General features: G+C 48.2%; 2 protein-coding genes across 3 annotated transcripts; one reads left to right on the top strand and one right to left on the bottom strand.

The window, feature by feature from the left end:
- Positions 1-5,066: 5,066 nt before the first annotated feature.
- On the bottom strand, positions 5,067-12,507 carry NGDN (neuroguidin). The gene is made up of 11 exons (XM_069463638.1): positions 12,478-12,507; positions 12,064-12,123; positions 11,162-11,233; positions 8,028-8,165; positions 7,560-7,644; positions 7,424-7,476; positions 7,052-7,175; positions 6,791-6,959; positions 5,878-6,034; positions 5,671-5,728; positions 5,067-5,229 (listed from the first exon to the last, which is right to left on the bottom strand). Exons 1-11 carry the CDS (start codon positions 12,487-12,489, stop codon positions 5,210-5,212), a joined length of 948 nt encoding a protein of 315 aa, XP_069319739.1. The 5' UTR covers positions 12,490-12,507; the 3' UTR covers positions 5,067-5,209.
- A 30,726-nt stretch (positions 12,508-43,233) lies between these two features.
- On the top strand, positions 43,234-65,701 carry LOC138378268 (myosin-7). Of its 2 annotated transcripts, XM_069463625.1 has the most exons (40): positions 43,234-43,276; positions 44,492-44,546; positions 45,010-45,218; positions 45,525-45,668; positions 45,930-46,086; positions 46,216-46,243; positions 46,716-46,824; positions 46,910-47,002; positions 47,106-47,169; positions 47,592-47,690; positions 47,926-48,029; positions 48,650-48,788; positions 48,890-49,008; positions 49,128-49,277; positions 49,580-49,750; positions 50,334-50,643; positions 50,923-50,990; positions 51,366-51,453; positions 52,480-52,597; positions 52,740-52,863; positions 53,146-53,282; positions 53,528-53,783; positions 54,394-54,636; positions 54,772-54,948; positions 55,739-55,884; positions 57,328-57,418; positions 58,155-58,544; positions 58,770-58,896; positions 59,073-59,191; positions 60,276-60,472; positions 60,990-61,173; positions 61,383-61,548; positions 61,685-61,809; positions 62,356-62,664; positions 62,921-63,124; positions 63,244-63,369; positions 63,478-63,753; positions 64,640-64,735; positions 64,868-65,002; positions 65,570-65,701. In XM_069463625.1, the coding sequence occupies exons 3-40, from the start codon at positions 45,018-45,020 to the stop codon at positions 65,585-65,587; spliced, it is 5,808 nt and encodes a 1,935-aa protein (XP_069319726.1). In that variant the 5' UTR covers positions 43,234-43,276; positions 44,492-44,546; positions 45,010-45,017; the 3' UTR covers positions 65,588-65,701. The 2 variants fall into 2 exon arrangements, with proteins under 2 accessions (XP_069319726.1, XP_069319732.1); XM_069463631.1 differs by lacking the exon at positions 44,492-44,546.
- The last annotated feature ends 4,361 nt before the right edge of the window (positions 65,702-70,062 follow it).

Below are 70,062 nucleotides of genomic sequence, written 5' to 3'. Positions count from 1 at the left end.
CAGTAGAGGAGACGTTGGTGGAATAACAATCAGGCAGCAGAGGGCTAGGGAAAGAGGGAGGGCGACGGGTGGGGAGGGATGGTGTTGGGGAGGAGGGCCTTGCCTGCAGAGCAACAGCAGCACCACCTATGGGTACGGTGAAGGGTTACAGACAGCAACAAAAGAGACCCCTGCCTGGGCATGACAGTCTGGGGTGCAGGTGGGGAGGGAGAAGCATGGCCTCTGCCCTTCAAACCTCTCAGTTACACAACACCCAGGCTAAAAGAATAAATTGTATATGGCTCTCCTGGGAAGACAAGGACTTAACCAGGTAAGGGAGGGAAGACAGAGAACTCCTGGCTTTTTCCATTGCAAGGGGCTCTTCCCTTCAGAATTCAGGCAGGAGGAAGGAGAAGGGTATGAAAAAGGAGGAAAGCCAGGTACTCAAAGGAATGTGAGCGCCCGCTTCGTCTTTCATTAGCTGGAGAAAGGATTTTGATCTTTATTTCTAAGTGATTTTTTTTTCCCCACTGGATGTGGGAGAGTACAGCTCCCTCCCTGGGGCAATGAATGCCCCTCACTCAGCTGCTTCCTCCCAGCATTGCCTCAAAAACTCCCAACCACCATTAGAAACCCCCAGGGAGCCACCAAGCTCTGAGAAGGAAAGGAAAGGAAGGGTCCCCCCCACCAGCCAAACAGACCAAGTGAGGGAGGACAGGGTGGGGAGCATAAGAGAGAGAATGCAAAAGCTCTGCAGAGGGAGGGGAGAAGGAAATGTGATCAGTAGTATTTGTTGTGCTTCCAGGGAGGAAGGATCCGTCACATTTTTAATAATAATAAATACATGAAGACAGATTTGCCAGCACTGCTCTGGCTCCTTGGGAAGTGTGGGGGAGGGGAGCCAATGCAGCTGCAGCACAGACCAATATCTCCCCCTCCCCTCCCCCATTAGATAGGCTCAGTATTGCAGCAGCTCCCCTCCCCCTCTAACCGCAGTCCTCCCCTTCACAGCCCACCCTTTCCATGGTTCTTTCACACAGCTCTGCCCCTCACTCCCCCCAACTCCCTCTAATCCTGCTGTATCCTTTCAGCTCTGGTCCTCATTTAACACTGCCTCTATGTAGCTTGAAGAAGCCCTAGCACCCACATCTTAGATCTGCTCCCCCAATCCTGACGGCCCACTCTTTTCTGCCAGTGCCTTTCACTAGCTAATAGCAACCTCCCCCCATACAACACTTCCACAGAAGGCATCCAGCACATTTCAGCATTTCGTGGATTCCACCAAAAGGAATTGCTTTTCTCCCCATTTTTATCTCAATGTGACCTGCTTTCTCATGTCCCTCCTTAAATATAACGGCCCTCAAATGTGCTTGTGTTTAGGGGGTGTCAGGGCCTCAGGACTCGGCGACTACTGCCACCTATCGACCCAAATTTGTTCAAGATAGACCTTTAATACACTTCTTACACAGCGACACTCTGTTATTTCAAAAGCATCAATAGCTTAAACATGCAAAGGCATGGCTCTTGGGGCTTCTCTGAGACCCTCTGAACAATAAGATCAAAGGCATACAAAAGCAAGACTGGGCAAAGAGCCAGAGCAATGATGCCTTTCCCCACACAGAGGCAGAAAAAGAGGTCCGAGGAATAAAAAAGCAATTTTAAGTCTCCTCAAGGGTCTCTAAGCAAAGGAGAGTAGGAGAAAGAGTTTTCTTCAAGGACTGGTAAAAATCTTGTGCATAACAATATGAATGATGTTACCGGTGGAGCAGGACGCAGGATTCTACTCAGATGCCTCCATCAAGTTGGCCAAATTGTTGCCATGATTCTGGGGTTTACAGACTTAATAGATTCCAGGGAGGATGGGGGACATTCAGGAGTGTGGAATACTGTGGAAAGCTAGAACTCTCCATGGTGCTGAAAACAGATACACTGTAATCAGGTCATCTCATCCTCGTAAACAAAACATATCTTTTCTAATAAGGTTTCCATGAAGACTGTTGTGAACTCCTGACAGATATTTCCCCAAGCCTTCACAAAATCCTAACAAAACAAAGCGTTTGAGGCAAAAACAGGCCTTGGTCAAACTCTCTTCCCTACCTCCTAAGATGAAAAAACCAAGGCAGAGATGCTAAAATACTTGTACAGAACAAAGCTGGGACTCTCTTACCATCACATGATAAAACTGAACAGGCATGTGCACTAATGATAGGCTGACTTAGTGAACACCAGAAATAAGTTATTGTTAGCACTGCACTGAGGAAATCTGACATTTGTGTGGTCTTAAAGATCAGAGAACTAAATCTACATAAGAATAAGGTAAAGAAGAAAAGTGAACAGAACAGCCATACAGAAATCCTAAAATTCTTAGTTCCCTTGCTCTACTGCCCTAACAGTGGTTCTCGAACTATGTTCTGAGGAATTTTAAAGGTTCTCAGGAATCCTAGGGAAAGGGGGTCATAAGAACATGGAACTTGAGGACCCCTCAATTCCCACTTCAATCAAAGTAACCCCACTTATGCCTGTTTTAAATATTGAGAATCCATGTAAAATTCTGTCAAACAATACACTCTAAACAGTGTCTGATGACTCTAGTACAAATATTCTCGAAAATAATCCAACTTTTTGTTAGAAATCTCTTTCAAATAATGCCTAAAAGCCAGGGAAAGCAAAATGCCCTGGGATTAAAGACTTAAGATCCACAAAGGCAGGGATTTGCCTGCTCTGTTCACTGCTATACCACCAAGAGGCCAGAATAGTGGAACTGTGGTTTCTTTGAAGGCAAGGCCTTTAACAGAAATGGGGCAGTAGGGATGGGGGAACTAGTGGTTATAAATTACCTACAAATATTAAAAAAAAAAATACCCCTGACGATTTTCACAAACCTCAGGACACTTGAAATCCTCCACCATCAGCATTCCCCAAGCACTGGTTCTACGACTTATTAGCTGTTTGACCTTGGACAAATTGCTTACCCTCAGCTTCCTCACTAAGAAAATGGAAATGTCGGCCAGGCGCAGTGGCTCACGCCTGTAATCCTAGCACTTTGGGAGGCCAAGGCGAGAGGATCGCTCAAGGTCAGGAGTTTGAGACCAGCCTGAGCAAGAGCAAGACCCCCGTCTCTACTAAAAATAGAAAGAAATGCTCTGGACAGTTAAAAATATATATAGAAAAGTTAGTCGGGCATGGTGGCACACGCCAGTAGTCCCAGCTACTCGGGAGGCTGAGGCAGGAGGATTGCTTGAGCCCAGGAGTTTGAGGTTGCTGTGAGCTAGGCTGATGCCACGGCACTCACTTCACTCTAGCCCGGGCAACAGAGCAAGACTCTGTCTCAAAAAAAAAAAAAAGAAAGAAAGAAAATAGAAATGTCATAAATTTTGTAAAGGAGTAACACTTCCTTTCCCCTGACAGTTCCCATAATCCGAAAGTCTTAATAAATTATAAGCAAATGTGGTGGTCCTAACCAAAGCATTTTTGAGCTGAACCACGCGTAAAGTTAGTTCAGCCAGAAAGGGAAAAAAATTTCTAAATCTGTTCTTGTGGCTCTTTGGAGATTTACTTGAGGAAACAGAAGTATGAGGGTCCAGGGCATGTTAGGCTCCCTTACATCTACCAGGGACTAAGAGGTACCAGAAATAAGCCCATCTTGATTTCATTCACGGAAGCTCTAGGCTCTTTGACTTGGGAGAGAATCTCAGAGGTTCAGTCTAATACATTCATTTTCAAGCTGAGGAAAATTAAAGAGCAGAGATATTAAGTGATTTGCCCAAAATCAGAGTTAGCAGAAGGCATCCAGAGGTCCAGTCTCCCAACTACTTTCTACCAGGCTGCAGCTGACTGAAAAGAGACACCTGCCCCAATCAGGCAGACTAAAATAAATCCAAACTCATAGATTAAGAATCAACAAGGTTTTCGTGATACAATGACCCAAACTATATTCCTGTTTGTGACACTGCCCAGGAATGCTAGACACTAAAATCAGATGTTTGTGAGACTCAAAGCCTTTAAAAAAAAAAAAACTCCAATGGGCTAGGTGGGCATGTTAGCATGAGCCTATAGTCCCTGCAACCTGGGAGGCTGAGGCGGGAGGATCACTTGAGCCTAGGAGTTTGAAGCTGCAGTGAGCTATGATCACATCCGTGAACAGCCAGCCACTGCACTCCAGCCTGGGAAACACAGCAAGACCCTATCTCTTAAAAACAACAACAAAAACTCCAACAGATTAACTCTACACTCAGTGTCTCTCTTTTTATCCCACATTTCACTTGCTGTATTATCCAAAGCCTGCGGGATCTCTCACCAACAGAGCTTTTTCTCTGGACAGAATTACAATATCTCAGATATGTAACATTCACCGGTCTCCTGACTTGGGTTTGGCTGATATTTCTGTGAGATTTTCATTGTTTTGGCTGTCAAGCTATGAATTTTCTGTCCACCTGCTTGTTGGTATTCTTTTGAAAGCTCTTCATAAAGGGCTGGCCCTTACTATCTCTGATAAACCGAGACCTTAGTTGAAGAAGGGTCAAAGAGGCTGAAAAACACAAGACTATACTGACCTTTCACTCTAGCCTTCTCACTCACTCTACTATTCTCCACAAACTCACCCAGTAACTGACCAAAGATCAGTCCTATGTTCATGCTATTTTAGAAAGAAAAAACACTCAGACAAGTGGAGACAAGAATAACTCTTGCTGATGTGGAAAGGTTCTATCTTGCTTTTGATTATAGTCAAGCTCCAAAGGTTTCCTGAACCACTAATGCCACCTGGTGGCTCGGCCAGATACATTAATAAAACCTAAAATCCATGTATTTGGGATACCTATATTGCATTGTAATATATCATACAGGAAGTTGGGGCAATGTAGGTTGGAAGAGTTGATTATACTATTCTAAAAAATGTTGAGAATATTTTTCATAAAATAACCAATTTCTAGTTTCTGGGAAAAATATATTATCAAAGAAAACTATATAAAGCCAAACTTTTCACACTTAAAACATCTCATCTTTTCCTTTTCACCCACTCACCAAAAACACCCCACACCCGGCGATTCCAGTCATACAATACATGTGCAAAAGGGGCTTTAATTTGTTAAGTAAAATCAATTTTATTAGGAAGGATCTTTCCACATGTCCAAAGCAAACAATTAATGAATTCCAAGGAAAAACCCACATACAACGAAATTAGAAGTATCCCAGGATGACAGAAAATATACATAAATATGTACACCCATAATCACCGCCGCCTCCGAAAACCTGAAAGGAAGGGAAACCAAGAATGAGGCAAAGGAGACAGTTGGAAAAGCTGAAGGGACAGGAAAAAAGGACTCTAGAGAGAAGGGCTCAACAGAGGAGGGTGTCCTAAGCAGTACTCTCTTATCTTCTCAGGACATAAGACTAGAAGAATGAAATGGAAATGGAATAATGGTCCCTTCAAGTGACACTTTCATAGTTCTATTTAATGAAGCCTTAACGGGAGCTGTGGGACCTTAGAGATGGATCCCAGCGATCCCTTGTGTCAATGATGCTGATTTCCAGCTTAGGCAAGAAGAAAAATAAAAGCCCACCTACGGAGATTATTGCCCAGTATGGAAGCAATACTATAAGGGCTGGTGAGACCCAGGATAGCAAATCCTGAGTCCCAAGTCATATTCCCCACCTTGCACTTGATCACCTAAGTCCTAGCAGTTCACTCACCTTTCTTCTTCCGACCTTTCTTAGGTATCTTCTTCCTCTTCTTAATAGGATTCTGATCCTGCAGACAGATGGAGAAGTGAAGGAAAGGCAGTGTGCTTCCTGAGTGTCAGCTCGGCATCCCTTCCCATGTTCCTTACAGTAATAAGCCCCACATACACTTGGCTGCAAGCATAAAGGTCACCTCCTACTACTGTATTTCAATCTCACCTCACCAAGATGAGCAGTCCCTCCTATCAAAGCACTGATGTCACTGAAGTGCGTGAGGGAATGAAGTTGTGAGCTCATGGCATTTGCTCGTTTCCGCCGTCCTTTCTCTCGTTTACTGACACTCAAACGCACCATCATGCTCTCCTCGTAGTTAATCCTGCCAGAGAAAACACACTGTTTACAGCAGGCTCAGACCACAGAGATGGAAAGCTCCAGCCCAGAACCTGGGCCCAGGTATTTATTCATCCCTTGTTCAGAGAATTCTCAAGAAGTTTCACAGCAGATGAACACTGTATTTAGTAACAATTTACTGAATGCTCAATAAGCTTCCTCAATGAAATGGTCTCTGTGCTAGAACTTCCCTCATCCCAGAGATAAACCCATGGCACATCCATAGTACTATTAATATTTAAAACATTACACCAAAAATTTTTAAATTTAAGCTCTATACACAAGATTACCTAAATGGGCCCTTTCATGCAAATCCATCAACTATAGACTGTATCTGAGCAAAGTTGATGAACATATTCAAGTTACAATTCCTTTTCTACTTTCCTTCCCTCAACTTATCTAGCACTCTCAATGCCATCATAAAAACCTGCCTTTATTGCCCTCTACACAAAAGTGGGAACCGTAACAGTGAAATACAGAATTTTAAAGTCCCACTATGTGAAACTGTATATATTCCTCTTTGTACAGCTTTTCCTTCAGCCTAAACAGTTGGGAAAAACAAAACATTTTTATCAGTTCCCATTCTGTACTTCAAGCTCCTAACTCATAGAACTATTATCTCATCTTTTTTTATTCCATTTTCTATATAACGTTGGTTCTCTTGGTAGCAAGCTTAATCACATTCAACCAAAGCACAAGCACTCCAAGCACAGAAATAATTTCTAATTGCAAGAGTTCAGACCTGTGTTGGTCCTCCTGACTTTGGCGAGTAACATGAGGATGCCGAGCATCACGGATTTCCTCCGGTGCATCTGAGTACTGCTCCTTAAGTTCACGAATGACAGAGCTACTCAATGCCCGTCTTTTGGCTCGTTCTAGACGCTTCTTCTCCCGCTCAGCTTCTGTTTCATCTATATGATAAAATCAGCAGGTGTTATCCCAGAACAGAGAAAAGGAGAAGAAAAACAATTCATGTTGATGAGGCAGCAGCCACAATTCCTACCATAATGTACTGGAACCAGGCGTGGTGGAACATATTTCTTAGATATTCCTTTTACAGATTTCTTCCCTAAAGTCTCAGACTGGCCATCCTCTGCTTCATCGTCTTCCTCATCCTCAGAGCTCAACTGAAAAAGGAACATAATCTCCACAAACTTAGGAAGCATTAGTCAGACATGGGAGAAGAAAACCCAAAGCTGGAGTACCCTGGGAAGGTGGGAATATAAATAAAAGAGAGACAAGGGAATCTCATACTCAGCATTCTGAGGCACAAGTTGGAAAATCAAGTCATAAGAGAATCCCAGGAGATCCAGGATCACCACAAGGCCCATTCTAGTCCCCTCAGAAAAAATCAGGAGGCTAACGAAACCCTTACCTTGCTCATCATGTTCCTGGGATGAGGCTTGAAACGAAGTGGATCATTCTCACCTGAAATAAAACACCCAGGAGACTGTATAAAATTTGGAACTTTATGATGGTCCCCACAACATTATGATGGTCCCTTCACTTACTAAGGCTGCCTGTCACTGCAGTCTTGACCAATTTGTCAATTTGATACTTCAGTTTTTGGTCCAATGGACGAAGCTTTTCCAAAACCTACAATGTGGTAGTTAAATGTGATTACATCCCCTTCCCAAATCAAACATACACAAGAGTCCCTACATTAAGGCACCAGATAAGGCACAAAATAGAGCAAATGAAGAGAAAAATTCTTTTTTTTTTTTGTTTGGCTTCCTTACTTTAACAAGAGAATAACCACTTAAATGAGAGCTACCGTGTGACGGCCTTGGAGTTGAAGATTTAGAAACCTGCTGGGCATGGTGGCACACACCTGCAGTCCCAGCTACTTGGGATGCTAAGGTAGGTGGATCACTTGAGCCCAGGAGTCCGAGACCAACCTGGGCAACATAATGAGACCCTCATCTCAAAAGAAAAAAACTTTGGAAACCTAAAACTCCAAGATGCCAGATGCTTCATACCGTGCGAATCTCCACCAGTCTCAAAACTGCAGCATGTCCCTTAAGAGACCCTCCTGAGGCTTTGTCCAGGATAAGGTGGCTCAAATCCATAAGGTACATAAGCAGCAGCTGATCTTTCACTTCCAAGAAGCTGAGACCCTGAGGTGAACAAAACAGTAAGAGATGCAGATTTGGTTTTAGCCAAAGAATCAGGAAGAAGTCTTGGACAAATAGGATGTTTTTTTCAAGTTTTCCCAAATCAGTTCATATAAAGTATCTGGAGTAGTCTCAAGAAGTAACTATATTTAAGATGGCCAATGGAGAAAAGTATGCTAACACGAGAAGCAAAACTCAGAGAATTAATGGAAGACAATAAGAACAAGAAAAACCCATAAAATACATCCCCAAAAGACTATAGCAGGGTTTCTCAATCTCTGAGCTACTGACATGAGAGGCCAGAAAATTCTTTGTTATGGAGGGCTGTCCTGGGCGTTGGAGGTTTTCAGCACTATCCTTGGCCTCTACCCACTGATGCCCCCTCCCAAGCTAACAATCAAAATGTCTCCACACATCACCAAACTTTAAATTAATCAAAATAATTACGGATTTTTATCCCCATACAATGGACTTATATGATACAGGTAAAAACAATGACTTATACATACTAATATGAAATGAAATCCATGTCAATACAAGTTGTAGAAGGTGCATATAATATGGTTCCAATTGTGGGGGGCACAGGAATACGATGCACACATTTTTATATGCATAGAAAAATGTCTGGAAGCAGGAAAGGCAAACCCGTACCAAAAAAGAAAGGAAAAAAAAATGTCTGGAAGATAACACACAATTAAGTGCTACCCCTACGAAGTGAGATGAAGAAATGGAGTACTTGTATTGTGAAAGGTGTTTTTCCAACAAGCATATACTACTCTTATAATTAAAAAAAAAAAAGGGGGCCGGGCGCGGTGGCTCACGCCTGTAATCCTAGCACTCTGGGAGGCCGAGGCGGGTGGATCGCTCGAGGTCAGGAGTTCGAGAGCAGTCTGAGCAAGAGCGAGACCCCGTCTCTACTAAAAATAGAAAGACATTATATGAACAACTAAAAATCTATATAGAAAAAATTAGCCGGGCATAGTGGCGCATGCCTGTAGTCCCAGCTACTCGGGAGGCTGAGGCAGTAGGATCGCTTAAGCCGAGGAGTCTGAGGTTGCTGTGAGCTAAGCTGACGCCACGGCACTCACTCTAGCCTGGGCAACAAAGTAAGACTCTGTCTCAACAAAAAAAAAAAAAAAAAAAAATATATCCCAGTGGTTATCTCAGAGTAGTGATTGTACTGGTTTCACTTTCTTCTTTGTGCTTTTATGTATCTTCCAAACTTTCCAAGATTAAAAAATGTATTACATTTATGAGCAGAAAATCAAGCAAATGCTATCCATTTATTTTTTTAAACAAAAGAAACTAACACATGTACCCCCTGACTTAAGGTATAGTCATTAAATAAAACAAATGAGTATTGTGACTGCATAAAATCAAACTGACAAAGTCCACAGCACTGGGAAAATCTATTTCAGAGAGGTTAAATACTTTGGCCAAGATTACACAGTAATAGGAACATAGCTGGAATTCAAACTCAGTCTGAATTTAACACCTAAGCCCTGGGTATCTTTAAACCAACACGCTAAGCTCTTGAGAGCAACACTAGTGTGGTATGGAAGGAAAGTAAAGGATTTAAAGTCAGACAAATTAAGTTCCGAATTAGGCATTTGATAGTCAAATATTGGGCAAGTCATTCAACCTTGTGACCTCAGTCTCCTTATCTGTAAAATATGTATAATACTCTCTTCCTTCCACAAAGAATAATTATGAGGATTAAATAAGATAATGTGGAAGCACTTTGTAACCAGTAAAGCACCTACTAAAAGTCTTCAGTCATAAAAGGTAAGTCAATAAATGTCCGTTCAATGAATAAACAAATACATAGCGATCTAAGAAACATGCTGGCAGCCTATCTGTCTCAAAAAGGTATCGAAGTGGCTCAAATCATGGTACCCAGGACAAAGACAGGTACCATGAGAAGTAGTTTCTTCTGACATGCTTGGGCATTGTCAAGTTCAAACTGGGTTACAAGCGTATGAGAGGGAAAAAAGATTTAAAAATAAGAAAAAATAAAAATAGACAATAAAAACAAAAGTGAATGATGACAAAGAAAAGGCAAGAAGAGAATATATTAAAAATGCTGTTAGTTATCTTTCTAAATGCACAATTCTGCTGTAACTCCCGTGCTTAAAAATCTTTCAGTGATTCTTATTATAATAATTTCCATACTTTTGCTTACTTAAGTAATATCTTATGACAAAAGCTCAATATATAAAACAGATAATACCAAAGTTTTCCAGTTCAAGCAGGAATAAGAGGTCTAGGGTCTCCCTTCTACATTGCTCCACACCAATGATCCCTGAGAAGGTTCTTCCAGACCCTAATTTGAAAACTTCAATTTTAAGGTACATACTGTTTTCATATTTTAACATCTCTGAAATCGAGATGCATCTTTCAATCAATGGTATCTTAGCATTATGTCTTAGATGAAGAGGCAACACGTTTTCTCAGTACATAAATTAAGTGGTATGCCACAATTAGTAGAGTCTTAGATTACATGAAATATGACAGCAACTCCTCAGTTGGCCTACAATGCTCCTCACAGAATGACTACTTTTCCAGTCTTATTTCCTACGTGTAACACAAAATGTACGTCCAACTACAAAAATGACTTATCCCCTTTCCCACGATGTCACCATGCTTTTAGGTCTTTGTGCTTTTGCACATGCTGTTTCTTTCTGGCCTTCTGACGCCTATTTATTCCTCAAAATTCTATTACCTCCTCTGAGAAGTTTTCCCTGACTACCTCTGCTCCTCTGGCAGTTAATTCATCTCTCTTCAGCTGGCACATCGTTCCTCATGACCCGGTAAGTGATCGCTACTAATTATATCTATTACTTTGATCTGTCTTCCCCACTAAACTCCAGCACAGAAACTGGATCTCATTCATCTTTGAAGCTCTAATACTTACAACATATAAGACACAATAAATCTACAATAGAAGAACTAGTGAGAACGTGAAGTTAGAGGATGCTTACACTTTAGGTACATCTTACCTTCTCCGTAGGATAGGCTCCAGCTTGAACTTTTTTTGTCAGTGCTTGCACTTGGGCAGTTACAGCCATCACCTGAAATTAGCCCAAATAAAACAGCTGTTTAGACTATAGCAAGTCAAGTCTGTGAACTGTGAAGGCTAAAAGCTGAACAATGCCACCTAAAAGTTATATAAAACATTGAAGTACAGTACTCTCTTTTCAGTTCTGGGAAAGTAGCAGAAAGATGGCACTTCAAAAGGCACAAAAAACTTTCCACTTCTAACTAGAATTAAAGAAGAAACTACCTTTACCAAACAATGGGCAGGAGAAGAGGACTGGAACAGTGTTGATAGGAGGACTGTAACTTTATCTGTACTGGTTGAACTTACAATGCAAAGAACTACAGACAGTCCTTCACTTAGAAAAGTTAGACTTATGACTTTACGGCTTTAAGAGAGTTTGAAAGCAAAACACATTTGGTAGAAACCTTGCTTCTCATGATGCTGGGCAGTGGCAGCAAGCCAAAGCTCCCAGTCAGCCATTTTTGACTTTTGATATTTTCAATTTACCGTGAGTTTATGAGGATGTAACCCCATAATAAGTTGAGGAGCACCTGTATATAAACGTATATTAGCTGGGCACCCAAAGGCCAAATCATGTCACCTTTGCCAGCATTGGTTTCCCTAGCTCTAAGAATAAAGGAAAATAATGCAGATGATTTCTTTTTAGAGTTTTCTATATTCCTTGCAGAAATCAATTACTTTGAATTCTGGCCTGAAAGGCTTTTCATTAAGTCGTTTTACTCTTATAGGATTTCACAGCATTTATATATCTGCCCCCAAATCATCAAAGTTTGAAGGTGAGGCACACAAAGTCAAAACCAATCCGTGACTAATCTATTCCAAAGGGCTGACCCTACTCACCTGCTCCTGGAGGTTTTTCAAAAGTGTCACAGCATTTGGCAGGTCTGACTCCAACACATCCTAAAGAAAGGAGAGAAAAAGTAGAGAAAAGTCCCTATTTCCTCAGGGTTGAAAAGGCGCGAAGTCTGGGGTGGGAAACTCCCCTTTCCTTCAGACACACCAGACTTGGGGCCTTCTCACCCCGGTGCACAGGCAGCCTCGCCTCAAAGCCAGCCCCTGTGGTTACTGGGGAGGAGCGGCAACTCCCGGCCTGTCTCCCTACTGTTGCTTTTACCCCGCTGTGTCAGGGAGGCCACCTCCCTGAAGCAACTTTCATCACCACTCTTCCTTCGTGCCAATAGTTTGCCTCGAGCCGCTAACGGGAAAGAAAATGTCCATAATAGCTACGCGAACGGGACTCCAAGCTAAACTCACCGGAGCCGCCATCTTCGCAAAGCCCGCTCCTTCCGGGGCCGTACTTCCTTAGCGCCAACGTGACTTGATAGACAACCACCGCTTGCAAATCTAAGCCAATAGGAGTAGGGAGTCTCACACTTCCGTCCTGAACAGGATAGACGAGAGGAGGCGTCTGATCTGGCCAATGGAATAAAGGAACTGGCTAAATTCGTCAGATTTAGGAGGAGCTCTAATGGCGTAGAGGAGAGCTTGGAAAGAAGCACATGATTGGTAGATTGAGTAGACTGCTTGAAGCTTAACTAGTAAAAGATGAGCAAATGATTGATTGAAAGTTAGAAAGGCCAATGGAACAAAGCAGTTACCCGAGCGACCTGAGAGCGCATTGGCTACCGGATGCCGCAGTGCCCAGTGTCTTTTTCACGGCGTTTTCCTTGTAGTGCCCGAACTCGCCACTAGGTGGCGGGCCTCGGCTTCGCTCTGAGGTGTCCACGTTGCGAAGCTGACATTGCTGGCTGCTGCTCGAGGTGCCGCTCGAGATGCCACACAGACGCCATGGTCCTTAGATCGATTCTGTAACAGTACTCCTTGTGTGACCATGGACAAGTTACTCAGTCTCTGATCCTTTTTCATCTGTAAATAAGAGAGTTGGGCCAGAGAAGCCCAGAGCCGGGCTTTAGAAACCGACTATAAGGACTCCTGCCCTCTTCGTGCGCACCGGGAGGGCGCCTACCAGTTTGGGGACAAGAAAGGGAATACGTTTTGCGAATGAGGAAACAGTTCATATTTAAATGACTTGGCCCTGGTCACACAGGTCCGCTGCAGAACTTGGTACAAACCTCTGTGCCCCGCCTCATCATTTCTCAATACTTTAAAATATGTCACCTCCCTCTGGCTTCTCTCAGGCTGGTGAAGTAAGCTGGATGGGTGTTAATTGTTCCCATCATCTGCCTTAAGAAATAAAGCACCGAAAGGGCAAATGATGGTCTTGAATTTTTACCTGCAAACGGCTGAGCTGACCTAGGACTGGAAAGTAGATCCCCTAACGTGAAGCTGTCTTACAGAGTTAAGGAAAAAATAACCCCCGTATCTTGGCAGCTGAGGTGGAAGAATCCAGGTTTCTAAGTCTTACTGGACTCAAGAAGAAGAAAGGAGAGAGTGTCCAGTACCTACTCCTCTGACATTTAGTTGCTACTTCAGGCCCAGCACTGGAAGCTCAGGATGCTGTAACAGCATGCTTAGTCAATGTTTATCAGGATTTGTATTGTGAAAGGTTTCTATTTCAACATAAATTCTCATACCTATCTAGTTAGATCACAAATAAGTCTTTCCTTTTCTTGGAGCTTGGAATCTAGTTTGTTCATATGGATTATTATATCAGTGAGAAAACACATTACACTGCCTTGTTTCGGTTTTGATGGATAAAATACTTGTCAACTGTAAGGGCAGAAAGGTGCGATACCTTTCCTCACCCATTGAAAGAGTCAGGGCGAACACTCATATAACAACAGAGAGATTAACAAGAGAAAAGCATAACAAATTTACTTAATCAAAGTTTTATGTGATCTGGCCGGGCGTGGTGGCTCACGCCTGTAATCCTAGCACTCTGGGAGGCCGAGGCGGGTGGATCGCTCGAGATCAGGAGTTCGAGACCAGCCTGAGCAAGAGTGAGACCCCGTCTCTACTAAAAATAGAAAGAAATTATATGGACAACTAAAATATATATATACAAAAAATTAGCCGGGCATGGTGGTGCATGCCTGTAGTCCCAGCTACTCGGGAGGCTGAGGCAGTAGGATCGCTTAAGCCCAGGAGTTTGAGGTTGCTGTGAGCTAGACTGACGCCACGGCACTCACTCTAGCCCGGGCAACAGAGTGAGACTCTGTCTCAAAAAAAAAAAAAAAAAAAAGTTTTATGTGATAAAGGAACCTTCAAAAATGAAGACCCAAGGACCAAGGAAAGACTCCATTTTTATGCTTAAGTTGAGTGAAAAATGGACAGCATCTAGAAATGTGATCGGACGAAAAGGGTATGTATGATCTGGTAGTAATAGACTGAGAGGACAACCCAGCAAGGCCTGTCTGTTCAGATTTTTCTTGGCCTCTCTGTGTAGCAATCCTTCCTCCCAGATACAGGGCAGGACCCCTCTGGAATGAAAGTAGTAGGTCTTGGCCGGGCGCGGTGGCTCATGCCTGTAATCCTAGCACTCTGGGAGGCCAAGGCGGGTGGATCGCTCGAGGTCAGGAGTTCGAGACCAGCCTGAGCGAGACCCCGTCTCTACTAAAAATAGAAAGAAATTATATGGACAACTAAAATATATATATACAAAAAAAATTAGCCGGGCATGGTGGCGCATGCCTGTAGTCCCAGCTACTCGGGAGGCTGAGGCAGTAGGATCGCTTAAGCCCAGGAGTTTGAGGTTGCTGTGAGCTAGACTGACGCCACGGCACTCACTCTAGCCCGGGCAACAAAGCGAGACTCTGTCTCCAAAAAAAAAAAAAAAAAAAAAGAAAGTAGTAGGTCTTATGACCTACTATCAGATGAGGTAGGTCAGAAAATTTCTTTATGGCCAGCTCTTACACAGAAAGGCTGGGGAAGTTTAGAGTAATATTTCTAGGTTTTATGGCTGGTTTGGGGGAAAGGGGTTCTAGTTTCTATGACCTGCCTCGGGGGAGAATGAAGGGCAAGAGACAGGAGGGCAGGAGAAGGTCAGAGAGAGACTTTGCTTCTGAGGCTGCTTCTAAGGTCTTCCAATCTCCTTTTTGTTCAAAGTACTCAGTATGCCAAAGTGTCATACTTTGGGGTATCATTTTCTGAGCCCCAACACAACCATTCCTTTTGTTATAAAATCTTGGAGCTAACAGTCCAATAAATCTTTGTAAAGCTCTTTTTGACTCAATCAACCAACAAGCATTGGCAAAGAATATAAGATCATTACATTTATTGTCTTCTATTTCTTTTAACAGTTCCATAAACTGGCAATAATTCATAATATTTGCAAGTATGTACTGAGCAAATTTTTAAACAACTTTATTGAGATTTAATACACGTACCATATAATACACCAAAGGATACAATTTGTGGCTTTCAGTATATTCACAGAGTTGTACAAATATCACTGTAATCAATTTTAGAGCATTTACCACGCCAGAGAAACCAGTACCCATTGGCAGTCACTTGCCCTTTTTCCCCATCACCCCCACCCCCCAGCTCTAGACATCTACTTTGTGTTTCTATAGACTTTCTATTCTGGATATATTATTAATATGGAATTACGTAATATGTAGTCTTTTGTGACTAGCTGCTTTCACTTAGCATAATGTTTTCAAACTTTATCCATACTGTAGCATATATCAGTACTTAATTCCTTTTTACTGTTGAATAATATTTCATTGTAAGGATATACCACATTTTATCTATCCATTCATCAATTGCTGCACATTTGGATTGTTTCTGGCTATTATGAATAATGCTGCTATGAACATTTGTATACAAGTTTTCATGGGGATATATGTTTTCATTTGTTTTGTGTATTTATGCCTAGGAGTAGAGTTGCTGGGTTGTATGGTAAGTTGATGTTTACCTATTTGAGGCATTGCCAGACTATATTCCAAAGGGCTACATCATTTTACATTTCTACCAGCAATAAAAGGGTTCCAATTTTTCCACATCCTTTCCAATACTTGTTATAATCTGTCTTCTTATTTATAGCCACCCTAGTGAATATGAAGGTATTGTCTTGTTTTGATTTTGATGCATTTCCCTAATGGCTAATGATGTTGAACATCTTTTCATATGCTTATCGGTCATTTGCATATCTTTGAAGAAATATCTATTCAGATCATTTGGCTTTTTTTTTTTTTTTTTGAGACAGAGTCTCACTCTGTTGCCCAGGCTAGAGTGCTGTGGCATCAGCTTAGCTCACAGCAACCTCAAACTCCTGGGCTCGAGCAATCCTTCTGCCTCAGCCTCCCGAGTAGCTGGGACTACAGGCATGCACCACCATGCCTGGCTAATTTTTTGTATATATTTTTAGTTGTCCATCTAATTTGTTTCTAATTTTTTTAGTAGAGTTGAGATCTTTCTCTTGCTCAGGGTGGTCTCGAACTCTTGACCTCAAGTTATCCTCCCGCCTCAGCCTCCTAGAGTGCTAGGATTACAGGCATGAGGCACTGCGCCTGGCCGGCATTTTTAATTGAGTTATTTGGCTTTTAATTATTGGTTGTAAGAGTTCTTTACATATTCTAGATACAAGCCCCTTATTAGCTATATGATTTGCAGATATTTTCTGATTCTGTGGGTTGTCTTTTCAATGCTTGATGTTATTATTTGAAGCACAAAAGTTTTTAATTGATGAAGTCCAATTTCTCTGTTTTTTCTTTGGTTGCTTGTGCTTTAGGTGTCATATCTAAGAAACCATTACAAAATACAAGTTCATGAAGATTTATGTTTATGTTTTCTCCTAAGAGTTTAGCTGTTACATTTAGCTCTTTGATCCATTTTGAGTTAATTTTTGTGCATGGTGTGATGTAGGCGTCCACCTTCATTCCTTTGCATCTGGATATCCAATTGTCCCAGCAACAATTGTTGAAAAGACTATCTTTTCCCCCATTAAATTGTCTTGGCACCCTTGTTAAAAATCAATTGACCATAAATATGTGAGTTTACTTCTGGACTTTCAATTCTATTCCATTGATCTATATGTCTATCTTTATGCCAGTACAACACTAACTTGATTACGATAGCTTTGTAATAAATTTTGAGATTGGGATGTGTAAGTTCTCCAATTTTGTTCTTTTTCAAGATTATTTGGCTATTCTGGGTCCCTTACATTTCCATATGAATTTTAGGATCAGCTTGTCAATTGCTGCCCCAAAAAGCTGGCTGGAATTTTGATAGATATTTCAGTGAATCTATAGATCAATTTGGAGAGTATTTCCATGTTAATTATACTGAGCCTTCAAATACATGAATATGAGCTGTCTTTCCATTTATTTAGGTCTTCTTTAATTTCTTTCAACAATATTTTGCAATTTTTAGAATACAAGATTTGCATTTCTTTTGTTAAAGTTATTCTTAAGCTTTTCAAATTATTTTTCATGTCATATTAGGTTCCTATGCTGCTTTTACAAATTACAATAAACTTGGTGACTTAAAACAACAAAAATTCATTCTGTCACCATTCTGGAGGCCAGAAGTCCAAAATCAGTTTTATTGGTCTGAAATCAAGATATCATCAGGGCCACACTCCATCTGGAGGTTCTAGGGGAGAATTTGTTCCTGGCCTCTTCCAAGCTGGTGGCTGTCTGCATTCCTTGACTTGTGGCCATGTCACTCCAATCTCTGCCTCCTTGGTCAAATTGCTGCCTCTTCTGTATTGTCAAATCTTCTCTGCCTCTTTTTTATGAGGAGGCTTGTGATTGGATTTAGGGCCCACCTGGATAATCCAGAATAATCTCCCACCTTAAACGCCTTACTTAATCACATCTACAAAGACCCCCCCCTTTTTTAAATAAGGTAACATTTACAGGTTCTAAGGATTAGAATCTGGTATCTTTAGATGGCCATTATTCAGCCTACTACAAATCCTATTGTAAATGGAACTGTGTTTTAATTTCATATTTTGATTGTTCATTGCTGATATATCAAAATCCAATTGATTTTTGTATTTGCGTTTTGTACTAGGCAACCTTACTGAATTCGTTTATTAATTCTAATCATGTTTTAGTGAATTCTTTCTATATATAAGATCATGTCATTTTGCAAATATAGTTTTACTTCTTCCTTCCCAATCTGGATGCCTTTCATTTCATTGTCTTGCCTAATTGTCCTGACTCCAATACCATGTTGAATAGAAGTGGCAAAAGTGAACAACCTGATTTCCTATTCCTGATCTTAGGGGGAAAGCATTAAGTCTTAGACCATTAAGTATTGTGTTAGCTGTGCAGTTTCAATAAATGCCCTTTATTAGGATGAAGAAGTTTCCTTCTATTCCTAGTTTGCTGAATGTTTTTATCCTGAAAGAGTGTTGGATTTTGTCAAATGCTTTTTCTGTGTCTGTTGAAATGATCATGTGACTTTTATTCTTGATTCTGTTGATATAGTATTTTATATTAATTGATTTTCATATCAGCCTTGCATTCTTGGGATAAGTCCTAGTGTAATCCTTTTTATATGCTGTGGATATAGTATTATATTTGTTGAGGATCTTTGCATCTGTATTTATAAGAAATATTACTCTTTATTTTTCTTTTCTTATGGTACCTTTGTCTAGTTTGGTATCAGGATAATATTGGCCTCATAAAATGAATTGGGAAGTGCTGAAAAATTTTTAATAACTATATCCATGAATTTTTCATACAGTCTGTTTCATAAAACTGAACTCAAATATTTTAAATATGTGTCATGTGGAAGAAAAAAGCAATAAGGGACACATAAATCTCTTGTGGCTTTTTTTAGAGATAGTGTCTCCCTCTGTCACCCAGGGTGGAGTACAGTGGCATAATCACAGCTCACGGCAGCCTCCAACTCCTGAGCTCAAGTGATCCTCCTGCCTCAGCTTCCCAAGTAGCTAGGACTACAGGCATGTGCCACCATGCCCAGCTAATTTTTAAAAAAAATTTTATCTACAGATTCAATGCAATCTCTACATAAAATTTTTTTTAAAAATTAGCTGGGCATGGTGGCACATGCCTGTAGTCCTAGCTACTTGGGAAGCTGAGGCAGGAGGATCACTTGAGCTCAGGAGTTGGAGGCTGCCGTGAGCTGTGATTATGCCACTGTACTCCACCCTGGGTGACAGAGGGAGACACTATCTCTAAAAAAAGTCACAAGAGATTTATGTGTCCCTTATTGCTTTTTTCTTCCACATGACACATATTTAAAATATTTGAGTTCAGTTTTTCAGCAAGAAAAAATCAAGCAACCCTATCAAAAAGTGGGCAAAGGACATGAATAGAAATTTTTCAAAAGAAGATATAAAAATGGCTAACAAACATATGAAAAAGTGTTCAACATCTCTAATCATCAGGGAAATGCAAATCAAAACCACAATGAGATATCACTTAACCCCAGTGAGAATGGCCTTTATCAAAAAAACCCAAAACAACACATGTTGGCGTGGGTGTGGAGAGACAGGAACACTAATACACTGCTGGTGGGACTGCAAACTAGTGCAACCTCTGTGGAAAGCATTATGGAGGTATCTTAAACAGATTCAAGTAGACCTGCCATTTGACCCAGCAATCCCATTACTGGGCATATACCCAAAGGAAAAAAGGTCATTCTGTAACAAAGGCACGTGTACCCAAATGTTTATAGCAGCACAATTCACAATAGCAAAGATGTGGAAACAACCCAAATGCCCATCAATACATGATTGGATTAGTAAACTGTGGTATATGTATACCATGGAATACTACTCAGCTATAAGGAATGATGAAGATACAACATCTCTATGGTTCTCCTGGAGAGAGTTGGAACCCATTATATTAAGTGAAGTATCCCAAGAATGGAAAAACAAACATCACATGTACTCACCAGAAAATTGGTTTCCTTGATCATCACCTAAATACAAATCTGGAAACGACACCAATTGGACATCAGACTGAGGTGGGGGGTGGGGGAAGGGCTGGGGGTATGCCTACACAATGAGTGCATTGCGCACCGTTTGGGGAGTGGTAACACTTGAAGGTGCTGACTCGGCAAAGGGGGGGGGGCGGGGAAAAAATATGAAACTATTGTTTTTAAAAAAAAAAAAAAAAAAAGACAACTCTCACTCACTAAAGCAAATTAACTCTAGCTTTTATTAAAAAATAAATAAACTAAAAATTTGCTTTTGTCTGAAAAAAAAAAAAAAAAAAGTTTTATGGAGACGGAGTCTCTACCTTGCCCGGGCTAATCTCTAACTCCGGGCCTTAAGCGATCATCCCACCTTGACTTCCCAAAGTGTTGGGATTACAGGCAGGTGCCACAATTCAAACTTTTAACCTAACATAGCTGGAGAACCATTCATTTTGATTTTGAGGGGAGCAACAAATTGACAACATTTCTTAAATTTAGAAGTCATTTGAGACAAAAAAAAAAAGTGAAAAGTATTAATTGGACAGTGTCTCTTATATTGTATGACTCATTTAAAACTAAAGGTACTTGCAATTTCTGAAATTTTGAATCACCTGAAGTTTGATATTGTTAGAAAGGCTTCAATTCTATTGGGAACTGTTTGGTGGCTTAAATAAATTTCTTTTTTAATACAAAAATCTTTTTTTAGCTTTTTTCTCATAATTTTCTGACAAAATTTCCATAACTGAAGTAATAGATTCTTTTACCATACCTAAAAATAGTTTTCTTTTTTGTGTAAGAATCTAAACCATTTTATAGCTGAATAAAGTTACAAGCTCAGATTCTGTTAAAAAAGTTCTTTTTAAATTTTGGACATTTAATTTTGATTTCAAGAGACTAATTTTATTAATTCCTCTTGACTATTAAGTGAAAACTTCTTGTCAAGTTCACTATGCATTTGTTGAAAATGTCTCTTAATATTGTCCATTTTATTATCTTAAAATTTTCTTACACAACAACAACTCTTTTTTTTTCCCATTTTGCTTTGCTACTGCAAATAGCTATTGCCGGGTGCAGTGGCTCACGCCTATAATCCTAGCACCCTGGGAGGCCAAGGTGGGAAGGTCATTTGAGGTCAGGAGTTCGAGACCAGCCTGAGCAAAAATGAGACCCTCCCCCACCACCCCCCGCCCCGTCTCTACTAAAAATAGAAAAAAATTAGCTGGGCAACTAAAAATAGAAAGAAAAAATTAGCCAGGTGTGGTGGTGCACACCTGTAGTCCCAACTACTCGGGAGGCTGAGGCAGGAGAATGCTTGAGCACAGGGATTTGAGGTTGCTGTGAGCTAGGCTGGTGCCATGGCACTCTAGCCCAGGCAACAGAGTGAGACTGTATCTCAAAACAAAAAAAAGCAAAAAATGTAGCTATTGCCATCCATGATGAATTTTATAATGCATTTTTCTCTTTACTATTCCTGTGGTAGTATTAAAAATTCTGAATCTCCACGGAATTCTGCATCCCACCAATTTTGATAAGTTGTATTTTCATTCATTTAGTCCAAAATATTTTTTAATTTGTCTTGAGACTTATTCTTTAACCTATGTCTTATTTAAAAGTGTGTTGTTTGATCTCCAAGTATTTTGAGATTTTCCAGTTATCTTTTTGTAATTGATTCCTAGTTTAATTCCACTGTGGTCTGACAACATACTTTGTGTGATGCCTGTTCTTTTAAATTTGTTCAGGTGTGTTTTATGGACCAGCATGTGGTCTATCTTGATGAATGTTCCATGGGAGTTTGAGTAGAATGTGTACTCTGCTGTCATTGAATGAAGTATTCTACAGATAGAATTAGATCAATCAATTAGGTTGATGGCCGTTAAGTTCAACTATACTCTTGCTGATTTTCTGCCTGCTGGATCTGTCATTTACTGACATTGGGGTGTTGAAGTCTTTAACTATAACAGTCAATTCATCTATTTCTCCTTGCAGTTCTATCAGTTTTTGCCTTATGTATTTTCACTCTCTCTTGTTGGGTGAACACACATTAAAGATTGTTATATATTCTTGGAAAATTGACCCCATTATCATTATGTAATGCCCCTCTTTATTCCTGATAATTTTCCTTGCTCTGAAATTTTCTTTGTCTAAAATTAATACAGCTACAACAGTTTATATTTTTTTTGATCAGTGTTAGCCAGGTATTTCTTTCTTTATCCTTTTACTTCTAATATATCTGTCTTTATATTTAAAGTGGGTTTCTTGTAGATAATATATAGCAGGGTTTTGTTTTTTTATCCATTCTGACAATCCGTCTTTTAGTTGACGTACAGGTAGTTCTCAGGTTACCGGTGACCCGACTTACGGCTTTCTGTACACACAAGCAGGCTCCCAAGGCTACCCATAAAGATAATTTATAGTTAAATAATTAAATTAATAATTTGGAAACCAGTTTCTTTCATGCATATAAACAAAATCTCATGGCGTAAGTGGTTCATTGGCACAACATCTTTAGGCTAGTGGCTAGTCTCATTGTTTATACGGTCACTTACACACAGCATCACTTTTGTCTTAACTTTTTTATTTGATTTTGTAAGTCTGTGTTTACCCTTATGACCGTGCCTCCAAAGCAAAAGTCCGCTGCAAGTCCAGGTGAGCCTGCAGTGAGAGAAAGGTGATTACAATGGAAACAAAAGTAGAAATAGTTAAGCATTCAGAGAAAGGCCAGACACAATCACTCATTGGGAAAGCATTAGGCTTCCATCACTCAACTATCAGAACAATTATAAAGGGTAAAGTGAGAATAATGGAACATGTGGAAGGCAGTGCTCCAGTGAAAGCTTCAGTTATTACTAAGCAGCAGAGTGGATTAATTATTGAAATGGAAAGATTATTATTGATTTGGTTAGAAGATCAAAATAAGCTTAACATTCCTATTAGTCTAGCATTGGCGCAACATTAGGTGAATGTTAACCTTGAATATTCTTTTTTGAAGTTTCTCCTGTCTCCTATCTAAACTGTTTGCATAAGTTTGTTTTTATGGTCTGTTTGTTTGAATTCAAAGAAAGAGTGCAATAGTTTCTGTAACTTATTATTACAGAATGGAGTATTATTATTACCACATATGAGCCATTATAGTACTGTTGCTATTATTATTATTACCATATATGTACTGTTCATCAAGTATCCGAGTTACATACAAATCCGACCTAAAGACTTTCTCAGGAACATATCTCGTCTGTAACCCAGGGACCTCCTCCTGTATTTAGATCATTTCACATTTAAAGTGATATGTTTGAATTATACCTACCATGTCTCTGCTTTGTATTCACTGTGCTTGTTCTTTGTGTTTGTTTTTTTGTGACAAGGTCTCACTCTGTCACCCAGGCTGGAGTGCAGTGGTGTCATCGTAGCTCATTGCAACCTCAAACTCCTGGGCTCAAGCAATCCTCCTGCCTCAGCCTCCTACAGGCACTCGCCACCATGCCCAGCTAATTTTTCTATTTTTCTCACTCTTGCTCAGATTGGTCTCCAACTCCTGACTCAACCAATCCTCCTGCCTCAGCCTCCCAGAGCGCTAAGATTACAGATGGAAGCCATCAACCCAGCCCTATTCTTTGTTAAAAAATGTTCCCTCTCTTTCTGCTTTCTCTGGTTTTAACTGAGCATTTTATATGATTCCATTTTTCTCTCCACTCTTAGTAAATCTAAAGGAAAACTGTTTCTCTACTCACAATACTTCTGACACCAAATATGTGGGTTTTCCACACTAGGCAATTTCTAATTCTCTTCAGATACCAACCAAGTATGCTACAGTTTAATCTAGTTCTGACACTATCTGGAGTTAGCACAAACTCCAGTGGAGAAGGGCTGAATCCCACAAAACTGCCCCTGAAGTTCAGACACCAGATGCAAGTAATGGATCCCCAGGTTACCCACATTGCTGTCTGACTTGACTGCAAATTCAGGGTTCTCCTCACCCCCTCCTTGGGTTCAACAATTTGTTATAATGGCTCACAGAACTCAAGGAAACATTTTACTTATTTTTATCAGTTTATTATAAAGAATGTTATAAAGGATACAAATGAATACCTGAAAAGGTACATAGGGCAAGGTCTGAGTACAGGAGCTTCTGTCCCCGTGGAGTTGGGGTGCATTATCCTCCAGCACAAGGACGCGTTCACCAACCTTGGAGCTTTCTGAACCCATCATTTAAAGTTTTTATGGAGGTCCCATTACACAGGCATAATTGATTAAATCCTTGCCCCTTATGATTAATCTTCTCAATCTTCAGCCCCTCTTCCCTCCCTGGAAGTCGGGGTTGAGGGGCTGAAACTTCCAATCTGTTTTAGTCCATTCCTGCTGCTATAACAAAAATACCATAGACTGAGTAATTATAAATAATATAAATTTATTTCTCAAGTTCTGGAGGCTAGAAAATCCAAGATCAAGGTGTTGGCAGATTTGGTGTCTGGTAAGGGCTTGCTCTCTGCTTCCAACAAGGTGCCTTGTTGCAGCAGCTTCTAAAGATAAAGGTCCTCACATGGTGGAAGAACAGAAGGGCAAAAGGGATGAACTCTCTCCCTGGGGCCCTTTTATAAGGGCCCTAATCCTATCCACAAGGAGTAGACCTCATGGCCTATTCACCTCCCAAGCGCCCCAGTTCTTTTTTTTTTTTTTTGTTTTCTTTTGAGATAGCTTCTTCTTGTCTTGCTATCACCCAGTCTCAAGTGCAGTGGCACAATCATAGCTCACTGCAGCCTGGAACTCCTGGCCTCAAGCAATCCTCCCCTCTCAGCCTCCCAAGCAGCTGGAACTACAGGTACATACTACCACACCTGGCTAACTTATTTTTTATTTTTTGTAGAAACAGGGTCTCGCTATATTGCCCAGGCTAGTCTTGATCTTCTAGCCTTAAGGGATCCTCCAGCCTCAGCCTCCCAAAGGGCTAGAATTACAAGCGTCAGCCATTGCACCCAGCCCCTGGCTCTTAATCCCTTAATCCCTTAATCCTTTGGAGGTTAAATTCCAACATATGGATTTTGGAGGGACACATACATTCAAACCCTAGCACAACCTTCTAATCACATGGCTGGTTCCTCTGGCAACCAGCCCCCATCCTCCAGGAGTCACTTCATTAGCATATGATCAGGTATGGTTCAAAAGGGCTTACACTGTGAATAACAAAGGACACTCCCATCACCTCTATCACTCAGAAAAGTCCCAAGGTCACAAAAGCTCTGTGCCAGGAACCAAGAAAAAAAACCAAACACTAATTTATTGTAGTACATTAGGAGCTCTGTGTCAGAAACCAGGGATGAAGACCAAAATTATATTTCTTATTATATCACTATATCACAATATCAATTATAATTCCTTTACAAACTTTTTTAGTGGTTGCCCGAGAGTTTGCAATATACATTTACAACTAATCTAAGTTCACTTTCAAATAACACTAGTCTGCTTCATGGTCAGTGGAGGCACATTATAACAGAGTATGCCCACGTCCTCCTCCCATCCCTGTAACATCACTGCCATTCATTCACCACTTGTCCACGCGCTCCAGTCACCCAATATGTTGCTGCTATTATTACATTGAACAAATAGTTATCTATTAGGACAGATAGGAATGAGAAAAATATTTATTTTACCTTCATTTTTGCCTTTTCTGATGCTCTTTTTATGTATGTGGATCTGAGTTTCTGAGCTTCATCATTTTCTTTCTCTCTGAAGAACTTCTTTTAATATTTCTTGCAAGTCAGGTCTATTCATGACAGATTCCCTCGGTTTTGTTTATCTGAGAAAGTCTTTATTTTTCTTTTCTTTTTCTTCTTCTTCTTCTTTTTTTTTTTTTTTGTAACAACCCATTCCAAATGAATATTTTTCTTCACTTTTGAAGAATAATTTCACTGGATACAAAATTCTAGTTTGATGTTTTGTTTTTTTGTACACTTTAAGTATTTCCCTTTACTCTCTTCTTACTTGCAGATTTCTGACAAGAAGTTTAATGCTAATGTTTATTCATTTCTCTGTAGGTGATATTTTTTTTCTCTTCTTTCAAGATTTTCTCTTTGTCTTTGGTTTTTTCAGTTTTAATATGAAATGCCTAGGTGTAGAGTTTTTTGGTATTCATCCTGCTTTGGTTTTTATCTCTGATCTTCCTGGGTTTGTGGTTTGGTTTCTGTCATTAATTTTGGAAAATTTTTGGCTATTATTACTTCAAATATTTATTCCACTCCTTTCTCTCTTTTTTCTCCCTCTGGTATTTTGGATTTTCAGTTCCTTTCTGTTATTTTTCTCTTTGCATTTCATTTTGGCAGTTTCGATTGACATACCTTCAAGCTTTCCTTAGCCATGTCCAGTCCACTGCTCCATCAAAGGCATTCTTCCTTTTTGTCAGTGTTTTTGATTTCTAACACTTCCTTTTAATTCTTTCCTAGAGTTTCCACCTCTCTGCTTACATTACCCATCTGTTCTTAAATGTTGTCTACTTTTTCCATTAGAATGCTTGGCATATTAATCATAATTATTTTTAAATTTCCACTCTGATAATGTATTAATCATGTTTTTTTTTTAATTTTCTGTATTTTGTGATGCTTTGACGTTTCTTAGGGGACTTGCTAATCCTAGAAAAACTGACCCTCCCAGAGCTAGTTAATTTCTACTATACAATTCAGCAATCCCACCACTGGGTATCTACCCAAAGAAAAAGAAATCGTTATATCAAAAAGATACCCACACTCCTAAGTTCATCACAGCACTATTTACAAAGGTATGGAATCAACTTAAGCGTCTATCAGTGGAGGACTGGATAAAGAAAATGCAGTATATGTACACAATGGAATACTATTCAGCCATAAAAAGAATGAAGTTATGTCTTTTGTAGCAACATGGATGGAACTGGAAGCCATTATCTTAAGTGAAATGACTCAGACACAGAAAGACAAATACCACGTGTTCTCACTTATGAGGGGAGCTAAATAATGCACACACATAGAAACAGAGTGTGGAATGATGAACAATGGAGACTCAGAGGGTGGTGGGGTGGGAGGGGGGTGAAAGATGAGAGGCTGCTTGGTGGGTACCAGGTGTGTTGCTCCAGCGATGGATGCACTGAAGGCCCTGACTTCACCACAATGCAGTGTATCAATATAACAAAATTGCACTTGTATTCCATGAATATATACAAATCAATCAATCAGTCAATAAAAGAAAACAGCAAACTGTTTTCCAAAATAGTTGTGCCATTTTATATTCCCTTTACCAATGTTCAAGGGTTCTAGTTTCTCTACATGCCACAATTTATTATTGCCTCTCTTTTTTAATTATAGCCATACTAATGGATATGAAGTGGCATCTCATTGAGGTTTTAATTTAAATTTCTGTAATGACTTATGATGTTGAGCATCTTTCCATGTGCATATTATGCATTTATATATCTTTGTTGAAATGCCTATTCAAATCTTTTGACCATTTTTAAATTTACTTGTCTTATTATTGAGTTATAAGTTGTTCTTTATATTCTTAACACAAAGTCCTTTATCAGAAATGTGATTTGTAAGTATTTTCTTCCAGTCTGTGGCTTGGATTTTAATTTTTTTTAATTTAATTTTCTTAATGTTATCTTTTGAAGCACAGAAGCTTTCAATTTTGATGAAGTCTAATTTATCAATTTTGTCTTGTATAGATTGTGCTTGTGATATTTTTATGTAAGAACTTATTACCTAGCCAAAGACTTTTTCTATGTTTTCTTCTAAAACTCTTCTAGAGTTTTAGCTCTTAAATGTAAGTCCATAACCCATTTTAAATTATTTTGGTGTATGATGTGAAGTATGGATCTAAATTTATCTTTTGCATGTGGATATCCAGCACCATTTCCCTAACAAATTGCTTTGGAATCTTTGTCAAAAATCAATCGATCTGCCTTAGTTTTTAAATTTAATTAAATTAAAAATTCAGTTTCTCAGTTGCTCCAGACACATTTCAAATAGTCAACAGCCACATTTGGCTAGCGACTACCACATGGATAGTGTAGCACTTAGGGCCACGAAGATGAAATTATTACAATTTTTGACCCCAAGGACCTCACAATCTTATAACATAAACTTAAGAAAACTGAAGCAATGTAAGAAATAAGCAACATGTTAACAATAAAAAGCGAGGAAAAAAAACCCTAAAGTATTCCCAAACTAATACCTTCAAAGAATAGCTAGACATAAAAATATTCATAATCTTTGACTCAGGAATCCATTCTCCTAGAATTTGTTCTGACAAAATCATTGAAAAGAGAAAGAAGCCATGTGTACATATGTTTAGAGATATATTATTTATTATACAAATTCAAAAAACTATAAACAGGGAATCAATGGGGATGAGTGACTGCTAATGGGTGCAAGGTTTCTTTTCTTTTCTTTTCTTTTTTTTTTTTTTTTGAGACAGAGTCTTGCTCTGTCGCCCTGGGTAGAGTGCAGTGGTGTCATCATAGCTCACTGCAACCTCAAACTCCTGGGCTCAAGCGATCCTCCTGCCTCAACCTCCCAAGTAGCTGGGACTCCAGGAGCACACCACCACATCTGGCTAATTTTTCTATTTTTAGTAGAGATGGGGTCTCGCTCTTGCTCAGGCTGGTCTTAAGCTCAAGCAATCCTTCTGCCTCGGCTTTCTAGAGTGCTAGGATTACAGGCGTGAACCACTGTGCCCGGCCAAGTGTTTCTTTGTAAGGTGATGAAAATGTTCTAATAGTAGATAGTGGCGATAGTTTATGCAACTCTGAATATACTAAAAACTACTGAGTTGTACACTATAAAAGGGTGAATTTTGTGTTATATGAATTATATCTCAATAAAGATGTTACTAAAAACTATAAACAATCTAGATATCAAACAAGTAAATTTTCATATTTTAACTCAGAAATATAACAAGAAATAAATAGGTCTAAGGCTCCATTTATCTCCATTTATTGACTGCTTACTATGTACCAGGCACTATTCTGAGCACTTTACATGTATTAATTTAGTGGTTCTCAAAGAGTGTTCCTCAAACCAGTAGCATCAAGTATGCAATTCAGGCATCCCACCTTGACAAAGAACTGGACAAATGAGAATAAAGTGACTGGGGAGGAGATCTTGGGTGTCATTCGTGCTTGTAGAGTTTCAACAAAGTTTTGTTTGTTTGTTTTTATGTGTTTCAAGAGTAGCTGTGTCAGATTGGAAAGTGCTTTCATAGAAGAGCCACTGAGCTGTGTCTAGGACAGGCAGGGAAAGTCCCAGCAGGGTCAGGGAGTGGGGAAGCCTAACTGGGGTGAGGGTGGTGTTTGTAGACCTGTCAGATCTGGAGGTGGGAAACTGTGAAAGGATAACTTGGGGCAACCAAGCCAGTTTATGGAATGCCTTTAAATGCCAGCTGGAGGAGTCCAGGCTTTGTCTTGAAGACAACAGGGAGCCCTGGAAGTTTGTATGAATGGCATATATGCAGGAAGTGGCACTTTAGAAAAAGCAGTCTGCCAGTCATTTGGTGAAATGAGCAGCTGGAAGACTAGTTAAGGTGCTGTTGCAATTATGCAGACATGAAAATGGCCTTGTCTAGTGTTTTTAGAGAGAATGGAAAGGAAGGGAGGAGGCGGGACATTCTGAAGGCGGAGTCTACAGAATAGTAGGAATGTTATTGAGCACCTTTCTCTTGGGTCCCTTCCCCTTTCTCTTCTCTGATTCCCAGCCTCTCTGGACAGTTCTCTTCATTCTCCATCCATGACCACACATCTAGAATCCCCTATGCAAATGAATCAGAAAACTAAATGTTGGTATTCCAAAGAATGACTGGTTTTACCACCTATTTTATAAAACCACACAATACCACTTCCTTTCTTAAAGCACATTAGTAGCTGCTCAGTGCCTGTAGGTTGAAGTCCATACTCCCTTAACTTGGTTCATAAGGTCCTTCATGACCAGTCCCCACTTGCTTTCTGGGCTCTTCTCTTGCCACCTTCCCTGAGTACTCTGGTGCTTTAGCCACACTGAAACAATTTCAGTTCCTCTCAGGCCTTTGGACATGTTGGTCTCTCTGTCCAGCTCCTTTTCTTGACACAGTCAACCTCATCCTTTAAGTCTAGCCTAAAATATTGTTTCTTCCAGGGAGCCTTCCCTGATCTCCAGCCCAGATTAGGTGGCCTTTCTTCATGCTCCCATGGCACCTAGGACTTCTCCCACCACACCACCTGGTACTTCCTCCATCACAGTGCCTGTCACACTATATTGTCACTGCCTCTCTGCTTGTCTGCCCCCTACAGCATTAAAGTAAATTAAAACGGACACTGGGCCTGAAGAATCCCTGAGCAGACAACATGAGTTAAGCCTCATAAGTGACCTTAACCTTGTTTGAATTGCAAACATAAGTGAAACTTAACTTGGGCTTATTTCTTGTCAATGTTTCTATTAAAGAAAAACCAAACTTAAGCTCAACAGATCAGAAGCGACCAACAAACTTATGAATCTATAACTAGGGACTTTCCGACAGGGTAGACCAAATAAGGCAGCTGTATAGTTATAACCAATAAAATATTTTCTTTGCTTTACTTCCATGTTCATCCTATGAAATCCTCCCCTTGGAATCCCCCTAGTGGAGCTCCTGAACCACTTCTGGTTTGGAGCTGCCTGTTTCATGAATTGCTGTTTGCTCAAATAAACTCTTTAAAATTTTATGTGCCTCAGTTTGTCTTTTTGACAACATTAATCTGTGAGTTCCTGAAGTCAGGACTATGCCTGCCACAAAGTTGGTGCTGATCAGTACTGGTGGGGTGAATTCCTGGGGTGTGGTGAGGCATGCTCCTGTTAACTGGAGCTGAACAGGCAGGCTGGAAGGAGCTGGGGTCTGGAATTAGACAGGGCCCCAGTGAGATGGGGCAGAGCCTGAGTAGAAGGAAGTCCAGACCAGCCTGGCAGCAGATAAAAGGAGCTAGTCTATTAAAGCAGTCAGAATCAGGAAGATGTTCTAACAAGAGGGCACTGGAACAGGTTGGAAAGCTAAGCAGGCAAATGGTAGTGACAGACAGTAATGGATACCTTTATGGCATGTTCACTGTTTGTTGGGAGCTGTGCCTATAACTTTCTATACATCATCCCCAAGCTAAGTGCATGGGGTCAGTATTACCATCCGCATTTTACAGCTAAGACTGAGGTTTAGAGCTGGGCTTCAAAGCATCTTCCTGGTTCCAAAACCTGTGCTCTCTCCTCCACATTAGTGCTTCTCAAATTTTAATGTGCACCAAATCACTGGGGGGCGGAAGTGGGGGTCTCGTTAAAGTGTTAATGTTTCAGCAGGCCTAGGGTGGGGCCTGAGGTTCTGCAGCTCTAACAAGCTCCCATGACGTTGATGCTGCCAGTCTGTGGCTCACACTCTGGGCAAGAATCACATGATACTTTTCTTTTTCTCAGAGAGGCTAAGTAACACCCAGGTCACAGATGGTTCCTGGTAGAGCTGGGACTTTTGAACCCAGGTCTGTTTGACTCCAAAATTTAAACTCTTAGTCATTAAAATATGCTGTCTCTCTCTGTTAGCAGGAAACAGAGCCCCCAGCTTCCAGGCTGGAGCTTAAGAGAAAAATCTAATCCCTGAGAAGTAAACAAGAGCTGGAAAAAATAAGAGGGTTACCAAGACAGGGCCTCTGAGGGATTTAGGGCTGTTACCGGACTGCGGCACAGGGTGGGGCCCAAGTCTTAGGAACAAGATAGAAGCTGCATTTCTAAAACTAGGGCACAGCAGCAAGGACAGCCTGATGCTGAGACTCCAAGTGTGGGCCAGAGCCTGTTCCATCCCTCTTCCTGGGGCCTGACCTGGGGCCAGGGACTGGGGCAGCGCTGGCCCAGCAGGTGCGATGGGGTGTGGGAGAGAAGGGGGATCCGGGGCTGGGAGCTGGGCCACTGCTCCTCTTCCTCCCCAGGGCCCCCAGCACTGCCCAGAGAGGGGAGGCCTTGCTAAGGCTCACCAGTATCCCTGCTCCCTGCACTTCCCTTTCTCACCCTCCACTCTCTTGATTTTGAGCCCTCCTCCCACCCTTGGTCCTCCACATGCACGCTCCCTGTTTGCAAGACAGGATGGTTCTGTATCTTAGGAACCTATTGACCGAGCTCTGAGCTCTGTCAGGATCCATAATAATTGCCTTATATTTGTCTTTCCTTTTTTCCATCCTGCTTTATTCCCTTTGATTGGCCGGGGCATAGGGTGGGTCTCTGAGAAGTGGTAGAAACTAGAGGAATGAGTATTGGCTCAGTGTGGGGTCTGCAGCGGGGAGGAGGAAGCCCACGGGAGCAGCTCAGAGCAGCTCAGAGCAGCTCAGAGCAGAGAGTGGGGTATTTCAGGTGCTTCTGGTCTCCTGCTTTCACACCAGGCATCCAGCCATCCGTGCCACACCAGCTGTCAGCTCAAGGGCTGCATCAGAGTCACCAACTATATTAGGATCTTAGTCAGAACTTTTGATTGACTTTTGGCTAGAGGCCACTTTAGAACTTTCACAACAAAGGATAGGTACAAATGTGACCTTCAGGGAAAGCTACAGAGTTTAAAACAGAAAAAACGACCAGATCGTTTCTGAGTATAAAAAATGCCACATTTCAGAACTGGCTTTGCAAAAGTAATTATTAGGCACCATTACGTCAATGTTACTGGTGGGGAAAAACGTCTTTTTCACCAGCAGAGACAGGTAATAACCTCTCTGCCATATTAGCCTAATTTCCCGTGACCTGAGAGCCCATCACATACCTTCTGTCACTCCTGCCCCCAGACAGAGCCTGTCTGTCCAAGTGACACCCTCTCCCAAGAGGAGGGATGTCCAGGGATAAAGAAAGGCTGAGGTAGAAAGGAGGTGTTTGTCGGCGCCCTCTTACTTAACTTTCCTTGGCCATTTTGATCATTTTTTAAAATTCATTTTGATTCATTTTTGAGAGCTGATTACAGCTTAGTCTCTAAAGATGCTGGTAATCATCCAAATACAAGTCACTTGAAGAAGGACCCCTGGAATCATCCATGACTTGAGAAGCCTCCAAAAACTATAAGCATTTCATTTTTGTGCATCTCAGTTAAAAAAAAAATCCCAAGGTGTATTTTATACACATACATAAAAGTTCCAAAATGATACATGCCACCTGTTAACCTTTGGGGTTACCTTTGGGGATGGGATTGCAAATAGTGGAAGGGGCGTCACTTCTTTTGCCTTATAGAAGATTTGTTGCTTGAATTTTTAAAGTAATGAGCATTACTTTTATGATGGGGAGAAAGGAAGGAGGGAGGAAGGAGAAAGCAAGTTGGAAGAGAGAAGGAAAGACAGAAAGACAAAGAGAGAAAGAAGAAAGCTACCTCCACCCTCCTCCACCCTCTCCCTGAATAAGGTCCAGGGAATCTCATCTATGTCCCTCATCCTGCAGGAGCCGCTGGAACCCTCATAGGCACAGAGAGCAGCAGCTGCTCACCCTCTTTGGTGCATTATTCATCCTGTGTTTATTTTATTTAGATTTGTCAGAGTCAAAAGAGCTCAAAATAAAAATACACATAACTTTTGGCCATTTTAAATATCAAAACATTGAACGATATTTAGGAAGACTAGAGGCAAGAGGGAGGCCATGGGGAAAACATAAAAGCAACAACTTGGATAAGAAAGAAACAGCAGTTTCAAGTAAAAAGCAACAAATACCAGTGTGCTGAAAAAACCGTCTGCTACTCCTTGTTTGAGCTTATGACAACCTTGTTCTCCAGACGTCTGGCCAGAAAATTAGACACAGAAGCCATTGTCCCCTGGATTCTCTTATTGCCTCAGAATGCCCACAGCATTGGCCGGCAGCTGAGGACGTGGTTCCTCAAAACCCACAGCCAAGCTCACCGTCCCCAGAACCCCTTCCTCTCCGCCTGCCCTCTGGTGACAGCGATTCTGCGTTCCCACGTCACATGCTCAAGTTTTCAGTTATTTTGCACGTGTTAACTGTTGTCACTCTGGACTTCGTTATCATGTTGGTGGTGTGTCTAGTTTATTGATCTGAAAACCTTTGAGCACAAAGGCCTTTGGTGTGCCCCTTCACCCTCTCTGTGTCCAGGTAGCGCCTCATGCACAGAGGGGGTCCTATGACCTTTCGTCACCTTCCTGCCACCTCTCCACGCTCTTCTCCAGTGACATTGCCCAGAAGCCAGAAGGACTGTGGTTAGCAAATGACCATGCAGGCACGTCTGTCTAATTCTAGCCAAGGGCACAGGGGAAAGGACAGAGCCCAGGGACCTGTGGCTCTTCTCCGAGGGGACGCTGGGCTAATAATAGGAGGGGAGATTAGGGAGGGATTTGAACTGCATTGTTATCTCACAGGAATGGCCTTTGAGGGCCTTTTTCCCAAGCTCTTCCCAGAGCAGCTCCACCCCCCGCCACCCCTGTGTGGCTGTGGGTGTACCCACTGCCTTTTCCACCTCTCTCGTTCTGTCCCCCTCCATTCCCCTCTGCAATTCCTCAGCCCTTTCCTCTCTGTGTTCTGGTCTCCTGCACCTATTTTCCCTATTCCTTGGCCTGGATCAGCTTCCTTCCACCACATCCTATGAGACCTGTCCACGTGTCCTTCGTCTCTGCCTGTGGCCCTTCAGAGCCCTCTGTCCCACCCCGTCTCTTCCCAGCAGCCTCACTGTCTTCAGCTTCAGAAGCCAGATTTCTTTTCCAGACTTGTGACCTCTGTCTCCCTGCTAACACATTTGGGCCAGTTTTGTGTCCTCCTCTGAGTCTTGCTCTGCCTCTGTCCCAGTGGACAAGCACAGGTGGGTAATAGGTCGAGGTGGGCAACAGGTCGAGGTGGGCTGATGGCCGCCACATGCCCAACAACTCGCAGTCAACACTGTCTGACACCAGGCACAGCGACACCTCTGAGAACAAGACCCACCTCCCCAGCCCAGCCGCAGCTATTCTTAGGAACCCAGCACCACAAAAGGGCCTTTTGCTTTGTTTCACACCACCCCCAGGGATCTGCTCTTGGCCGCCAAGGCTGTAATCTCAGAGACAGGGGCCCAGGCACGGGGAGGCCCGGCTGGAACCTGTGCCCCCTACTCTGCTTCTCAGAAGCATGAGGCTCTGCCCTTGGACAAGGTCACCTCCCTCCATGGCACACAGACACACAGCTCTGCCACTCTTTCTGCGGTCTTTGCCTTTTCACTCCACTGCCTTTGTTCCCACAGCTAGACCTCAGCTCTGCCAGCCCCACCCCTCTGGCCACTCTGCCTTCTCTGCCTACCTCCCCATTTGCCCCTCTCTCAGCCTCCTCATGAACCCCTGCCCTGATTTTTCCCCACTCCCAACAAACCAACAACTGTACCATCCTGCTTCTTTCCCACTCTCCCTGCTCAGAAAGCTTCAGCTTCTTTAATCTAGTAAACTCAAAGCGAGCCTTTAAAAAGGCCCTTCTTCCCTTGCTGCAGGTGGGCAAACTAAGACCCCCGCATCTGTCCCTTCAGACGTTGAGACTGAGCAGCTCTCAGCCACTCGTCTGGTCCACAGACTGAGGACAGGCTGGCACTCCGGCTGCTGGCTGCCCCGAAAAGCTCCCTTGGGGGCAAGCAGCAGCCAGCCCCCCGGATCCTCTCTTCCAAGCCTGACTTTGTGAGTCTCAGACCCGGGGCAGTCACTCACCAGCCTCTCCCATGGCCAGAAGGACCTGTGTAATGTGTGTATCTGTTTGTTTATATACTTGGTTTCTGATTCTTATGGAGAACTTTGGGGCATGTGTAGCAAAAACCTGGAATGAAAGCTCTGCACTGAGCCCAGGCATGCACACCCAGCTGCAGGGATGCTGCACGGCCCGCAGCACGGACACAGCAGAGCAGGGCCGGCTCTCCACCCTCCTCTTGCACCGGCAAGAGCCCTGCCCCAAGAGACCAGGAAGTTATCCCAGACCCAGGTTATGGGTTGAGACCAGGAGAGGCACCAGTACCTTCCCACGAGGAGCGTTATCTTTCTAGGTAAAATAAAAACACTGAGGCAAAAGTAAGCAGAAAACACTAAGCTACCAGGCACTACTTAGGTTTCCAGATCACTTGCTAGGGCTACTCCCTGCCCTGCAGCCTGCTTTAGTCCTCCCAAGTGGAGGTCAGGAGGCTGAGACCCTTCTCAGGCAGTCAGAGAAGGCCCAGGGATGAGAGCCACCGCTGGAGAAAGCTCTGCTCTGAGCTCCCTGCCTGCGTATCTGGAGGGGAGGAGCCAGCCCAGTCTCACATTTGCAAGCCCACCCGACGGCGGCCAGCACCCCAACTCTCCAGGTATTCCCAAACTGCCCCCCTGGCTTCCAAAAAGAGAGATAGCAATAAGAAAACAGAACCAGAAAATGTAAAAGGGAATGGGGAACAAAACAGGGCGTCTTTTATCACCCACTCTTCACGTGTTCAGGACTGCCCTATCTTAAAAACAAAACAAACCATGCTACTTGGCCATTTTCCTCTTTAGCTGCTATCTAATCTCATTCATTTCACTGCCAAACTCCTCAAATGCATGGTGTACACCCACTGCTTCCACTTCCTGTCCACGCATCCTTTTCTTAATTAACTCACTGTAGCCTGGCTCTGCCCTGTGACTCGGCAGAAGCTGTTTGCTCCAAGATAACCCAAGTTCTCTTCTCTTCCTGACAGCCTTTCTTTGGCATCCGACACTACCAGCCACCTGCTCCTCTTGAAATACTTCTTTTGGCTTCTAGGAAACTGCCGTTTTCTTGTTCCCCTGGGCTCTCTTTCAATCTCCTTCTCCATTCTCTGTGGGCTTCTCTTCCTCCCCCCATCTTTTCACTGTGGGTATCTCCCTGGGCCTTTCCTCTTCTCTCCAGTGGCTTCTCGCGCATCCCCTGGGCAATCAGCTCTTTTTCTCCAGTTTTGCCCACTGGGCCCATGATTCCACCTTCCTACAGGAATGCAAAACATCTTCCATCGGTCGCCCCACTGTTACCTCCAACTCCCCCAAACTGAACATTTTGTCTTTTCTCCTGCTTGTCCCCTTTTGCCACTATTCCCATCCTTGCCAACATCATGCAGGCATGACTTCCTTCCTCGTTTCCTGTACCCAGTCTGTCAGCAAGATGTTTTATTCCTCCTTCAGAAAGGCCTTCCAGCCTTGCCTTTCCTCTTCATATCTGCTGGGCCTGCTCTCCTGCCGACCTTGATTGCTTCTATAGTCTTCTCTCGGTTCTCCTGCCTCCAGCCTCGTCTTCCTCAGAGCATTCAACAGTAGCCCGTCTAGGCCCCTCAAACTCTGCTCTCAAGACACCACAACGACTGCCCTAGAACTTTAGCTCCTCATTGCTTCCAGGACATTGTCCATTTTGCTGGTCTGGGAAACATGGCAGAGTCGGTAGAGAATGCTTTGGAGCGGGATAGACCTAGGTCTGAATCCCAGTGCACACTTGCTGCTTGACCTTGAGCAAACAGTTTAGCCTCTCTGAACCCTGTTGCTCATCCATAACACGCAAATTTAGTGACAGGCAATTGTGAGCGTTAAGTGAGATCATGTGTGTAAAACACCATGCTTGGTACCCAGCACAGAGAGGCACTTAACACTTAGATAGCCCTTTCCCCTTTTTTCTTCCACCTATGTCTCCAGACCCCCCCGCAGCATAGTCTGAGTCCTCACCAATTCACTGTACCACGCCCCCTCCGTGCCTTTGGTCATTATGCGACTCTCGCTGCTTAGAACACATCCTGATTCCCAGGAGTTCTCAAAGCCGTAGCCTCCCTTCAAGCCCCAGTTCCATGTCCCCACCTTGAAACCTTTGACTGTTCCAGCCCACACCAAGCAAAAGCTTCTTGGTCCTTGGGCTGTTCTGGGTCTAGATCACACTGTTTAGCCACAGCCGTCTCCCATGGTTCCCAGCGTGTTACCTTCCGCTCCCCTAGCTGGTGGGAGTGCCTTGAGTCAGAGACCCCCACAGAGCCTGGCATTCGGCAGGGGTCAGTGAGGCACCTGACTGGCTAATTGGGACCCAGCTGCACTGGGCTGGGTACTGGAACTGGGCCTCCTGGTGAGTTTGTCACACACCAGTGCTCTGATTAGAACTGGCTACAGAAGGTAGCTCGGGCTCTGCCACTGGTGCTTGTGCAGAGATGCACGTGTGTAGGCCAGTGCGCTGGGTGCACACCCCTGCATTTATGGTGGGGGTAGAAGAGGGGAGACAGGCAGTGGTCCCAGGGAGGACTGCTCGAGGAAATGGGGCCTCTGACAAGAGTAATCAGTGACAGAATGCCCTCTCCCCTCGGGAGCAGCCGCCCATTACTCAGCCTCCTCACTGAGCTCATTACTCAGGCTCCTCACTAAGCCGCCACCTTCCACTCCTCCTAGGTCCCATGGTCACCACAGCCTGTGCTAAGCCAGGCCTGGCAGCCCCAGGAGACTGCCCCAGGGATATCTGTGAACAGAGCAGAGGGCCTCATGGAGGAGCAGGGTCCTGTGGTTTGTCCCCAGCTGGAGCCCAGCACAGAGAGAGCAGTGTGCAGGGCTCCAGGTCTGGGTGCCAAAGCACCCAGCTGGTGACTCCGGGATGCTGTTTTTCAGTTTTCCCTATTATTTCATATCACGATATCCTAGCCACTCTCCTCCCAGAGGTTTTTAGCCCCTCTGCATCCCAAGACCAGTCTGGCTTCAGCCAGGGGTAGTTGGGACTGCTGAAGCGCCCCTGGTCAGTCTGAGAACCTTGGCCTCCTTCGTTCTTGTATGGACAAAGAGACCACAGGACTGCAGATGTCTGGTCACCCTGGCCCAGACCATCCTTTGAACCAAATGGACTTAGCGGGGATGAGGGAGGGGAGGAGACAAAGAACCTCTGTAGCAGGGTACCTGGCCCTACTGTGTACAGTCTGGCTTCCTCAGGTCTGTGTTCCTAACATAAATGCTTCTGCTTAGTGAGGGCCCACAGGGTGTCTGGTGTGTGCTAGACCCTTCACCTGTGCGATCTCTGATGATCTTAATAGCCCTGGAAAGTAAATGTGACTATCCCCATGTTAAAGATCAGCAGTCCTCAAACTTTTTGGCACCAAGGACCAGTTTCATGGAAGACAATTTTTCCACCAACCAGGGAGGGGAGATGGTTTTGGGATGATTCAAGTGCATTACATTTATTGTGCAGACAAACCTCTCTGCTAATGATAATCTGTATTTGCCGCCGCTCCCCAGCACTAGCATCACCACCTCAGCCCCATCTCAGATCATCAGGCATTAGAGTCTCATAAGGAGTGCCCAACCTAGATCCCTCGAATGTGCAGTTTACAGTAGAGTTCTTACTCCTATGAGAATCTTCTCCTGTGATCTGACAGGAGGTGGAGCTTCCACAGCGATGCCAGCAATGGGGAGCGGCTGTAAATACAGATGAAGCTTCGCTTGCTCACCCGCCACTCACCTCCTGCTGTGAGGCCTAGTTCCTAACAGGCCACGGACCGGTACTGATCCACAGCCCTGGGGGTTGGGACCTCAGTTATAGATGACAAAACTAGTTATGTCACTAACCTAGACCACACAGCTAGAAAAATAAAATAGCTAGGTTTCCAAGTGAACCTTTGTGGCCGGGTGTGGTGGCTCACCCCTGTAATCCTAGCTCTCTGGGAGTCCGAGGCGGGCAGATTGTTTGAGCTCAGGAGTTCGAGACCAGCCTGAGCAAGAGCAAGACACTGTCTCTACTAAAAATAGAAAGAAATTATATGGACAGCTAAAAATATATATAGAAAAAATTAGCCGGGCATGGTGGCACATGCCTGTAGTCCCAGCTACACAGGAGGCTGAGGCAGGAGGATGGTTTGAGCCCAGGAATTGGAGGTTATGGTGAGCTAGGCTGACGCCATGGCACTGTAGCCTGGGCAACAGAGTGAGACTCTGTCATAAAAAAAAAAAAAAAAAAAAAGTGGACCTTTGTGACTGACTCCAAAGCTCGCCAGGCTGCCACCCTCATGCCCTCTGAGGCCTCTAGTCCTGGGATCCAGACTGGCCACTTTCCACAAAGCCTCCCTTTTGGCAAGTTGTGCCCCTCCAAACGCTCCCTGAAGGCAAGACCTACCTTCCCAAACCACCCTAAACTGAACTGGGTGGTTCAGTTCAGCCCCAAACCCGCCCCCTCCAGTCTTTTCAGCTGTCCACTGTCTGTCAGAAAGCAGAGACTACGGGGGCTTGGGGGCTCAGGGGAAGAAATGCAGAGGTACAAAAAAATTTTGGAGCCAGCAGAAAGACAAAAGAATGACAAGAAGGAGCAGCTGTTTGCAAAGGGAAACTTGAGACAGGCACAGGGCTCAGCTCCCTAATCCCAGGCTCGTGTGGAGCCAGGGCAGAGGCCCCCCAAGGTCAGGGATTCTAGGGACAGGCGGATGGGAGAGTCGACCTCCACTCCTGGGTGGGTCCCCTGTCCTGTGTGCACACACACCTGGTGCCTCATTCCTACTTCTGGGCCAAGTCTCCTGCCTCTTTCCGCCCCCATTCTGCTGCCTTGCCTTTGGGTTTTGGGGCATCTTTCCAATTTCCCTCTTCCCATGCCGGAGTCTCCACTAATTCGCCCTAGTGTTCCCCCCGCCCCCATTCCTGGTAGTAATTTTAGCAACTTTTCCTCTGAACTACCGCTGGCATGTTCGCAGCAAATGGCCCCTGTGTGGGCCTGACACTTGATCAGGGTGGTGACAGAGCCCAGACAAAGCAGGCGCGATGCCAGGGAGGCGAGGACAGAGGGACAGATCACCTTCCTTCCACTCCAGGCCTTATTTGGTCTACCTTGCTGAAGCTGCCCCTCCTCCAGCTCTTTTTATTTATAGCATTTTGCTCTGCTCTCCTTTGTCTTGTCTGCTATCACCCTGTAGTACACTCTGCACAGTCCCCGCCCACCCCCACGTGGGGGGGCCCCAGGCCCCTCACTCTTCCCACTGGGAATGTGTGTGTTTGCAAAGCTTAAGCCTGAATTCCACTTCCACAAACAGTTGAGTAGAGCTACCCAGAGGAGGGATCTTTCTTTTGGTCACAGTTCTATCCTCGTTGACCGGAACAATGCCTAGCACACAGTAGGCACTGCACAAATACTCATGGAATGAAAGAATCAGCAAAGCTGCTCAGTCTGCAGACAGCACACACACAGCAGGAAGAAAACCGTGGTGGAGCTGAGAGCAGGGGCTGGAGGGGCTGGGGACCATGGGGATCTTTAAGGACAGCAGGCCCTCCCATCTGTCTGAGCCATGGGGCAAGAGCCTTGTTAGGGAGGCAAGTTTGCTCTGCAACAGGGTGCAGAGAACAGTAACACCAAAACACCAACAGGCCGGAGCCCACCAAAACACCAACAGGCCGGAGCCCCCCAAACCTGAAAGGAGGGCAACAAAGTGGGATTGGCTTTACTAAATGTGGAAAAGCTTCCTAGCTCCGCAGCCAAGGTGGCTGAACCATAGTGAAGACACTGGCTTTGAAATGGCTCAAATGAGTCCTGAGCATCCTTTGTGTATGTGGATTGCCTGCATCTGTGCCCGAGCCCTAGGGAATCAGGAGGGCTGACGGTTTTGTGCTTGGAAAGCTGGAAGTGGTGGATGAAAGAGTTTTTGCCCTTTGTCACCCATCCCTGAGGTTCCTACCAATGGGGCTGGTTCCTCAGCGCCTGGCAGGGCCTGGCCGGCCGCCTCAGCAACTGTATACCTCAGCACTGCAGAGCTGCTGCTGCGTCAGATGCGGCCCCTGCAGGTTGAGGTCTACCCCCCACTGGCCTATACCCCCCCCCACACACACACAGCTGCTCAATGTCCTCAGACTGTGCCTTGGTTGCTAAGTGGCCCCCACAGAGGCCCCCTCCTGGATTTTCCCTTCCCTGCTATGTCCACTCCACCTTCAAAATGTACCTGCCCTGCACCCCATCCCCCAGGCCTGCTTCTCTCCTTCCAAGCTGACAGCTAATCAGATGGACTAATCCGCATGCGCTGAAGCACGCTGTGCTTGGAAAGAGGGGGGGATTTCAAACCAAAGCCTGCAGTGGTTGCCTGGACACGGAACCAGTCATGCTTGCACTCTCCGTTGCTGAATGTGGCATCAGCTATGTTCTGCGCTCCTGGGCTGGGCCCCAGCTTCCTCTCCCTGCTCCTCTGCAGCTGCTCCCAGGGCCTGCAAAGGGGAAGATTTTTCCTGTCCTGCCCTTCTGCCCCACTCACCAGAATACCAGTTGCCTCCAGGTCTGGACAGAGGTCACCCCACCAGAGGCTAGTGGGCGAGGCAACAGCTGTCTTGGTTAGGGGTCTCCTTCTAGCTCAGAGCAGCTGTGTTATCTATAACTCTGAGAGGGTCTGGCTCTGGGCCAGGGCATTTAGTACCTGCATTTAAGAAAATGAGTCAGGCAAAAAGCTCCAAACTAGGACGCTTGGGTGGCCAGGTCCTGCCCTCTGCACACAGTGGGTCTGGAGTCCCAGCCCTCCTTCCCAGCCTCCCTCCACAGGCCAGGCTGCAACCCCATCTGCTGATGTTTCCTGCCTCGAGTCTTGCTGCTTTGATTAGCCGCATGACCTTAAAGAATGCACTGTCCCTCTCCATAAAATGAAGGGCTGGCTCTGAGGCTCAGTGACCTCAACACATTGCCCGCTGGTCCAGGGAAATCAGTGCCCGAGCTAGAGTCCCCACCTCGAAGCTCCCTGGGCATTGTTATTGCCACTTGGCTAGGAAATCTCCTTCCAGCTGTCCCAATCTAGCCCCCACCCTGGGGCTGTGCCCCCAACTCTTTCCTACCCCTTTCTGCTGCTGACACTCACCCCTTCCCATCTCACAGTTGGATACAGGACTCAGGACAGGGGAGCAGGGAGGACACTGCGGAAACGGGGCTAGGTCAGCAGAGGGGGCACAGCACCCGAGGGGCTACAGTGTCAAGGGCCAGGAGTGCCCTGCGGGAGAGCCAGGGTCCTGCCTGCCAGAGTCATGGTGGTCATGGTCAGTCTGTCTCCTACCAGCTGTGGAATGTGAGGCCTGGCCTGGGAGATATTTTTGCTGCACTTCGAGCCACCCCGCCCCCTGGAACTCAGACCCTGCACACTCCATGCCATAACAATGACGACCACTTCCAATTGTTTCCTAGCTGGAGGGGGGAGGGGAGAACTGTTTGGGAAGAGGGGGGAGCCTGGGGGAAATACTTCTAGTGACAACAGCCCTTTCTAAATCCGGCTAGGGACTGGGTGCAGGTGGGGGTGGGGTCGCCCTGCTGCCCCATATATACAGCCCCTGAGACAAGGTCTGGCTCCACAGCTCTCTCCTGCTCCCTGTGTCTTTCCTTGCTGTTCTCAGGTAGGAGTGGGAGATGGATAATGGGGCTCCAGGTTTAGGAAGGGGTTCCTCTAGGAACAGCAAGCTTCATGCAGGGCTTCACACAGAGTACTAGGTCCAGTCATGGAGCACACTTGTGCAGGTCTAAACGTGCGTATGTGCCATGGGAGTGTGGGGCTCACATATTACCTCACTGGCTAAGATATACAAATATCTAGAGGGCGGCGTGTGTTTATGATCATGCCTGAGAACAAGCAGGTCCATCTACGGGGAGGGGGAAAAAGATGGTGCAAAATGATTACATAGGAAGTGTGTCTGTTTACAAGCTAGTTCTGTGAGGCCCGGAATGTACAGCTACCCCGTCCATGCACGTGGAGGTGCTTGTCTGTGCATCCAGGAGTCATGGCTATTAACGTGTGCACACCCTACAGGAGGAGCTCACAGGCACATGGGCACGCGTGTTCCAGGGCCTTGCACATTGAAGAATATGCAGCCATGTGAGCCTATTTACACTGTGCACATACTCAAATGTGCACATCTGTTGTTGAGGCATATGTGGCACCCTGGGGGTGTGCTGTGGTACAGGCAGGAAGATTTTGTATGAGATGTGTGCATGAACAGCAGGCATGCATGTTCATTGAGGGCGTGCAGCGTGTTTGGCTGTGTGACGAGCTTGTCTACGAGAGGAGGCCCACAGTGTCTCCTCTAAGAGAAGGTCCACAAAGTCTGATAATAAAATGGAGGATGGGATGGAAAACAGCTGGCTTTAGAGTCTTGAGACTTGGCTTCCACTCTTGGCTCTACCACTTATTGTTATATGCTCTTAGACAGGCAAGCTGTTTCACCTGGATTTCCTCACCTGTTGAACGGGTGAGGACTGAGTAAGAGGATGTGCATTGAGGTGCTTTGCAGACTGGAAAGCACTGACCATTAGTTGTTTCTTAGGTGGCTCAAAGAAAGGTCTCACTAGATGGGCGCAGGCAGGAGTGAGGAGGATTAGGGCTCAGAGTTGAGTTGACTCCAGGAAACTGTTAGAACCAGTCCTTGGAGCAAAAAGGGAATCATGTTTGAAAAGCGAGAAGGAGGATGGGACCAGAGAAGCTGACCACCAATTCCACATTGTTTTCAGGTCTGGGGGAAGACGCGTGCTGAAGGACAGAGCTGGGAGAAGCAGGGCATGGGACTGGCCAGGTTGGGTGGCAGCCTGTCCTGACACAGCCTCTTCCCTCTCTCCAGGTCCCTGTAGGCCTGGGCTCCTTTCCTCATCCGTAGACACGCTTGAGAAGCCAAGGTAAGACAGCTAACACTAGAGCGTGGGGGGATCTGGGAAGACTGGGCACAATAGCCCCAAAGCCAGGCTGTGGAGCTCTACTTTCTGCCCTGCCCTGGGGAGAATATCTTGGCCACCAGGAGCTCCTTTCCCATGACTAGTGAGGGGACCCAGGGACAGATGAGAGTCATACATTGATATGGTCAGATTCCTATTCCTATTCCTACGAGGAGCCCAGGACACTCTGCTCTTCCTGGGAGAGCCCTAGCCCAGACAAAGGTTAGTTGCCCTTCTACCCTGGCAGTTTGCTAGGCTGCTCTTCTGCTTAAGGGGTAAGCTCAAAGAACAAGGGATCACTGGGGACTCCTCTTGACTCCTGAGCATGGTGCTAGGTTTGGGGGCTCCCACCGAAGGGAAGAGCCCAGGGAGGGGGCGTGGGGAAGGGGCTGATGACAGGGCAGCCAGCTTCTCTCGCTCACTATAGGCACCACCATGGGGGATGCGGAGATGGCCGTGTTTGGGGAGGCTGCTCCCTACCTGCGCAAGTCAGAGAAGGAGCGGCTCGAAGCTCAGACCAGGCCTTTTGACCTCAAGAAGGATGTCTTTGTGCCTGATGACAAAGAGGAGTTCGTCAAGGCCAAGATAATGTCTCGAGAGGGTGGCAAAATCACAGCCGAGACCGAGCATGGCAAGGTGGGTCGTAGGGCTGATGTGAGGCCACCCTGGCCACCTCCACCCCTGGGTGGACAGAGAGGGGTGTGCTCAGGCTCTGCCCTGCACAGACCTGAGGCTGATCAGGGTCTTCCCTTTGGGTAGGGATCCAGACCCTTCCAAGAGCCGTCTCATTCCCAACATCCAATCTGCCTTCTCTGAGGGATCCTGGTTCTTTTTCTCTTTAACATGATTGTCCTTTAATTCGCCCAACTCCTATCACTCTTGAGGGAGGAGGGAAAGCACAGGCTCACAGGCTGGCGGGGGGCCTGTGTGGGGCTCTTGCAGACGGTGACCGTGAAGGAGGACCAGGTGATGCAGCAGAACCCACCCAAATTCGACAAGATCGAGGACATGGCCATGCTGACCTTCCTGCACGAACCTGCGGTGCTCTACAACCTCAAGGAGCGCTACGCAGCCTGGATGATCTACGTGAGTGCGGCACCTGACCATCCGGCCCATGCGCGTCTGCTCCAGGGCTGAGAGTGTCCGTTCTTTGTGTCCAGGCCTTGTTGCACTCTATCCTTGTCCCTACATCCTTGGTTCCATTCTCACACTCGCAGCTGGCATTACTCAGATTGAGTGCATTCCGAGGTTTTCATTTCTCTTCTTCCTTTCCTAGAGTCTTCCTCTAACTCTGAAAGTCACCACCCCCCCCACTCCCCTTCATCATGGCAACTTTTCTCCCCCCAGACCTACTCAGGCCTGTTCTGTGTCACCGTCAACCCCTACAAGTGGCTGCCCGTGTACACTGCTGAGGTGGTGGCCGCCTACCGGGGCAAGAAGAGGAGTGAGGCCCCACCCCACATCTTCTCCATCTCCGACAACGCTTATCAGTACATGTTGACGGGTGAGAGGCCCAGGGAAGGGTCTCCCTGAAGGAACTGGGAGAGGCTGGAGAGTGAGGGAGGAGGAGGCAAGAACCCCTCGGGAGCCTCCTGTGCAGCTCCTGACTTTGCCTCCCATTTTCTCCTCACAGACAGAGAAAACCAGTCCATCCTGATCACGTGAGTGTAGCTCCTGCCCTGCTCCCTGCCAGAGTCTCCCTGGCCCAGCCCCCAGCCCCAGCAGGGACCCCAGAGCCCCATGCACAGACCGGCAGCCCTCCTTCCTGTCCCTATCTGCCCATCTCCTCTTTCTTCTCTGACCTTCACCCTGACCCTTCTCTTTGTTCCCCGCCTTCCTTCCTGCTTTCCACTTCCTCTTATTTCTCCTCTCCCATCTCCCCCACCCCATCTCCTCCAACACATCATTCCTTTATCCATAAGCTCGTTAATCACCGTGTCTTCTTCAAATCTTCATTTTCTTGCATCTTTCCCTTCAGAAGCCTTTCCTGTTCTTCCAGCCGCACCCACTCTTTTCCAAGCAGCCCAGGCCCCCATCCTCCGAATGACCTGGCCCAGGTCTCTCCTGACTCGAGGCTTGTTGGTCTCAAGCAGTGGTGGTCACTGCCTAATGAGACCCTGACTGTTCCCACAGCGGAGAATCCGGTGCAGGGAAGACGGTCAACACCAAGAGGGTCATCCAGTACTTTGCTGTCATCGCCGCCATTGGGGATCGCAGCAAGAAGGACCAGAGCCCAGGCAAGGTAGGCCTGCTGTCCTGTGTGGGTCTGCACGGCAGAAAGGGAGGGCAAGTCCTCGCTCACCTGCCATCCTTCTTGACCTCCGCAGGGCACCCTGGAGGACCAGATCATCCAGGCCAACCCCGCTCTGGAGGCCTTCGGCAATGCCAAGACCGTCCGGAACGACAACTCCTCCCGCTTCGTGAGTGGTCCCTGATCTTGGGCTTGGGACTTGGGCTGGTCCAAGGATGGCCCCAAATAGGAGACTTCCCCCAACTCATCACTACACTCTTCCATCTCTCCAGGGGAAATTCATTCGAATTCATTTTGGGGCGACTGGAAAGCTGGCGTCTGCAGACATTGAGACCTGTGAGTGCCATGAATCTGCTGGGGCTCAGCCGAGCTCACCCTTGCTCTCAACCATCTGGTCTTGACCACCGTCCCCCTCCCTTCCCCTCCCCCCTCAGTTTTTCTCCTCTTTTTCTGTCTCTGTCTCTGTGTGTCTCTGTCTCTAGGTCTGTACATTTGTCTCTGAGACTCCCTCTGGCACTTTCTTCACCTCAGTCTCTGCATGTCTGTGTGTCTTTCTCTGGGATTTAGCTCTGAAACTATTTCTCTTTCTGGGTCTCTGTCTGCATCCCATCTCTGTGTGTCGTGTACCAGTCTCTGTCTCTCTCTATCTCATCCTCTCTCTGCCTTTTGCTTGCTACATTTATCATTCATTTTCCTCTATTTCCTTGTACCTAAATCCAAACATTTTCCTTTCTTTCCTTCTCCCTGCCTATTCACAGACCTTCTGGAAAAATCCAGAGTTATTTTCCAGCTGAAAGCGGAGAGAGATTATCACATTTTCTACCAAATCCTGTCTAACAAAAAGCCTGAGCTACTGGGTGAGTCAGAGCTACTGACTGAGACAACTATCTCCATGGCAACCTGGTCCCCTCTGCCTGCAGCTGGATTCTGCTGGCATGCCCTGGGCTGTGTGGCACTGCTGGATCTGGTTCTGTGGGATGTGGGGCCAAGTCAAGCCCGGTCCTGTGCTCTCCATCGTGTTGTGTGCTGTGGTGGGCAGTCCCCATGAAACCCAGGGGCTGTGTCACAGCCTAACCATGTGTTCTCCCCTAGACATGCTGCTGATCACCAACAACCCCTATGATTATGCCTTCATCTCCCAAGGAGAGACCACAGTGGCCTCCATTGATGATGCTGAGGAGCTCATGGCCACTGATGTGAGTGTGTGAGGACCCAGTGGGGGGTGGGAGGATTGGCAGTGAGGAGCAAGTGGGACCAGTTCACCACCCCAGGAGCAGAGTTAAGACACTGGCGGTCTGTTGTTCATAGTTGTATGGCCCTCCCAAGGCCAGAATGTGCCCTGTCACCAGGGCATGCTGGGGTATGGGTGAGGTAAGACAGGAATGGCCAGCATTTGGTGTTCAATCAAACCATAAAGGGCAGAAAACCCTGGAGAGAGGCACACAAGCCAGGAATCAAGGCACCACCAAGGGGGGAGGGAAGGAAGAACCACAAAACAGTCACGGAGCTGGGGCAGGCTGTCAGGTGAGAGCAGGCATGGAAGGTGTGGAGGCCAGGCAGGGAAGCAAGAGTAGTGTCTGGAAACATGAGTGGGTAACCCAGAACCACTGTGACCCCCAACAGCAGGACTGAGGCAGTCTGAACTCCTCAGATGCTCTTGCATCTCCCATCTTTGCTCTGGAGCTCTCCACTGGGGATGGGAGTCTCAGAGCCCACCGGGATTAAGGGGGCAAGTTCTCACTGCAACTTACAAGGGATCTCCTTTACCCATCACCCTTCTTTTTCTGGGATCCACCCAAATGGGACCTGCCTACAGAATGCTTTTGATGTGCTGGGCTTCACTCCAGAGGAGAAGAACTCCATGTACAAGCTGACAGGCGCCATCATGCACTTTGGAAACATGAAATTCAAACAGAAGCAACGGGAGGAGCAGGCGGAGCCAGATGGCACTGAAGGTGGGAGGCAGGGATGCTGGGGATAGCTGTCAGTCACTGAGGGCCACACCTGCAGAGCGGGCATCTATTTACCATCTTTGCTGCCTCTCCTTTCCTTGCAGAGGCTGATAAGTCTGCCTACCTCATGGGGCTGAACTCAGCCGACCTGCTCAAGGGTCTGTGCCACCCTCGGGTGAAAGTGGGCAACGAGTATGTCACCAAGGGGCAGAATGTCCAACAGGTGGGTCATCTTCAGAAGATAAATGGGCAGGGTAGGGAGCCTGGCATGGCAGGGTGGGAGCTTTTGAATTCACTCTTCCAATGACCCTACTCAATATGGGTGTCTCCCCTGCCTTGCAGGTGGCATATGCCACTGGAGCACTGGCCAAGGCAGTGTACGAGAAGATGTTCAACTGGATGGTGATGCGCATCAACGCCACCCTGGAGACCAAGCAGCCACGCCAGTACTTCATAGGAGTCCTGGACATCGCTGGCTTTGAGATCTTCGACGTGAGTCAGGGGAGCCCTGGGAGTGGGCAGAACATCACTCACTCATTCACACCTTCAGCTGCCATTGCTGAGTGCCAGCCAGGGATTAGCATGGGAAGGTGGTGGGGACTGTGCGGTATGGCAGAGGCAGTCATCATCCCTGTCTCCAGGGGAAGCTCTCCTCTGCTGCCCTGACCTGGGAGGGGACCAGCTGCACCCCAGCTGGGCTCGGGCACAGTGCATGGGCACAGCCCTGGGCCAACCCCCAGTGGCCACTCAGACACCCACCTACCTGACTGCTCCCACCCCTCTCACCCCTGCAGTTCAACAGCTTTGAGCAGCTCTGCATCAACTTCACCAACGAGAAGCTGCAGCAGTTCTTCAACCACCACATGTTCGTGCTGGAGCAGGAGGAGTACAAGAAGGAGGGCATCGAGTGGGAGTTCATCGACTTCGGCATGGACCTGCAGGCCTGCATCGACCTCATCGAGAAGGTGCCACCTCCGCCCCACCAGTCTCCATCCACACCCCACATGAACATCCCAGACAAAATAGCAGCTCCTCTCCCTTCTGGCGAGTATGACCTGGATAACAGACATGGGGCTAAAGACTTCTGAGCCCCATGTTATGCTGAGCACCCAGCACAGGGTAGCACCAGAGATAGCTGAGTTCTCAGGGGTTTGAAAGTAGACAAATGGGGGATGGGCACCTGCAGGATGACCTCCAACCTAGTCTGTATGTATCCAACCAAGGAGCAGGAAGTGTGAGGGTGGTGTGGGAATCCTGCAAGTGCACCTATTTTCAAAACCATCATCTCAGGAATATGGGTGAGGGAGCAGCACATACAGCACCAATAGCAGTCACGTTCCCAGACTTTCACAGAAGCCCCTCTGGCATCAAAGTCCTCCACCTTAAGAAGACTTGAACAGGTGCCAGTCAGTAGATAACTGCACTCAGAGCTGAGCCTAATACCTTAATACCCAAAGGGCCACCCCCATGAGTAAATACTGACCGTAGAACAGAATCCATCTCCACCTGTTGAAGCACACTCAGTGATGCTCTCCCCTCCCCCCTCAGCCCATGGGCATCATGTCCATCCTGGAGGAGGAGTGCATGTTCCCCAAGGCTACCGACATGACCTTCAAGGCCAAACTCTTTGACAACCACCTGGGCAAGTCCGCCAACTTCCAGAAGCCACGAAATATCAAGGGAAGGCCAGAAGCCCACTTCTCCCTGATCCACTACGCCGGCGTTGTAGACTACAATATCCTGGGCTGGCTGCAGAAGAACAAGGACCCTCTCAATGAGACGGTGGTGGGCTTGTACCAGAAGTCCTCCCTCAAGCTGCTGAGCACCCTGTTTGCCAACTATGCTGGGGCCGACGCACGTAAGTAGAGACTGGGGCCCAGGGGACTAAGGAGCAGGGATTCTGCCAGGGCTCTGGTCAGGTTAATTGCTACCCCCGTCACTTCCATGTCAAGATGTGCCCTGAGGTTTACAGACTCAATGGGATGGAATTGGATGGAGAAACTGAGGTAGCCACATTGAAGACCCTTGTCTGGGGGCCAAAGGCCAGTGAGGTGTGAAGATAGGCCATGCTTCTGCACCCCGGGCACTCACCGCCCTACACGCCCACTGATGCTCCTTTTGTTGACTCTTCCCACAGCTGTTGAAAAGGGCAAAGGCAAGGCCAAGAAAGGCTCATCCTTTCAGACTGTGTCAGCTCTGCACAGGGTGAGCATGTGACCCCAGCCCAGTGTGGCTCCCCTTCCACCCTGGGCCCAACCCCCAGCCAGCCCGAGTGCTTCCCCGCTTTGTTCATCCCCTACGCCTCCCACCCCGTCTCCCTGGTACATTCGTGATCCTTCTCACTCTGTCTTCTCTCCCTTCATCTCTTGGCCATCCTCTTATTCACTTCCCATCTCACCTCCCTTCTCCTTTCCTTCCTGCCTCCCATCCTCTCCCCTCACCATGTCTCCTCCGCCTGCCATTCCTCATCTCTGCCCTTTGCATTCTCTCCATCTCTCTTCCCTTCCTCTTCTCCTCTCCTTTTCCTGCTTCTCTTTCTTTCACTTTCTTTACTTTTCCCTCTTGCTTTTTTGTCCACAGGAGAATCTGAACAAGCTGATGACCAACTTGCGCTCCACCCATCCCCACTTCGTGCGTTGCATCATCCCCAACGAGACGAAGTCTCCAGGTGCGCCCACAGGCTCGGGCCAGCCCACCACTGGACACACACGTGTACTGAGAAGGGACAGGCCTTCTAAGTCCTCTCCTAACCTACCACCACAGTGGTTTGCAAAGCACATTCTTCTCCTGTCCCCCACGAGATCTCCCAGGCCACCTCCCTCCCAGTGCTACCTTACACTTGCAATGTGCAACTCATGGTAACATGTAAGGTACTTTGATGGACATTATCTTATCAGTGACTTACAACCCCCAATGAGGCATACAGGGATTGTTTATCCATTTTTGGCTGATAAGAAGACAGAGGCTCAGGGACATGGGTTCAAGGCCTGGCTCTATTCTTGATCAGCTTAGTGACCTCAGGAAAGTCCTTTAACCTCTCTGGGTTTAGTTTGCTCATCTAGAAAATGGGATATATCTTCCTGTCTACTGCCTATGGTAATATGTATAAACTATATAAAATAAGGAATGTGAAAGTCTTCTGGTTACTCTTAAAAGTGTGGCTAGAAAGGCCGGGCGCGGTGGCTCACGCCTGTAATCCTAGCACTCTGGGAGGCCGAGGCGGGTGGATCGCTCGAGGTCAGGAGTTCGAGACCAGCCTGAGCAAGAGTGAGACCCCGTCTCTACTAAAAATAGAAAGAAATTATCTGGCCAACTAAAATATATATATACAAAAAATTAGCCGGGCATGGTGGCGCATGCCTGTAGTCCCAGCTACTCGGGAGGCTGAGGCAGTAGGATCGCTTAAGCCCAGGAGTCTGAGGTTGCTGTGAGCTAGACTGACGCCACGGCACTCACTCTAGCCCGGGCAACAGAGCGAGACTCTGTCTCAAAAAAAAAAAAATAAATAAATAAATAAAATAAATAAAATAAAAAAAAAGTGTGGCTAGAAAAAAAAATGAAAGAGAGGATTATTATTAACTGATCTGCTAAGGTTATAGGCTATTCGGTGGCAGAGCCAGGATCAGAACCTAGAACTTTTGGCTACTGGCCCAGTGCTCTCCTCACAGACCCCTCCCTTCCCCTCCCACTGCAGGGGTGATGGACAACCCCCTGGTCATGCACCAGCTGCGCTGCAACGGCGTGCTGGAGGGCATCCGCATCTGCAGGAAGGGCTTCCCCAACCGCATCCTCTACGGGGACTTCCGGCAGAGGTGGGTATGGGGCTTCTCCAGAGCTCAGGGAACAGGGGCAGCTGGGCTGCCGAGAAGGGAAAGGGCGTCTGCCGGTGGCCCTGGCATTCTGCGGGCAGGGATCAGTGCAGAGCGTGGGTGACTCCGGCACTTCGCTCCCCAGGTATCGCATCCTGAACCCAGCGGCCATCCCCGAAGGGCAGTTCATTGACAGCAGGAAGGGGGCAGAGAAGCTGCTGGGCTCCCTGGATATTGATCACAACCAGTACAAGTTCGGCCACACCAAGGTGAGCACAGGGAGGAGACAAACCAGTTAGAGGAAGACATCTGTTGTCCCTTGACTCCTCACCTCATGACTCCTTTGCTTTCACCAGTCAGCTTGGCAACATCTCTGCCCCCCCTCCCCGTGCTACCCCTCCCAGTGGGGCATCCAGCACCACTCCTGTCACCCCAGCTCCCGCTGCCGTGCACCTCCTCCCTCCAAGCCTGTCCTAGTAGTCACCCTTCCCAACATGCCCCCCCCCCCACCCCTGCCTAGCAGCCCAGGCCCAGCGCACACTTCCCTGCAGGTGTTCTTCAAGGCGGGGCTGCTGGGGCTACTGGAGGAGATGCGGGACGAGAGGCTGAGCCGCATCATCACGCGCATCCAGGCTCAGTCCCGGGGTGTGCTCTCCAGAATGGAGTACAAGAAGATGGTGGAACGCAGGTGAGAGAGCACGGAAAGAGGTTCCCCGCCTCCCTTAGGCCCAGGCTGGTTCAGGGGCAGTGTCAGGAGAAAGAGCTCACTGGGTCTTCAAACAAAGAGACCTGTGGGAGGGGCTCATATGGACACAGGGTGGCCTCACAGAGGGTAGAGTGGATGAAGGAAAGGGGCATTACCAAGGTTTCAGGAGCTCGGGTGGGAAGGAGGCAGGGGGGACTCATACCACTCCTTTGGGTGGGTCCCCACAGAGACTCCCTGCTGGTAATCCAGTGGAACATTCGGGCCTTCATGGGAGTCAAGAATTGGCCCTGGATGAAGCTCTACTTCAAGATCAAGCCACTGCTGAAGAGTGCAGAGACGGAGAAGGAGATGGCCACCATGAAGGAGGAGTTCGCGCGCCTCAAAGAGGCTCTGGAGAAGTCTGAGGCTCGCCGCAAGGAGCTAGAGGAGAAGATGGTGTCTCTGCTGCAGGAGAAGAACGACCTGCAGCTCCAAGTGCAAGCGGTGAGGCTCCTGGGGCCATAGTTAGCTCTTCTACCCTGCTCTGCCTTCGCCTCCTGCACCCTGCCACTCACCTCGCAGGAGCTCGCCATCTTGTTCCCTCATAGTGAGAGGATTCTGGGATCAGCACCTCCACAGGCTTCCAAAGAGGTCCCTCAGGAGGAGGAAAGGGAATGGGGAAAAGAGATGACTTTTAAAAGCACAGGCTTTCCACCTGAATTCAACCTAGATCCACAGCTTAATAATCTTGTGACCTTGGGCAAACCACTTAGCCTCTTTGAGCCTCAATTTCCTCATCTCTAGACAGGAAATAAAGCTGCTCATCTCATTGGGTTGTCAATACATAAAATGCTGGGCACCAGAAAAATACAGGTCCCTCCTTCCATGGAAGAGACTAGAGGAAGAGGACCAGATAAAGACCTCTCTGCTCCTCTCCCCAGTGCTCCCATGTTACACTGCCCTGAAACACTTCCTCTCCCCATCCTCGAGTTTCTCAACTAGGAGATATCCTAGAGCTTCCCTTCTATTTGGGGGATGCTCCTCTCCCTCCCTCCACCTGCAAGGATAAGGACCCTGCCCACTGGACAGCCTCCCTTCTGTGCCTTGCCCTCAGGAACAAGACAACCTGGCTGATGCTGAGGAGCGCTGCGACCAGCTGATCAAGAACAAGATCCAGCTGGAAGCCAAGGTGAAGGAGATGAACGAGAGGCTGGAGGACGAAGAGGAGATGAACGCCGAGCTCACTGCCAAGAAGCGCAAGCTGGAAGATGAGTGCTCTGAGCTCAAAAGGGACATTGATGACCTGGAGCTGACACTGGCCAAAGTGGAGAAGGAGAAGCACGCAACAGAGAACAAGGTGAGGGTAGCTCCCTCTGGCTCCAGCCCAGGTCTCCCCAGTATTCCCAGACCAGAGTGTGGTCCTGGTCCTTGACATGAAGGTGTCCAGGATGATGACCTTTGACCCTAAAGGGGGTGGGGTTCTTGGTCACAGGTGAAGAACCTGACAGAGGAGATGGCTGGGCTGGATGAGATCATTGCCAAGCTGACCAAGGAGAAAAAGGCTCTGCAAGAGGCCCACCAGCAGGCCCTGGATGACCTTCAGGCTGAGGAGGACAAGGTCAACACCCTGACCAAGGCCAAAGTCAAGCTGGAGCAGCAAGTGGATGATGTAAGTAGATTGAGAGTTGTAGGGCTTAGATATACCATGTCCATCTACGCTCAGAGGTATGTGTGTGTGTGTTGGGATGGGGGGTAGGGTTTGAAGATGTTCAAGTTCTGATATCTTTCTAGAAGGGAGCTGAAGAATGAAAGGAGGGAGAGTGATTAATTCTGAAATATATATCTGATCTCACAGACAGGATCAATAATAGAGATGGGCTTTCTTCTTTAACTTATGTTCAAGCCCATATATCTCTGCCTTCAATCACAGGATTTAGAGGGTTCTCTCAAAAGAACATGAAACATTTCTTTGGAAATTTTATGAGGCTTCTCAAAGAGGATCTTTGAACTTCTGATATTTTAGGCAGGATCTGGTCCTGACTGATCATTGTTCCATCAGATGTACATATCTCTATTGAATCACTTATCACTCTGTATTGTAGTGTTTTAAGTTATCTGCCTCAGCTGTAAGACTATTAATACAAGCTCCTTTTAAACAAGAACTTGAGTTCATTCAATTTTGTATCTGCTGTGCCTAGCACACAGCCTGGTGCCCGATAGGTGCTTATGGGATGCTGAATGAATGAATGTAGATTTGGGGTTTCATTCCACAATCATTCATTCTTTTATTTATCAAATATTTATGAGCATACCCTACATGCTATGCATTCTCACAGTACCCTGATAACATTTGGCCCACTCTGGGGAAGATTTCCCCCAACCCTGGAGTAACTAAGCTACAAAATCACCAAGTCAGGATGCTTTGCCTCATGGGCCTGGCTTGTCCATCTCTCTGTCAGCTGGAGGGATCCCTGGAGCAAGAGAAGAAGGTGCGCATGGACCTGGAACGAGCCAAGAGGAAGCTGGAGGGTGACCTGAAGCTAACCCAGGAGAGCATCATGGACCTGGAGAACGACAAGCAGCAGCTGGATGAGCGGCTGAAAAAGTAATGAGTTCCCTTCCCTGCTGCCCTTCCTCCTCCCCAGACCAGCAGCCTGTTCTGCCTACAGGCTGACCCAAGACACCTATCCTCAGAGACAATGACCTCATGCAGCCTCCATAAATGGATGCTCAAGCCACTGGGAAGAGGCTTTCAGCATGAGGGCTTTCCTCCCCCAGACCCAGACATCAGGGCCAGGTGGTCCTCCCTGGCAAAGCCTAACTTGAATCCCTCAAGCCCTTTCTTTCCGTTGGGCACTCAATGGGAATGGAAATAACAGCTTGCTCCCTTTATACACAACTCTTTGGAGACCAGTTGCTGCACATGGAGGAAGGCTCCACACAAAAACCTGTCAGGAAAGTCCCTATGGGAGGGTTCACACAGAGAGCATAGAGGGCCACAAAGAAACAGATCTGCCCTCATGTTCAAGAAGTGGAGAGAGGCAGGTGCAGTGGCTCACGCCTGTAATCTCAGCACTTTAGGAAGCTGAGGTGGGAGCCTTGCTTGAGGCCAAGAATTTGAGATTAGCCTGGACAACATAGCGAGATCCCATCTGTCCAAAAATTTTTTTTTATTAGCCAGGCATGGTGGCATGCACCTGTAGTTCCAGCTACTCAGGAGGATCCCTTGAGCCCAGGAGTTTGAGGCTGCAGTGAGCTATGATTGCATCACTGTACTCCAGCCTGGGCAATAGAGCCAGACCCTGTCTTTAAAATAATAATATAAAAGAAGAAGTGGAGGGGTCAGGGCCTTTTCTTTGTTTTGATTAACCTGTGGTTCTAATTCTTAGTGCAAGTCCTTCCAAAATGTATAGACCTACTTTCCAGACTTGGTAAACAGTGAGGCTGTAGGACATATTTTGATAATTGAGGACCTTAGGGTACTTCAGGGTTAGAACCTTGAAAGGCTCTGAAAATCATCATAGTCTACATCCTCACCCAGCTTGTTTTCTCACAAGAATCTTCACACTTCCCCAGGCTCAGAATGGGCTGAATGAATGAACAAATATATGGTCCCATTTGATTCTCAAACCACCTTTTAAGGATGATATCTTTGGCCTTACTTTACCAAAGAGGAAATTAAGGCTCAGAAAGGTTAGTCGAGTTGTCCAGCAATAGTGACAAAATTAAAGACCATCATAGCTAAAGGGACCTTTGAAACAATCTAGCCCAATCCCTTCATTTTACAGATGAGAAAACGAAGACCAAAGATGGAAACAGATCCCAGGTCCCATCACTCAGCCTACAATGCTCCTCCCATTACATTCTTGCTGCACTTCAATCCTACAGCAGGTGTTACACCTCCAGGGATCCTACATCATCCCTGGAAGCTGTTTTCCTGATGAAATCCTACTCTTATTTGTTTCATGACCATTTCCAGCCATTGGTGGACCCTTCCAGGGCTCAGCTAGTCTCCCTTGCCTCACCCTCCCTCCCTCTCTCCCCACAGGAAGGACTTTGAGCTGAACGCTCTCAATGCCAGGATTGAGGATGAGCAGGCCCTGGGCAGCCAGCTACAGAAGAAGCTCAAAGAGCTTCAGGTGAGGTCTGGGATACTCAAGCTGGGCCTTGGAGTCTCTGGGCTGGTTCTCAGCTTCCCCTGCCCCCGCCCAGGGTGTCCCGTCCGCAGCATTACAGGAGCTGACTGTGTGTCCATGAAGAGAGACACACAGTTACCATAGTATCCCCATGGACACACCCAAGGGTGACCGGGTGATCCAAGGATGGCATAGGAAGAAACCCTGAAAAGGCCACAGTGTGGAGGGCAGAAATCCTGTCTTCCTATCTCAGCTCTACTTTAGCTGGGTGACCATGGGGAGTTCACTCCGGATCTCTGGGTTTCCATGTCCTCCCTGTTACCTGGAGGCTTTTACAGTCCTTTCAGTCCTGATGGTGTGACTTCAGCTCTTACTTCTAGAGGAGACATTGTGTTAGGTCTTTAGTTGTCCGGTCAGACCAACAAGGCTCTCTTACTTTAAACTTTTCTTATCTTTTGTCACTAAATTGCTTAAAATATTCTTAGAACATAGATCTCTTTAAGAGCAAGCTTTAACAACTTTCCTTCCAAGAAAGAGAATGTATACCATATTGCTCTGGCCTAAAGAAAGGCTAACACAGCTGTTCATCTTCCCCAAATCCTGTTATTTCCACCTCTCCACTGATAGGATTAAACTGACCCTGCATTCCAGGCAAGCCAGAAGCCTTTTAGAGCCCTAGGGTGGGGGCTCTGGTGGAGGGGTCCAGGCGATGGGTCTGAGCCCTCTGTGTCTGGCCCAGGCACGCATCGAGGAGCTGGAGGAGGAGCTGGAAGCTGAGCGCACCGCCAGGGCCAAGGTGGAGAAGCTGCGCTCAGACCTGTCCCGGGAGCTGGAGGAGATCAGCGAGCGGCTGGAGGAGGCCGGCGGGGCCACGTCCGTGCAGATCGAGATGAACAAGAAGCGCGAGGCCGAGTTCCAGAAGATGAGGCGGGACCTGGAGGAGGCCACGCTGCAGCACGAGGCCACGGCCGCCGCCCTGCGCAAGAAGCACGCGGACAGTGTGGCCGAGCTGGGCGAGCAGATCGACAACCTGCAGCGGGTGAAGCAGAAGCTGGAGAAGGAGAAGAGCGAGTTCAAGCTGGAGCTGGACGACGTCACCTCCAACATGGAGCAGATCATCAAGGCCAAGGTGGGTGCTGCTCAGCCTCCCCTCCTCCAACCCCCTCCACCCACCTCCACTTTCTCTCCAGGTCTCCCCTCTTCCTTGGTGGTTCATTTTCACACTTCCCTTCCGCTGGTCCTCTGATCCCCTCCTTCCTTTCACACCTTCCCTCTTCTTTCTCCTTTAATCGTACCCCTTATACCTCCTTCAGTACCCCCTGCAGGCATCATCTAACTCTCCTTCCTCTCTCAGGCTAACCTGGAGAAGATGTGCCGGACCCTGGAAGACCAGATGAATGAGCACCGGAGCAAGGCTGAGGAGACCCAGCGATCCGTCAATGACCTCACCAGCCAGCGGGCCAAGCTGCAAACCGAGAACGGTGAGCCTAGAGCTGGTCTCCCTGGCTCCTGAGCTATCCAGCGTTGGGTGCATGCGCGTGCACACACACACACACACACAGTCTCTCCAGAGAAAAGCGGCCCAAGGGGAGGGAGCCATCGGGGCAGAAGGAGCCGCTGACCTTCCAGAGCTGAACGTGCCTTGGTGCCTCCCCAGGTGAGCTGTCCCGGCAGCTGGATGAGAAGGAGGCGCTGATCTCGCAGCTGACCCGAGGCAAGCTCACCTACACCCAGCAGCTGGAGGACCTCAAGAGGCAGCTCGAGGAGGAGGTTAAGGTGAGGCCTGGACTTGGGCCACCTGGCCCGAGCAAGGAGCTCACCGACTGGCCTTGCGTCCACATCTCTTCCTTTCCCCAGAATGAAGTTTGCTATCTCTCCATTATTCTCCAGAAATTCCAAAAAGAAATAATACCCCAAATCCTACCACCTGCCTCCTAGATCTGTTCCTCAGGCCGAGGCCCTCTGCCTTTCTGCTGCCGGCCCCGGGTGGGAGACAGGGGTGAGGAGGAGGAGAGGAAATACACTGGGGAGGTGTGATATGGCCTTGCCTGGGCACCGGTACGGGATGTAGAGATGGCACAAATGGGTTCTGGAATTAGCAGAGCAATCTGAAAACTGGAGAAAGAAATTAAAGTGGACCCTGTTCCGAGCACTTTGCTGGGCTCGTGAAAAGGGGAAAGAACGAGTTTTTTAAAACACTAGGGCTCGGCCGGGCGCGGTGGCTCACGCCTGTAATCCTAGCACTCTGGGAGGCCGAGGCGGGTGGATCGCTCGAGGTCAGGAGTTCGAGACCAGCCTGAGCAAGAGCGAGACCCCGTCTCTACTAAAAATAGAAAGAAATTATATGGACAACTAAAAATATATAGAGGAAAAAATTAGCCGGGCATGGTGGCGCATGCCTGTAGTCCCAGCCACTCGGGAGGCTGAGGCAGTAGGATCGCTTAAGCCCAGGAGTTTGAGGTTGCTGTGAGCTAGGCTGACGCCACGGCACTCACTCTAGCCCGGGCGACAGAGTGAGACTCTGTCTCAAAAAAAAAAAAACACTAGGGCTCAATACTAACCTCTCTGAGCCTCAGAGGACTCAGGGTTGATGTCCCCCCCAATAAAATGGTGATGATGATGATAATGCCTGCTGCCTGCGAGGAGCTCAGGGCCAAGGGCATAAAATGTTGTGTAAATGGTTTAGCACTGTACTGGCATTCTCTGTTATGGGTATTCAGTAAACCGTTCCAGGTCTACTGGGGGCTTGGACACAGATGAGGCCAAGGGAGGCTGCTCAGACCGGGGTGAGAAGAAGGCAAGGGCCAGGGGTGCCTTGTGGAGAAGGCTGAGCAAGCTCCCGGTGCCCGCCTCCCCCCAGGCGAAGAACGCCCTGGCCCACGCACTGCAGTCGGCCCGGCATGACTGTGACCTGCTGCGGGAGCAGTACGAGGAGGAGACGGAGGCCAAGGCCGAGCTGCAGCGCGTCCTGTCCAAGGCCAACTCGGAGGTGGCCCAGTGGAGGACCAAGTACGAGACGGATGCCATCCAGCGGACTGAGGAGCTGGAGGAGGCCAAGTGAGTTCCGGACAGCTCGCCTTCTGGCCGAGGCCCTTTGCAGGCAGGACCCGGCCCAGCCCTGTCCTTAGTAGATCTCACACAGGGCACACTCAGCTAGTGTGTGACCACACAGGGGACTCTGCCACAGCCCCCCCTCCTTCTCCTCTCAGGGAAGCTTTTTGCTCGAATTATGTTTCTCATCCGAATATAAGACGAACAAAAGGTTTGTCTGAGGGCAGAGTGCTCTCACCTGGGGCAGGGTGCTATGTGGCAGGGAAGGGGTGGGGAGGGCTGCAGAAGCCCAGGCCTCCTGCATGTCTGCAGCTGAGAGGCTGGCCCAGGGTCCGAGGGTGCTGGGGGCTTCACGCCCTGCCACGGAGATAGTCTGCCTGCTGTTCTCAGCGCTGGGGCCTGTCCTCGGCTTCTCCAACACTTCTGAGTTTTCAAGGATTGTCTTCTGGAAGGCTCATGTTGTTTCCTCTTGTCCATATCCACACCCCCCTCCTTCCCCACCCTCCCCCACCTCCCCTGGCAGGAAGAAGCTGGCGCAGCGGCTCCAGGACGCCGAGGAGGCCGTGGAGGCCGTCAACGCCAAGTGCTCGTCGCTGGAGAAGACCAAGCACCGGCTGCAGAACGAGATCGAGGACCTGATGGTGGACGTGGAGCGCTCCAACGCCGCCGCTGCAGCCCTGGACAAGAAGCAGAGGAACTTTGACAAGGTGGGCTGTGGGTGGGGGCCACAGCCAGTGTGCAGGGCCGGTGGGGGGACCTCAGTGTGAGGCCAGAGCCATCCTGCTTGGAGGCAGGGGAGGAGGCCTGAGCCCCGGGGGGACAGGGTGGCCTGGGACATTCCCTGGAGATGGGGCTGAGGCTGGGGGCTGGGGGTTGCTGTGCAGTGAGCCTCATCCCTGTCCCCGTCCCCGGGCAGATCCTGGCCGAGTGGAAGCAGAAGTACGAAGAGTCGCAGTCAGAGCTGGAGTCCTCGCAGAAGGAGGCGCGCTCCCTCAGCACCGAGCTCTTCAAGCTCAAGAACGCCTATGAGGAGTCCCTGGAGCACCTGGAGACCTTCAAGCGGGAGAACAAGAACCTTCAGGGTATGCAGGGTGCACTGGTGTCAGCATCCCCATGTAGTGCCACGCAGGAGTTCCAAGAGGTGTCTGGGGAGAGGCATGCCCCCTGCCCCACTGGACCACACAAGCCCCCGACTGAGTCACTCTGTCCCCCACACAGAGGAGATCTCAGACCTGACTGAGCAGTTGGGTTCTAGTGGAAAGACCATCCATGAGCTGGAGAAGGTCCGCAAACAGCTGGAGGCTGAGAAGCTGGAGCTGCAGTCCGCCCTAGAGGAAGCCGAGGTGTGTGTGTGCAGAGTGTAGCGGGGGCGGGGGTGGAGGGAAGCTGAGCTCCAGGCCTGTGGTCCCTATTCTCCTCTTCCCTTCGTCAGTTCTGTTCACTGTCCCATCCCCAGAGCTTAGGCCAGAACCTGGCACATGGTAGACACTCAACAAATATATGTGGAATGAATGAATGACAGGCCACTCAACTACTTTCATATAAACATTTCTCCTGGTGCATCGTAGAGCAGTTCCCACCTGTGCCTGCCTCTTTGTGTTTTTCTTACACTCTGTGACTGACTGCCTCTGTTTCCTTGGCAACACCTTCTTTTCATTCTCCTCTTTGTCCTCACAGCTTGCTCTCCCTCCTGAGAGCCTGAATCACCTTTTCTTAGGCTTTTTAAATTTCTCTTTCAAATTCTCTTATCTTCTTCCTCCTTCTGCTTCTTTGAGTAAACAACTTACACAACTCTTGAACTCACTTCATATCTATAATTTGTGGTCAGACACTTGCCCCTACCCTGTGCCCGGACTGTCTGCCCTGACCCCCTCTCCCCACCCCTCCAGGCCTCCCTGGAGCACGAGGAGGGCAAGATCCTCCGGGCCCAGCTGGAGTTCAACCAGATCAAGGCAGAGATCGAGCGCAAGCTGGCAGAGAAGGACGAGGAGATGGAGCAGGCCAAGCGCAACCACCTGCGGGTGGTGGACTCGCTGCAGACCTCCCTGGACGCGGAGACGCGAAGCCGCAACGAGGCCCTGCGGGTGAAGAAGAAGATGGAAGGCGACCTCAATGAGATGGAGATCCAGCTCAGCCACGCCAACCGCATGGCTGCCGAGGCCCAGAAGCAAGTCAAGAGCCTCCAGAGCTTGCTGAAGGTACACGGAGACCTTGGAAGCAGGTGGTCACCTCACTCAGAGGGGACTGGCCCCCATGTGGCCTAGTGAAGTGGTGGTGTCCCATTGCAGGCATCACCTGTTGCGGCCCCTCTGCCCTTGGGTCATTGCAGAGACCTCTGAGGGCCCCTCCTGAGCCACCGCAATGGGCTCTCCACTGAGGCCACTTCCACCTAACAGCCTTGGGAAGGGCAGCGAGGCCAGCTCCCTACCTCATTCCCCTCCTCCTGGTCCTCAGGACACCCAGATCCAACTGGATGATGCGGTCCGTGCCAACGACGACCTGAAGGAGAACATCGCCATCGTGGAGCGGCGCAACAACCTGCTGCAGGCTGAGCTGGAGGAGCTGCGTGCCGTGGTGGAGCAGACGGAGCGGTCTCGGAAGCTGGCTGAGCAGGAGCTGATCGAGACCAGTGAGCGGGTGCAGCTGCTGCACTCCCAGGTGAGAGGCTCCCTGCACATTCCTGGAGGGAGCAGGGGCTGGTAGGACTCAGTGGGTGAGGTTTAGAAACACACATGGATGCTCAGTGCTTTTCCTGCTCTGCCCACCCACCAACCCAGAACACCAGCCTCATCAACCAGAAGAAGAAGATGGATGCAGACCTATCCCAGCTCCAGACAGAAGTGGAGGAGGCCGTGCAGGAGTGCAGGAACGCTGAGGAGAAGGCCAAGAAGGCCATCACGGATGTGAGTCTCCCACCCTACCTGTCCACTCTAGGACAGTGTCTCCCTGGGCTGGGCAGTGAGCGTATGAGGACCTGACCAGACCATGTGCAAACTTTGCCCTGTGCACAGGCCGCCATGATGGCAGAGGAGCTGAAGAAGGAGCAGGACACGAGCGCCCACCTGGAGCGCATGAAGAAGAACATGGAGCAGACCATTAAGGACCTGCAGCACCGGCTGGATGAGGCCGAGCAGATCGCCCTCAAGGGCGGCAAGAAGCAGCTGCAGAAGCTGGAGGCGCGGGTGCGGGAGCTGGAGAATGAGCTGGAGGTGGAGCAGAAGCGCAACGCAGAGTCGGTCAAGGGCATGAGGAAGAGCGAGCGGCGCATCAAGGAGCTGACCTACCAGGTGCGGTGGGTGGGTGGCTCCAGCATGGCCCTCGCATCACGGCCTGAAGCCACAGTGATGACCAGCAAGGGGATTTAGGGGTTTGCTCTTAGTCTTTTTTGGGGTGAGGGTGGGAGTGCAGCTCCATTCTACCCTGCCTAGCTCTGTCCCACTCTGAGTGTCCCTCGACTCAGGGGTCAGTCTCTGAGCCTCATGGCCTGGGAGCTCCACCTCAACATCCACCCTCAGTCTGTCCCCTGGGGACACACCTGGAGTTCCAGAAAGGACTCACCCAGCACAGAGCACCAGAAAGCAAATAGGTAGACACCCAAAGTACATGAAAGCCATTCCAACAAGTCTCACAGCTTTTCAATAACACAGGGCAGTGTAAGATCTAGCTTTCCATGGTGCATTCTAGAATCAGACTCTCAATTAAAATTTGTTTCTGTTCCAATCCAGGATGTAACCATCCTTGTAAGCACACTTTGTCCTTAATCTAGATTAAGTTCATGTCATCTCCATTGCAGCCCAGGAAATTCCATCACACTCACAGCCCCAAAGCCACTCCCAGCCCATGCTGGGCTCCAGAGCAGGGGAGTTTATCCTCCATTAGGTCCCAGGACCCTCAGGGGCCTGCTCCCTAGAGCAACACACACACACAATTTTGTGTGTAATTTCAGGCGTCCCATCAGCTCCTCCAACTCTTTCATGATATACATCATTTAAAATGTTCACACTTTTTTGGTAAGAAATTATAAGGAGAATTCAAGTATTGGTGAGGATCAGAAAGTAGAACTGGGTCAGGATATTAGATTCAAGTAAAGAAGACAAGAGAAGGTGGGAGGGTGGCGAGATGCTACCTCGTAGACTGTACCGTCTTCACTCCTGCCCATCCCTTGACTCCCAGACGGAAGAGGACAGGAAGAACCTGCTGCGGCTGCAGGACCTGGTGGACAAGCTGCAGCTGAAGGTCAAGGCCTACAAGCGCCAGGCCGAGGAGGCGGTGAGTAACCCTGCTGGGCACTAGGCCTAGAGGAGGGGCACTAGGCCTAGAGGAGGGACATAGGGGAGCTGGTCACTCAGGCTGGGAGGCTGAGCATCCAGGCCCCTCTCACCTCATCTTCCCACCCCGCAGGAGGAGCAGGCCAACACCAACCTGTCCAAGTTCCGCAAGGTGCAGCACGAGCTGGATGAGGCGGAGGAGCGGGCAGACATCGCCGAGTCCCAGGTCAACAAGCTGCGGGCCAAGAGCCGCGATATTGGCACCAAGGTGGGTCCCTCCCCTGGGCTCTGCTGGTCACCCCCACAGCAGCACACCTGCTCTATTGGCCTCAGACAGAGCACCCTCACACCTGGGTGCCTTCTTTTCATTAATCCCCCACAACTGAACCACAGAGCCCCCAAGGCCAAGGTAATTCTGTTCTCTGATTTCTGAGGTTCTTCCAGCTCGTGTTCAATGATTCTGGGAATCCCAGCCCTAGGGTGGTCAGCAACCCTAGAAGACCCTGATTTATGACACCCAGTATATCCCAATTTCCCTGCAACTGCTAGTTTCCACTTCCCTTTCACCTAATTTTGGTCTACAACCCTGTAACTGAAGCCTGAAATGGGTCTTCCAGAGGGTCCTCTTGTTCTCACCCAGCCAGCTTCCCTCTGGCCAAACCCCACAGCCCTACCCTCCAGAACGTGCCCCTGCACACCAATCCCTGGAAGCACACCTGCCGCCCCCATGGGGCTTCCACCAGCCCGCACAGCAGGCCTCTGCCCCGCCAGGGGTCTCACCCCTGCCCAACGCCCACCTCTCCAGAGCTAATTGAACTTTGTTTCCTTTCAAAAGGGCTTGAACGAGGAGTAGCTTTGCCACATCTTGATCTGCCCGGCCCTGAGGGTGCCAACAAAGCTCCCGGTCCTGGAGCCTATGTAGCAGCCCCCAGGAAGGAAGCAGAATAAAACAATTTTCCTTGAAGCCAAGATCCTGCCTCCAGACTCTTCTTCACTGCCCGCCAGCCTTGGCAGCCGGGGGTGGGGCCCGGGGATGGAAGAGGGGGGCATCCAGGGGAGGAGGGGCAGCCTCAAAAGAGCCCGTGGTGAGACTCCACACCCTCCCTGGAGCAGCACTGGACTCCCCTTTTACCACCTCCAGCCAAATGCAGCAGAGAGGTGACACCTCTCCTCCCAGCCCCCTCCCTGGCCCCGAGACCCTCAGGGTTAAAGGAGATTTAGAGAAACCCCTGAGGCTCACCTAGCTCCCCCTGAGCCCATCTACTATAGACGTACACCCCAGCTCTGATCAACACTGCCCCCCCACTGCTGATAACACGAGGGCTGGGCCATGGGGAGGAGGGTGAGGGTGTGCTGAGCGGTGCCCCTTCTGGGCCCTAGAGGTGTGACCCACTGGGCAGGTGAGGTAATAGCTCCCTAAGCCCAGTCCCGGGCAAGTCTCTGAGAGCACACAAGGACTCACAGCTATAACCCACACACCCTTCCAGATACAGCCACCCGAGAGGCCAGCGCACCCCCTCCCATCACAGCCCATCTTCCTGTCTTCTTCATCTCCTGGGCCCAGCCTCCTCGGTCCAGAGGGCCCCCTTCTCCCTCACTTCTTCCCATTGAAATTTCCATGACCAAGAGCTTTCTCCTCTGGGCTTGCTGGAAGATGGGGTTCTCTTGGCTCATTTATGGGAAGCCATCTTGAGGGAGTGCAGGCAGATGAGAGACTGGGGAAGGTCATATGCGAGCACGACTCTGGGGAGAGAAGGGGAGGGGACACAGGTCCCTGGAGGTCTGGAAGGTAAAGGAAGGAGCAAGCCCCCTCCAATCAAGCAAGCCCAGCCCCTTAGAAATGCTGCCACGGCTGGGCTGCTTACGGCAGGCCTGGGACTGTGGACTGTAGAGGGCAGGGGCTTGGGAGGCAGTGGAAGCTGGGAAGCCCTGGCTCAGCCGTGGACTGGATCTGCCCCCCGCCCACCACACAGCCCCACTCGGAGCCCAGCTCCTGCTCCGTACCCGGCTCTGAGCTCCGAGCTCTGAGTGCAGCGGGCAGAGCAAGGGTTGTGCCAGGAAGGACAGGGATACCAGGACTGGAGAATAGCAGGTCGGGGAGAGGGGAGGAGAGGAAGGGAATAGGGAAGGAAAAAGGAAAAACCTGGGATGGGGTGGCGGCAGTGGAGAGAGAGATTGAGAAACCAGGGGACAGGGTGACCAGAGAAAACAGACAAGGAGAAAAAACACAGGAAATGAGGAGGCCCCAGAAAGATCCACGGGCCCACCCTCTGTTCTCCTTGCACCTGCTCCATTCTCCCTCCCTAGGACGATTCCTTTTCCTAGGAGCAGACTTGAGAGCAACGAAGAGATAAATAGAAAAAGGAGAGAACACACTTGAAAAGGGAGATGCAAGAAGAACCCCATGGCATCCAAGCAGCCAGAGCAAGAAGGTCCCCCTCGAGAAGGGCCAGGGCCTGGAGAGCCGAGCCTGGGGAGGGGAGGAGAGAAAAGGGCACCTGGGATGGAGACGCTCGAGGAGCTGAAGGATCCCGGGCGAAGGAAAGCATCCTGGTCGCCTTCAGACGCAAGGAGGACCAGGGAAGCCACAGAGCAGGAGACTGGAGGGGTGGACGAGGAGTCGGGAGCCAGGCGTGGAAGCAGAGAAGAGCCAGGGGGAGAGTGAGAAGAGGCGGCGTGGAGAAGGCAGAGCCGAGCACCAGACCCCGAGTTGGACAGAGACCTGGGTGGGAAGAATCAGAGGCAGGTCTGACTTCCAGACGGGGAAGCAGGCAGTGGGAAAGGAAATTCAGGCGCGGACACGGGCGGGCGAGACATGGCCGGCCGGCAGGAGAGAGGCAGCTGTGCTGAGGAGGCCAGCCCTGCCTCCCTGGCCCCTCACCTGTGCCCAGCCCCTCCATCCGTGCCCTCACGTCCCAGGACTTGCAGCAGAATGAGGAGCTGTTTGGGAGGCAGCTGGGGGAGGACGGAGAGCAGTATGTGAGTGCCAGGGGAGAGAAGGGGCCTAGGGAAGCAAGAGGAGGGCCAAGCAGACAGACAGGGCAGGGCCTGGGACCAAGCTAACCCCTTCCTTCCTCCTCCTTCCCTAGGAGACAGGGAACTGCCCGCTCACCCGTCACCCTCCACCCACACACTCCCCCTCCCCTGCCACCTATACCAAGTCTGGCCTGCTCAGAGCACAGGGTTCCCTGAGGACAAAGCCTGGTCTTTGTCACCTGGACCTGACCCAGCCTGACCTGTTGTTCTTAGCCCTTGTCAAGTCCCCAGGGTGATGGGAACCATGCAGTGACGCACTGAGCCACGGGCTAACCCCCCAGCTTGCACTCTGGGGCCTCGAGTGACCTAGAGCTGGGGACAGGTGGCCTGCATCCCCTGGGGGCAACAACTTGGCATAAGCCCTTGTAGGAGAGGGGGATGCGGGGTGGACTCGGGCCTCACCAAGGACACTGAATAGAGGTTACAAGTACCCTGGAGACAGATAAGTGTTCCTGAGTCCGGTAATGGGGCAGTGGAGTGTCCCAGGGAGCTGGGGACTTGGGGGGAAGCCACATCTTTGGTGGAAAGTGCTCCTCCCCAGAGAAGCTGACCCCTGCCATCCTGCCCACCTCCACAGCCTAGAGCTATATTGAGAGGTGACAGTAGATGGGGTGGGAGGAGGAGCCGGAGCGTGTTCCTGGGCGTGAGGGTGGGGAGCGCCAGAGCAGGGGAGCGAGTCTGGCTTTGTTTCCTGAACACAATGTCCACTTAGTCATAACAGGCACGGCCTGCTGAAGACCTGACACCTACGGCCTCTGAGAGGGGCAGCACTGTAGGATGGGAGGGCACCCTGGGGGCCTGGGGCACTTGAGGACACCCACAAAGAAGGGCATGTGAGTATGAGCCCAGGAGGGTTGGGAGGGGCACCAGAGTTCTACCTGGGGAGGGGGGAAGACTGCAGAGCCCCGCCCCCACCCCCACGGAATGTGGAGCCCGGCCGGCTGGTGTAAATCCCCAGGCCTGCCGGGCGCCCCAGCCATCCTCAGCGGCACCTGCACCCTCTGGCAGCCGGGAGAGACAGAAGGGAGCAGCCCCCCACCTCCACCCCTCCTCCCTCAGGCCCTGGGATTAACGCCTTCTGCCTCTGCCCACCCCATCCCACACCAGGAGCTGAAGATGGCAGCAGAGGGTAAAGGCCCATGTGTGCAAACGTGGTGTGCAAATGTGTAGGTGAATCAGTGTACATAAAGGCAAGTAGGGGAAACCTGCGAGCTCAAGTCCTTAAGTGTGAAAAGTCTGCATATGTGTGGCTGAAAATGGGCAGGGACATGTGGCCGGTTGGTGTGTATGTGAGGGCACCGACCTGAGGCGGTGTGGGAGAATCCCTTCCATTGTTTGAGGGGGTTGGATGACCGCCACTGTTTCGGGAGCATCGGGGAAAGGGTGGGGGCTCCACATGTGTCCCCAAACCAGAGTAGCCTCAAGTCCTTGGGAGGACGCCTGCCTGGAGACTCAGGGAATAGGAGACCAGGCTTGGCATTTATGCAGACTGAGAGCAGGACTGAAGTTCTTTTTCTGACAAAGGGAAACTGAGTCACAGGGCTGAACAGTAGATCCCCTTCCTGGGCAACCTGGCTCCAGCTCCCAGTCCCAAGCACCGTCAGACTCCAGGTCTGACAGTGTAGGGAGATACCCTCAGCCCGGGGCTGTGTGAGGACAGGTCAGGGTGGAAGGGAGAGGGCAGGGAACAGGGAAGGGGAGCCCGTGGTTGGGAGGCAGGGGACAGGCATTTGGCCTGCAGGAGAAGGTGACCCTCACCCCGTGTGCTCAACTCACACTTCAGGTTAAAAATAACTGAGGTAAGGGCCATGGTGGGACGGGGGAGGTGGAATGAGAAGGTTCTGTCTTCCCACTATCTGTGCATCGGCCCTTTGGAGGGGAGGAATGTGCCCAAGGACTAAAAAAAGGCCCTGGAGCCAGAGAGGCTGGGACGACAGACCTTTCATGGGCAAATCTGGGGGCCCTGCTGTCCTCCTGTCACCTCCAGAGCCAAGGGATCAAGGGGGGAGGAGCCAGGAGAGGAGAGGTGGGAGGGAGGGTCCCTCGGGAAGGACTCCAAATTTAGGCGGGGCGTGGGGGAAGTGGGGTATAAAGGAGCTGGAGCTTTGGGGACAGACAGAGGCTGCTCCGACCCAGGTAAGAGGGGCTTTGGGGTGGCATGCTCTGTGGCCATTCTGCAGAGCCACACTTCAAGGAACCCGGCCTTCACCGAGAGTGGGGTGCAGGTCAGTCGGAGGCCCAAGGGTCCTGCTAGAACGGCCTTTCTCTGGCCCCGGGAACGTTCCCACTGAC

This window comes from Eulemur rufifrons, chromosome 2 (assembly GCF_041146395.1).
Source record: "Eulemur rufifrons isolate Redbay chromosome 2, OSU_ERuf_1, whole genome shotgun sequence".
Taxonomy (NCBI): Eukaryota; Metazoa; Chordata; class Mammalia; order Primates; family Lemuridae; genus Eulemur; species Eulemur rufifrons.
This window is presented reverse-complemented; position numbering and strand designations above follow the sequence as displayed.

Bases quoted from the DNA above. Each gene is read 5' to 3' on its own strand.
- NGDN (XM_069463638.1), bottom strand. The intron at 11,234-12,063 runs GTGAGTAGGGTC...GGCTAATTTCAG, and splicing joins TGAAAAACCTCCAGGAGCAG to GTGATGGCTGTAACTGCCCA. The intron at 7,645-8,027 runs GTATGAAGCATC...ACCACATTGTAG, and splicing joins GACTGGTGGAGATTCGCACG to GTTTTGGAAAAGCTTCGTCC.
- LOC138378268 (XM_069463631.1), top strand. From the start codon at position 45,018: ATGGGGGATGCGGAGATGGCCGTGTTTGGGGAGGCTGCTCCCTACCTG. The intron at 55,885-57,327 runs GTAATGAGTTCC...CTCTCCCCACAG, and splicing joins CTGGATGAGCGGCTGAAAAA to GAAGGACTTTGAGCTGAACG. The intron at 62,665-62,920 runs GTACACGGAGAC...CCTGGTCCTCAG, and splicing joins GCCTCCAGAGCTTGCTGAAG to GACACCCAGATCCAACTGGA.